The 70,963-nt window shown below is 51.4% G+C and overlaps 2 protein-coding genes and 4 non-coding genes across 6 annotated transcripts; 3 read left to right on the forward strand and 3 right to left on the reverse strand.

Moving 5' to 3' along the window:
- Positions 1–21,727: 21,727 nt before the first annotated feature.
- On the forward strand, positions 21,728–22,634 carry LOC120375378 (zinc finger protein 551-like; the record flags this gene model as incomplete). The annotated part of the gene is made up of 1 exon (XM_039495998.1): positions 21,728–22,634. A coding segment is annotated over exon 1 (738 nt), but the record flags the coding sequence as incomplete, so codon positions are not given.
- A 7,346-nt stretch (positions 22,635–29,980) lies between these two features.
- On the reverse strand, positions 29,981–31,360 carry LOC120375379 (collagen alpha-1(III) chain-like). Its single transcript, XM_039495999.1, has one exon. It carries the CDS (start codon positions 31,358–31,360, stop codon positions 29,981–29,983), a length of 1,380 nt encoding a protein of 459 aa, XP_039351933.1.
- A 13,061-nt stretch (positions 31,361–44,421) lies between these two features.
- On the forward strand, positions 44,422–44,495 carry TRNAT-AGU. The gene has a single exon. It is a non-coding gene; the product is annotated as a tRNA-Thr (tRNA).
- A 1,901-nt stretch (positions 44,496–46,396) lies between these two features.
- On the reverse strand, positions 46,397–46,478 carry TRNAS-GCU. Its single transcript has one exon. It is a non-coding gene; the product is annotated as a tRNA-Ser (tRNA).
- Positions 46,479–64,950: 18,472 nt separating this feature from the next.
- On the reverse strand, positions 64,951–65,023 carry TRNAK-UUU. Its single transcript has one exon. It is a non-coding gene; the product is annotated as a tRNA-Lys (tRNA).
- A 2,291-nt stretch (positions 65,024–67,314) lies between these two features.
- Positions 67,315–67,386, forward strand: TRNAG-UCC. Its single transcript has one exon. It is a non-coding gene; the product is annotated as a tRNA-Gly (tRNA).
- Positions 67,387–70,963: the final 3,577 nt, after the last annotated feature.

Genomic DNA, 70,963 nt, shown 5'->3' on the forward strand with positions numbered 1-70,963 from the left:
AAACTGTGTAGCTGGGAGCGAGTTACATTCTGGAGACTGCGTGTTACCTGCCCAGGAGTGGCTGCTCTCACAGTAGAGCAGTGTAAAAGGCACCCCAGCCTGGGGAACTGAGGGAACAGCTGTTCAACAGTCCAGATTGTACTGTGCTTAATGTCACAGACACTCAATTTCAAAGTCTCCTAAAACACATAGAAAGTAAATCCATGTCTCAGAAATTGAAGTCTCCAGAGAGAGGGCAAGTCTCCCTGGCTCTGCTTCTTGCTGACAGACAGGTCCAGAGACAAAGAGAGAGTCCTGGGGAAGCTGGAAACATAAGCGTGGGGCTCAGTGGAGACAGGGGAGAGGAAGGGCAGGGATATTACTGAATGCAGCATCTCAGCACTACTAGATGTCAGGATAACATATAGTGCAGCCCACTGGAAAACATAATCCCAAATATGCATATAAAATGATGGGCTCTAAATTAGTTATTTCCATTGATTTATATAAGGGCAATAAGATATTCTCTGTATTATTGTCTATCCCTTTTTAAATAATTCCTAACATCCTGTTTGCTTTTTTGACTTCCGCTGCACACTGCTGGATGTCTTCAGAGAACTATCCACAATGACAAAAAGATCTTTTTCCTGATCAGCTGTAGCTAAATTTGCCCCCATCATATTGTATGTATAGTTGGGGTCATTTTTTCCAATGTGCATTACTTTACATTTATCCACATTAAATTTCATTTGCCATTTTGTTGCCAAATCACTTAGTTTTGTGAGATCTTTTTGAAGTTCTTCACAGTCTGCTTTGGTCTTAACTATCTTGAGCAGTTTAGTAACATCTGCAAACTTTGCCACCTCACTGTTTACCCCTTTCTCCAGATCATTTATGAATAAGTTGAATAGGATTGGTCCTAGGACTGACCCTTGGGGAACATCACTAGTTACTCCTCTTCATTCTGAAAATTTACCATTTATTCCTACCCTTTGTTCCCTGTCTTTTAACTAGTTCTCAATCCATGAAAAGATCTTCCCTCTTATCCCATGATAACTTAATTTATGTAAGAGCCTTTGGTGAGAGACCTTGTCAAAGGCCTTCTGGAAATCTACGTACACTATATCCACCGGATCCCCCTTGTCCACATGTTTGTTGACACCTTCAAAGAACTCTAACAGACTAGTAAGACATGATTTCCCTTTACAGAAACTATGTTGACTTTTGCCCAACAATTTTTGTTCTTCTATGTGCCTGACAATTTTATTCTTTACTATTGTTTCAACTAATTTGCCTGGCACAGACATTAGACTTACCGGTCTGTAATTGCCAGGATCACCTCTAGAGCCCTTTTTAAATATTGGCGTTACATTAACAATCTTCCAGTCATTGGGTACAGAAGCTGATTTAAAGGACAGGTTACAAACCATAGCTCATAGTTCCCCAATTTCACATTTGAGTACCTTCAGAACTCTTTGTAAATACCATCTGGTTCTGGTGACTTGTTACAGTTAAGCTTATCAATTAGTTCCAAAACCTCCTCTAGTGACACTTCAATCTGTGGCAATTCCTCAGATTTGTCACCCACAAAAGGTTTGGGAATCTCCCTAACATCCTCAGCCACGAAGACTGAAGCAAAGAATGCATTTAGTTTCTCCGCAATGACTTTATCGTCTTTAAGGGCTCCTTTTGTACCTCAATCGTCCAGGGGCCCCACTGGTTGTTTAACAGCTTCCTGCTTTTGATGTAATTAAAAAACATTTTGTTATTACCTTCTGAGTTTTTGGCTAGCTGTTCCTCAAACTCCTTTTTGACTTTTATTACATTTTTACACTTAATTTGGCACTGTTTGTGCTCCCTTCTATATACAACTCACTAGGATTTCACTTCCGCTTTTTAAAAGATGCCTTTTTATCTCTCACTGCTTCTTTTACATGGTTAAGCCAAGCCACAGTGGCTCTTCTTAGTTCTTTTCCTGTGTTTTTTAATTTGGGGTATACATTTAAGTTGGGCCTCTAATATTGTGTCTTTGAAAAGCGTCCATGCAGCTTGCAGGGATTTCACTCTAGTCACTGTACCATTTAATTTCTGTTTAACTAACCCCTCATTTTTGCATAGTTCTCCTTTCTGAAATTAAATGCCACAGTGTTAAGCTGTTCTTCCCACCATAGGAATGTTAAATGTTGTTATATTATGATCACTATTTCCAAGCGGTCCTGTTATAGTTACCACTTGGACAAGATCCTGCGCTCCACTCAGGACTAAATGGAGAGTTGCTTCTCCCCTTGCGGGTTCTTGTACCAGCTGCTCTAAGAAACAGTCATTTAAAGTATCGAGAAATTTTGTCTCTGCATTTTGTCCTGAAGTGACATGTACCCAGTCAATATGGGGATAATTGAAATCTCCCACTATTATGGAGTTCTTTATTTTGATAGCCTCTCTAATCTCCCTTCGCATTTCATCCTATCACTGTCTTTGACAGGTGGTCGATAATAGATCCCTACTGTTATATTCTTATTAGAGCTTGGAATTACTATCCATAGAGATTCTATGGAACATGCGGTTTCATTTAAGATTTTTACTTCATTTGAGTCTACATTTTCTTTAACATACAGTGCCACTCCCCTCCCCATCCCCCGTGTATGACCTGGCTCTGACCTTCCGATATATTTTGTACCCTGGAATGATTGTGTCCCATTGATTGTCCTCACTCCACCAGGTTTCTGTGATGTCCTATTATGTCAATATCCTCTTTTAACACGAGGCACTCTAATTCACCCATCTTATTATTTACACTTCTAGCATTTGTGTACACACACTTTAAAAACTTGTCACTGTTTATCTGTCTGCCCTTTTCTGATGTGTTAGATTCTTTTGTGTGTGAATGCTTCTCGTCTGATCTGGCCCCTATTTTATCCTCTTCCAGCCTCTCTTCCTGACTAAAACTAGAAAAATCTCTATCACTACACTCTCCTCTAAGAGAAGTCTCTGTCCGATCCACGTGCTCCTCTGCAGCCATTGGCTTTCCCCGCATCTCCTAGTTTAAAAACTGCTCTGCAACCTTTTTAATGTTAAGTGCCAGCAGTCTGGATCCACTTTGGTTTAGGTGGAGCCCATCCTTCCTGTATAGGCTCCCCCATCCCCAAAGTTTCCCCAGTTCCTAATAAATCTAAACCCCATCTCTCTACACCATCATCTCATCCACGCATTGAGACTCCGAAGCTCTGCCTGCCTACCTGGCCCTGCGCGTGGAACTGGGAGCATTTCTGAGAATGCCACCATAGAGGTCCTGGATTTCAGTCTCTTTCCTAGCAGATTAAATTTGGCCTCCAGGACGTCTCACCTACCCTTCCCTATGCCATTGGTATCTACATGTACCATGACCACTGGCTCCTCCCCAGCACTACACATAAATCTATCTAGATGCCTTGAGAAATCCGCAACCTACCCACCAGGCAGGCAAGTCACCATACGGTTCTCCCAGTCATCACAAACCCAGATATCCTTGTTTCTAATGATCGAATCTCCCATTACTAACAGCTGCCTTTTCTTAATGACAGGAGTTCCCTCCCCCGGTGAGGTAACCTCAGTGCAAGAGGTTACCCCAACACTATCTGGAAGGAGGGTCCCAACTATGAGAAGCTTTCCCTCTGCTCCCGTTGACTGCTCTCATTCCCTGGGCCTTTCATCCTCCTCAACAGTGCGGGGGACTGTCTGACCGGAGTTGGGACAATTCTATAGTGTCCCGGAAAGCCTCATCAACATACTTCTCTGCCTCCCTTAGCTCCTCCAGTTCCAACACCCTGGCCTCCAAAGCCTCCACACCGTCTCTGAGGGCCAGGAGCTCCTTGCACCAAATGCCCACATACATACATAACACAAGAACGGCCGTACCGGGTCAGATCCAAAGGTCCATCTAGCCCAGTATCCTGTCTACCGACAGTGGCCAATGCCAGATGCTTCAGAGGGAGTGAACCTAACAGGCAATGATCAAGTGATCTCTCTCCTGCCATCCATCTCCATCCTCTGACAAACAGAAGCTAGGGATCCCATTCCTTACCCATCCTGGCTAATAGCTATTGACGGACTTAACCACCATGAATTTATCCAGTTCTCTTTTAAACGCTGTTATAGTCCTAGACTTCACAACCTCCTCAGGTAAGGAGTTCCACAAATTGGCTGTGCGCTGTGTGAAGAAGAACTTCCTTTTATTTTCTTTAAACCTGCTGCCTATTAATTTCATCTGGTGACCCCTAGGAAGCTTCTGTTGATTATGCTGCACTTAACCCTCAGTTTTACTTGAGCAAACAGGAGATATCTGACACTGTGCGATACGGCTCCTGTGCTCTGTTCCCAAAGTGTTCTGCAGCAGGGGAGGGTCTCTGGTAGTGTGTGTGTCACTGGCATATTGGGGTGATGCTGAAACTGGGCAGAGTAGAGGTGGCATTGTGGGGCTGGCGTAAACCTTCTCTCTCCATTTCCCCTTCCAAGAACCGAGGGGACAGTAACCCTTACCCAGTGAGGTCACATTCTCATAGTTCTCCTGCATGACATCCCAGTAGAGGGCTCTCTGAGCGGGGTCCAGCAGAGCCCACTCTTCACTGGTGAAATACACAGCCACCTCCTCGAAGGTCACCGGCCCCTGAAAGAGCAAGAGTCCAACACTCAATACCTGCTGCCCCATTCACAGCCCCACCATTTGTGGGGAGAGGAGCCCATCAAAGGGAAGCCCTGGGTGGATTGCAGTCAACAAAGTCCCACCCCCACCCTGGTCAGAGCATCCCGGAAACATCAGAGTGAGGCGACAAAGAGAGCCCCTTATCTCTCCCAGCAGATCCATCACATACCTACTAGCCACAGACTGATAGAGGAGAGGGAGCCCCTAGCAGGGACCAGGGAGAGCTCCCTGGTAGGAAGCCCAACACCCTCCTCATTGTGAGGAGCTGGATATGAAGGGAGGGGAATCTCCCCTAACCCTCACTGGTGGGTGCCCCCTTCATATCTCACAGCAGCCGCTGGTCAGTCAGGTCAGGCTCCAGCACTATGAATCTGGTCAGTTTTCCCAGCCCCACTCACGTGGGTTATTTTCTGCTTCACAAACTAGAGCATTTCCACCTCTGAACCTCATGGGTCTGTTCCTAGAATCTAGGCCACTTATTAAACAACTCCCAGCAGGTTTGTCACACCCTGTCCTCCTCCCTTTCTCCACCCTGTGCATTTCCTGCCCCACGCCAACCTCCAAACCAGACTGTGCAAACCTTCCCATCTCCGGTGTATTTGCTGTCCCTCTCCCTCCTGTAGGAACCCACCAACCCCCCGCCCTCAAAAAAAATAATCCCTACCTGAGCTGGCTCCACTGCAGCCATTTCTCTTCCCTGTGTCATGGGAGGATGGGATGAGCTGGAGAAAAACATGGACGTCATTCTGCAGCCCTGGCAGGGTGAGAAGGGCAGTCGTGGAGGTTTCAGAACAGGCTTTAGTTAATTTCACATCACGAGTCCCCCAGGCCCTTTCCCTCCAGACAGGCATCCTAGACTCTGCCATGCTGGGAACATGCTTGATCTCTTTATTAGAGTGTAGACCTGGCCCCTCCTGCCAGGCTAAGCCCACAGAGACATTTTTAACCTCCCTTCTCCCTCCCCTCACCCCGTAACAAAGTCTCTGAACACAAGGCTGGAAAAGAGCAGAACCCAAGGAGTCACTGTGGGGGATTCCCTCGGACACTGACTCCACGGCAGCCACATCCCAGCAGGGGAATATGGAGTCAAGAACCGGCTTTTCCTCTGTCTGAGCCTTTTCTTGTTCACTGGAAAGTGGTTCTGCCCAGGGATGCTGCAATACATGTGTCTGGGTGGACTAGAGAGCTGGAAATCTCTCCCCCCCCACTCATTTCTCCCACTGCCCCTTTCAGTCTCTCCTTCCCCTGTCCTCTCTCCCTGCCCCTCTGGCTGAGACAGTCCCATTCCTGGTTCTTTGCTCTCCCAGGGCTGGATTTTCTCCTGGCAATTGCTAATGGGAGGAGAGGCTGTTTGTGCAGAGTCACTTTCTTGCCAGTCCCCAGCACTTTCCCTGAGGTCTTTCAGTAACCTGGAGTCTGTGGCTCAGAATTTGCATTAACAGGGCCCAGGGCTGCCCTAGGGAGCTACTACCAGCTGCAGAAAGTTATCCCCTGGGCCGGGCAGAGAAAAAAGCTTTAATTAAGGTCACATCCCAGCACAGAGCCCCGCTGGGGGAGCAGCAGCTGCTAAGCCTGGTCTCCCAGATCACAATGGAGGCTGCAGCGTCTGACCCAGGAAGCTGAACCCCAATATCCTGAGCAGAGAGGGACAGAGCGTTTGAGCAGCTTCCCTCCTTTAGCTCTCTGGGGAGAGCAGCTAATGAGAGCCCCTCCTCACAGGGAGAACTGCTGATCTCATTTGCCCCACTGTCCATCTGGAGTCACTCCTTGTCTTTCCATGCAGTGACTCTGGATTAACAATGGTCTCAATGAAACCAGATTTCAGAATGAATGAGTCCAGAACGCTGTGGAAGAGACCATTGTGTGGCATTTCTAGCCCCCTTCCCACCTGTCTCACCCATCAGATCTAGTATAAGGACTCGGGGCACAAATTTTCCCAATGGAACTGGAAGGTCCTGGAGTTTTCAAGATGTTTGATAAGTGGCTAGAAAGTTATCATGGTGACTGGGCCTGGCTGGGGAATGCTGGGACATGCTTGGAGCCAGGATTCTGGCACAAGCTGATCAGAGAGAAGGAGCATGGTTAGTAGCAGCCCCCAGAGCCTCCATCCAGGGCCCCCAGACACCCCCAGTACCCAGAGCACAGACCCCGCAGCCAGAGTCCCACCAGATATTCCCTGGGACCCAACCCCCAAAATCCCTGAACAGGGACTCCAGATACCCCTCAGCACCCCACTGGCCAGAGAACCCCCACCAGACCATCACTGGCAGGCTGGGAATCCTAAAGGGTTCCCCCCCCCCAGAGCCCCCCACAGCCAGGGCCACCCCCCCAGGGGCCCCCTCACGGGGACTTCAGTCCCTCACTGCCTGCCCAGGATTCCCCTACTGCCTGCCTAGGACCCCCACCTGTCCTCCAGCAGGACCTGCCAGGCCGTTTGCCTGGGACCCCCTGATGCTTTACAACGGGACCCCTCCCTCTGCTTGCCTGGCATCCCGACCTAGCGCCTGGCACTCCCCCACCCAGTTCTGTGCATTGGGCATGACTGAGTCCCTGGCACAGCACCAGGCTCCCTCCAGCCCCCTGCCCTGCCTCCCCAAGAGACGCCCACCCTCACTGTTCTGCACCAACAAGTCCCCAGTGCTACCCACCTCCAGGACCCATAGCCTCAGGGCTGGGCACATCAGAATCCCCCACCAAACCTCCAGAACTCACCAATTTGAGTAGGGTACCCCCTTGTCCAGTCACCCAGAGGCCTCCCCCTCCCACAATGCCCCTTCAGCTCCAGCTGCAATCTCCCCACACAGACACCCCATCCCCTACCCCAGCAACAGTTACCTCACTGTGTCTGCTAAGTGGATAGAAAGTTATCACTGCCTCCTGCTGGCCAGTCACATGGGCAGAGGGATCCCTGGGGGGTGCTGCTTTAACAGGAGAATGGAAGGGCAAGAAAGGTCCATGCCCTGTCACTAGCTACATCTTCGCACTGCGGGAAGCAGCCCCTCACATGGGCTTTGGGATACTGCTGGACCCACGCTGCACTCAGAGTGACCTCCTCACCCAGTGCCAGCTGGAGAAAAGAAAAGGGTCCAGCCAACTCTCCTGTTACCAGCTGGGAACCACTGATCCCCCAAACAGGGGGAGACCTCTGGATTTGATGGGTATAGAGGAAAGTGGAAAATCAGAGGGATTTTATATCAGTTGTTAATACGAAGTAAAATCTAAGTGTTTCACATCAATATTTGACAACCAAATAGAGAGAAAATGGGCAACATTTGCCAACATTTTATATCCATGTTCAGGAATCTGAGAAAAGGTGTAAATTTGAGATTTTCTTAGTATTTTATAATTAGAGAGACAGGGAAAAATCTCAGGCCACAGTCAATTAGAAACAGACAATTAGAGAAAAAGTGGGGCTTAGGATATTTTTTACATTTGCAGAGAATACATATCAGAAACTACGCAATTGATAACATCAGAGAGGGGGGAGGGATAGCTCAGTGGTTTGAGCATTGGCCTGATAAACCCAGGGTTGTGAGGTCAATCCTTGAGGGGGCCATTTAGGGAACTGGGGTAGAAATCTAGGGATTGGCCCTGCTTTGAGCAGGGGGTTGGACTAGATTCCTCCTGAGGTCCCTTCCAACCCTGATAGTCTATGAACACCTCCAAGATCTGAGGGGATTTTATGTTGCTGTTAAATAACTAGAGGGAAAAGGGGGACTGTTGGACTGGATTTTATATTACAGTCCAAAACATATACAGAAAGTGATGCCCCCCCCACCATTCCCATGGGCAGCAGGGAGCCCTGTGAGAAGCTGATTTAAGAGGGCAAAGGGGGGTGGGGGAGCTGGCAGGTCCCTGGAGGAGGGAAGGGGGCAGCAGTGGGGGATGGGCAGGTGGCTGTGGTGGTCGTTGGGGGCAGTAACTGGGAAACCGGGGTCCGGGCAGCCCCCCCGGGGGACACGTGGCCCGGCCCCGGCAGAGAACCGGCATCTCACCCCGCGCCCGGGGCAGCCACGTGCTGGGGACTGACCCAGGGCAACAATTTCCCACCCGGACAAGGACAAATCGCAGCAGGTAAAACGGGGGGGGGACCCCCCATGGGAGAGATTTTAAATGGACACTGGAGACTCATGGAGAGACCGGGGGGGGGGGGGACAGGGGAGCCGAGAGAGCGGATCGGGGGGGGCGAATCTCCCCGGATGTTACAGCCCGAGCGAGACCCCGAGAGAGAAACGGGGCAGAACCGGAGAGACTCTGTGCCGGGGGGGGCGAGAGGCGCCAACAGGGACAGGAGCCAATTCACTCCCCGCCCGCGTCCCACCGACCTTCTGCCCCCCCGCAACTCCGGTTTCTGCCCCTCCCCCCATCCCAGCGGGGGGCGGATCCTGCTGCAGCTCCCGGGGCCGAGGCGGCTCCGCGGCTTCTCCCAGGTTCCCCGGGGCAGAGTCACGTGCCCGCCCATCCCCCCCCCCGGGGTCTCTCACTCACCGGCTCACACGGAGGCGGCAGCGGCAGCTTTGTTCTCCCGCCCTCAGCGGGGCTCGCACGGAGCATGCGCAGTTCCAGCTGCTGACCCCTCCCTCACCTGGGCTGGGGAGGGCGGACGCGCCCCCGGGGCAGGCTGGGAGATGTAGTTCCGGACTCTCCCTGGAGCGGAAGTGACGTCACCGAGGGAGCCGGAGCGGTTCTGCCTGGCTCGTGCGGGGCCGTTGGAGCCTCTCCCGGCCGGAGAAGGTTTGTGCCGCTGGGGCTCTGGGCATGCGCAGATCGCGGCGGGAGAGACCTTCATTAACCCCCCCGTGCCCGGCCCGGCCCCGCCCCCGCTGCGGAGCTGCAGCCTCCAGGTCCCGGCGCGAGGGGGGGTACCGGGGGGGCTGGGAAAGGGGCGGGGGGGAGAAGTGTCGGTGCAGCCCGGACATGGTGGGGGGGAGGGAGCTGGTGACCCCCGTGGGGACCCCCCGCCCCGCCCCCTTTCTCCCTAGAGAGCCACGAGCAGCCCCCAGGGTGACCCCCCCTCCCCCAACCCCTGAGAAGTTCCCTGCCCCGATTGTGCCCCATTTTCTCTCCCTTCGCCAGTGGCCAGTTCAGAGCTCGGGTTTGGGGTTTCCATTTCCTGCAGGGATTTGTCCTTGTGCGGGTGGGAAATGGTTCCCTGAGGGATTCCTGAGCTGGGCAGAGGGTGAATGGGCAGAGGCGGGGGCCCTGAGACAGGGACACCTCTGGGCTGGGCTGGGGCTCTCTGCTGGCAACGGGGCCTGGGAAGGGCCAGGAAGGGGGGGGAGGAGCAAGTGTCCCCCATGGAGACGGCCCAGCCCCAGGTTTCCCCTCCCAGCTACTCCCCCCTCCCCCCCACCCTGCCCAACCCAGCAGCCCCGCCCCAGTCACATTCCCAGACCCCACAGCCAGTGACTTTCTCAGTCACAGCCAGCGACCTTCTGACTCCAGCCCCACTCCTCGAAAATCTTCCCGCTTTTCTCTCCAGGTGTGTGACTGAGATCAGGGCTCTTATCGGACTGAGCGTGGTCCTGATCTGCCACGCGCTGCAGAGACCCCAGGTGAGATCTGGGCCCTGTTCTGCCAGGCGCTGCAGAGACCCCAACTGAGATCTGGGCCCTGTTCTGCCAGGTGCTGCAGAGACCCCAGCTGAGATCAGACCCCACTGTTGTGCCAGGTAAAACTGAGACCTGGACCGAGATCACGGCCCCCCTTGTGCCAGGCAGTGCACGACTGTGGCCCAAACTGCTGCCTCCATTGTGCTGGGCACTTCAGAGACCTCGACTGAGATCTGTGTCCCCGTTGGGTCTGGCATTGCACTGACCCCGACCCAGATCACGCCCCACCACTGTAGAGGGCACTGCACAGACCCTGACAGAGATCCTGGCCCCACATTTTGCCAGGCGCTGCAGGGGCCCTAAACAAAATCCGGGATCCTGTAATGCCGGGAGTTGCAGAGCCCCCGGCTGAGATCAGGCCCCCTGTTGTGCAGGGCTCTGCGCAGACACTGAGCAAGATCAGGATCCCCATTGTGACAGGTGCTGCACAGACACCCAGGGTATCTCTACCCTGCTGTTAAAACCCCCCAGCTGGCCCATGGCATCTGCCTCAGGCTCACAGGGCTCAGGGGAAGGGGCTGGTTAATTGCCGGGTAGATGTCTGGGCTCGGGCTGGAGCCAGGCAGTAGGACCCTGCGAGGTGGGAGGGTGCCAGACCTTGGGCTGCAGCCCCAGCCGGAACATCAACACCACCATTAAACAGCCCCACAGCCTGAGCCGTGTGAGCCCAAGTCAGCGGGCACGGGCCAGCCGCCGGTGTCTGACTGCAGCGTAGACGTGCCCACAGGGACAGAGAGGCCTTGCCACAAAAAGCTCAGAGGCCAAATAGGCCAATGGTGGGAGGTGACTCTCCATTTTACAGATGGGGAAACTGAAGCTCAAAGAGCTGAAGTAATTTGCTCAAGTTTCCATGGAGAATTTGGGGCAGAACCGGGAACTGAACCCAGATTGTTTGAATTCTTGCCTCTCCCCTTAACCCCAAGCCCAGTGTGCGTGTACAGCTTGTTTTGGGCTGTGTCTGCCTTGCATTGGCTTCCAAGGGAGGCTGTGGCATTTCCTTCACTGGAGGTTTCTAAGACCAGGTTAGAGATACACCAGTCTGGGAATGTCTAGGGATACTTGGTTCTGCTCATCACAGGGGGCTGGAGTAGACGCCCTCTCAAGATCCCTTCCAGGCCTACACTGAAATAATTCTCTTTTGTGCTGTGTCCTGTTCTATGCTGAGCTGTTTTGCATGGTGCCATTTGGAACTGTGATGCACCATGTTGTGTAGCAGTTTTATGGTGCATTGTTTTGCCTTAGCTTGTTTGGTGCCTGTGTTGTGTTAGTTTGAGCTGAGCTCTTTTCCCTTGTGTACTTTTCTCCTAGGGTGTGTTAGTTTGCATTGTTTTGCTTTTTTCCCCTTTTGTATTGTCATTTTATGCTGTGGAGTGTGGGTTGGGGTTTTTTTCCCCCTGAATTGCCTGACATTATGTTGTGGTGGGTTTTACTCTGTACGTTGTGTTTTATACGTATCTATTTCATAGCATCATAGAAATGTAGTGCTGGGCAGGAGCTCAAGATGTCATCAAGTCCAGCTCTCTCTGCCGAGGCAGGACCAAGTCTGTGTAGATTGTCTCTGACAGAGCTTTGTCCTACTTGTTCCTAAAAACTTCCAGGGAAAGAGACTCCCCAGCCCCCCTTGTAAGACTATTCCAGAGCTGAACTGCCTTAGCTCTGGGGACACCCACACAGATCTGAGTGGTGAGCAGCTCTGGAGAGAGAGGAGACCCCAGTGAGTGGGCAGCTGGGTAAATAGATTAAAGGTGGGAGGAGAAACATTGATGTGTCCAAGGTCACCCAGGCTGTCCGTGACAGAGCTAAAACTAGATCCCAGTTCTAGTGCCACCATACTGCTGGTTTGGGCACTGAAGGGCTCTGCCACACTGGTGTGTTAGGCACTGGTGCAAACCCTTAGTATAGACAGAATTTACACTAGTGCACTCTGGCACTGGTGAACCATGTCCCAGTTTGAAGGTTTGGTGTGTGTGTGTGGGGGGAGGGAGGCAGTGATCTCACTGAGGCCTGGGGCTGGCTGAACAGTGCAGCTGGCAAGGGAGGGGCAGCAGTGAAGTATGAGCCAGGAGCACAGCCCCACAGGGCTGGACACTGACTTCTCCTGACCCATGACACACACCCCACGTGTGTGCAGGGACTGCCGCTGAGCTGCCTGCCAAGACAGCCTGTGCATCCATGGACAAACCACCTGTTCCTGCAGCCTAATACTATGGGGTCTGGGGACCTTTCCAAGCGGCGGGTGATGGGGCTCTGGAGTTACCAGGGTCTGTTCCTGGCTCTGTCCCTGACCTGCTTGGTGGCCTTGGGGAAGGCACAGTCCCTCTCTGTTTTCCTCCTACCCATTGTCTGCTTGGGCTGTGATCTCTTTGGGGCAAGGACTGTCCCTCTCTGTCTGTGCCGTGCCCAGCACAGTGGGGGTGGCTGATCTCAGTCAGGGTCTCTGCCGTGTGCAGCACGATGGGGCCCTGATCTCCATCAGTGTCTGTGCAACGCAAGGCACAGTTTATAGACTCACAGACTTTAAGGCCAGAAGGTAGAGGTGTATTTCAGATGAGATCTCATCAGTGCCTTGTACAACAGTACTAACTCTTTCATGTGTCTGCTGGAAATACCTCGCCTGATGTATTCTAGGACGGCATTAACCTATTTCACGGCCGCATCACGTTGACAGCTCAGAATTTTAATCCTATCCTCCAAACCACTTGCTACCCTTCCCAGCTTGGTATTGTCCACAAACTTGATAAGTGTAAAAGAGACTGTTACTGGGAGGGTTTCACGATTTCTCAGAGAGTTACACCCGTCTGAATTCTCTCACATCGCCCTTCTCGCCCTGACAGGCTACAGACTAACGTCCACATTTGCTCCAGATCATCCCGTCCTCCCAGGGGGCAGGAAATGGCTGCAGTGGAGCTGGCTCAGGTAAGAGATTATCATGAGCTGATGGTGGGCTCTGCTTGGAGGGAGAGGAGCAGTAAATGCATAGGAGGGTGGGAGCTGCTGGAGGTGATGGGAGGCAGGAAATATTGAGGGTGGAGAAAGGGAGGGGACAGGATGTGACAAACCCGCTGAGACTTGTGTAATGTAGGGTATGATGGGTTGTCACCCCGGGGTGCAGTCTGGGGGGCTTCTGGGAACCGCTGTGCCCTCTAACACTCAAGCAGGGCTGGCCCTTCTCACACTGCTTTGCTGGAGATTGTCAGCCTCTCCAGGCCCTGTTATCACCCAGCATGACAGCAGGTGGCGCCATACACCCAACTAAGCTACCTAAATGCTTTACCTAAGCCACTCAAGGACAGATAGAAGACAACAGCCAATTTCCCAGCTCCCCAACCTTGCACACTTGCTGTAGTAGAAATCCAGAATTATACCATCTTATAGTGCACAGGGATCTCTATAATGTAATCTCATTAATATAATTCGCCTTCCCCTCAATATGGGAAAGATGTGCACAACAAGCTTGTGCTAACCAAGCTCAGATTTTCCCCAGACACTTCATTCAAAATACTTAACACTGGTTAAGATAAAGCATAAAATGAGTTTATTAACTGCAGAAAGATCGATTGGAAGTGATTATTGTTAGAAGAATAAAGGAGCAGGTTGACCCGGAGGCGGATACGAGTACAGGCTTCTTTATTGCAATACTTGTTCCTCGACCCAATTGTTGAGAAAGCAGTGGATTAGTTACATCACTCTCCTTTATCTCAGTTAGTATGTACACGCCTACATCCATTACAATACCCTCCCAACCCTTATTAAGTAACAGAAATACCCATACTGTTAGTATACCCACCCCTATCTATTATTCACAGGATTACACATGTCATACAGGTTTCAGAGTAGCAGCCGTGTTAGTCTGTATCCGCAAAAAGAACAGGAGTACTTGTGGCACCTTAGAGACTAACAAATTTATTTTAGCATAAGCTTTCATGATCTACAGCTCACTTCTTCGGATGCATAGAATGGAACACACAGGAGATATTTATACATACAGAGAACATGAAAAGGTGGAAGTATGCATACCAACTGGAAGAGTCTAATCAATTGAGATGAGCTATCAGCAGGAGAAAAAAAACTTTTGAAGTGATAATTGAGATGACCCATAGAAGGTGTGAGGAGAACTTAACATAGGGAAATAGATTCAATTAGTGTAATGACCCAACCATTCCCGGTCTCTGTTTAAACCTAAGTTAATTGTATCTAATTTGCATATTAATTCGAGTTCAGCAGTCTCTCTTTGGAGTCTGTTTTTTTAAGGTTTTTTTTTTTTGCAAAATTGCCACCGTCAAGTCTGTCACTGAGTGGTTAGAGAGGTTGAAGTGTTCTCCCACTGGTTTTTGAATGTTATGATTCCTGATGCCAGATTTGTGTCCATTTAGTCTTTTGCGTAGAGACTGTCCGGTTTGGCCAATGTACATGGGAGAGGGGCATTGCTGGCACATGATGGCATATATCACGTTGGTAGATGTGCAGGTGAACGAGCCCCTGATGGCGTGGCTGATGTGATTAGGTTCTATGATGGTGTCACTTGAATAGATATGTGGACAGAGCTGGCATCAGGCTTTGTTGCAAGGATAGGTTCCTGGGTTAGTGTTTATGTTGTATGGTGTGCGGTTGCTGGTGAGTATTTGCTTCAGGTTTGGGGGCTGTCTGTAAGCGAGGACTGGCCTGTCTCCCAAGATCTGTGAGAGTGAGGGATCATCTTTAAGGATAGGTTGTAGATCTTTGATGATGCGCTGGAGAGGTTTTAGTTGGGGGCTGTAGGTGATGGCTAGTGGCGTTCTGTTGTTTTCTTTATTGGGCCTGTCTTGTAGTAGGTGACTTCTGGGTACTCTTCTGGCTCTGTCAATCTGTTTTTTCACTTCAGCAGATGGGCATTGTAGGTTTAAGAATGCTTGATAGAGATCTTGTAGGTGTTTATCTCTGTCTGAGGGATTGGAGCAAATACGGTTGTATCTTAGAGCTTGGCTGTAGGCAATGGATCGTGTGGTGCATCATGGATGGAAGCTGGAGGCATGTAGGTAAGTATAGCGGTCAGTGGGTTTCTGGTATAGGGTGGTGTTTATGTGACCATCGCTTATTAGCACAGTAGTGTCTAGGAAATGGACCGCTTGTGTGGATTGGTTTAGGCTGAGGTTGATGGTGGGATGGAAATTATTGAAATCATGGTGGAATTCCTCAAGGGCTTCCTTTCCATGGGTCCAGATGATGAAGATGTCATCAATGTAATGTAAGTAGAGTAGGGGCGTTAGGGAACGAGAGCTAAGGAAACGTTGTTCTAAGTCAGCCATAAAGATGTTGGCATACAGAGGCACTGCTATGGGTACCCGCTCCACCAAGCCTTTTAAAACTCTTGGATACAAGTTATCTGGACCTGCTGATTTAAACATGTCTAACTTTAATAGCTGCTGTTTAACGTCCTCGTGAGTTCTTGTTGGAATGGAAAGAGTGTCATCGTCAACATCTTATGATATGAGTTACAGCATCTGTTTTTCTCCAAATCCAGGGGAGAAATATTGAGGACTTTTACCTCTTCTGCATTATTTTTGATAATTCTGCCATTTCCATCTAGTAATTTACCACTACCATTGTTAGGATTAATTTTGTACTTAATATACTTTTAAAAACTTCCTTCGTATTTCCATTGATTTCTTATAGCCAGTTGTCTACAATTCTGACCTTCTCATTTCATTCTTTACTATTGACTTCCCCTTTCTTCCATATATTTTATTTGGAGAGTGTTGGCATTCCTACCAGGGAGACACCAGCAGGGTCCAGAGACAGCCCCTTCTCCTATATCAAGCTCTGGCTAGTAGGTATGTGATAAATGTGAAGACCCTGTCTCCGTCTGTCAGCTGGGGGAGACAAAGGTTCTCTCTTTCTACCCTCTGATGCCTCCTGGATGCTCTAGACAAGGTGGGTGGGACTCTGTTAACATGTGCCTTGGAGCTTCCATTTACCTGGTGCTGCTGTTCTGTGAGTGATGGGACTGTGAGTGGGGCAGCAGGTACTGAGTGTTGGACTCTTTCTCTTTCAGGGGCTGGTGACCTTCGAGGAGGTGGCTGTGTTATTCACCAGAGAGGAGTGGGCTCTGCTGGACCCCGCTCAGAGAGCCCTCTACAGGGATGTCATGCAGGAGAACTATGAGACAGTGGTCTTGCTGGGTGAGGAGTCCTGTCCCCTGGGTTATTCGAAGCTGTGGGGTCTCTAAAGAACCAGATTAGTGATAACCTTATATCTTTATTTGTCATACAAGTTTTGACAAGTTTCCTTGCCCCCCTTTTTTGCCTTATCTCCCATACATACATATCATTTTTGGACATGTGCCTTTTTTGGTGCTGTCAGTCCGTTTAAAATTGCATTGAATGCATCCTTATTGGCTACATTAGCAACTACATTAATAACTGTAGCTTTGATGCCTTTTCAATAGGAAAATCTGCTGACTGTAGAATTCTAAAGTAAATAGGTGTGTGACTCATGCCTGGCTTGTGTGACAGGCAGATGAGCTCCTCTTTTGATAGGAGATGCAGCTGAAGAAGTGAAGTTTTTTACCCACGAAAGCTGATGCCTAAATAAATCCGTTAGTCTTTAAGGTGCCACCACTGGACTCCTTGTTGTTTTTGATAGGAGAGCGTATAATTTTGACATTCAGGACCCCACGAGTGAAGGGAGAACAGAGCTATGGGAGGGGAGGAGAAGCGGGGAGTAGATAATTCTGGGGTGCCAGGACATGGGGAGGGGCTGTGCAGGGTTAGAGCTAAGAAGCAGCAGGGAGAGATGAGGTTGTGAGAGACGAGGAGGAAAAGCAAGAATTTCCCAAGGTGCCGGGAGGTGGTGCCGGCTGAGAGTAATGGGACAAAGAGGAGGGGAGTGTGGAGGAAGGGCACCCAGGAGGTGGGCTGGGTGGGTCAGTGGGAGGGAGGAGAGGTTTAGGGCTCTGGAGCTGTGGGGAATCCCAGACCTTTAACCCCGAATCCCTACCCAAGCTTTAGAGCCTATACTCCAGTTTTATTTCTGTTCAGTTTCGTTTCATTATACATTTTTTTCCTAAATATTATTATTTTAACTCTTGACCTCCCTCTTCCGCTCATTACCCCCCTCCCCATATAACCTCCCCATCTCTATGCACAGCGACCCTGGCCACCGATCTGGAGTCCTTGATGCATCCTCCCTCCCATCGCGGGGCCGCTACCCAGGCACAAATGGGCACTTTATTGATGATGTCACAGGGTGGTGGTGTAGCCTGTACAATTTTTATGCCTATAGGATGACGTATTGGGGTACAGCTTGTCCTTGTACATGGCTACTCAAAGTTAATTGAGGGGATGAAATGTGGTGAAACACACAGAAACGTGATTTAATACAGACAGTTATAATTGAAATCATAGGCCAGGCTCAATACACGTAACAATTAGACTATATAGTAAAGAGGGTCTTGCCCTGTGCATACTTACAAGTTGTGGACACCGTTGGAAACAAAGATCGAGGGGCAAGGGAGCCCATCAGAAGGGAGGCCCTGCTTCAGTTGACCCTATCTCAGGGACCCAACAAAACGAAAAAATGGTCACTCGGAAAGATAATTTATCCACTTTATTATGGTAATAGGATGGCTATATACCATATCTGCTCCTTTACTCTGATTACAATAATGTCAATAGCTGCCCCAACCCATATGTAGCCTTTGGGAAGTCCATAATTTAGCATCAAGCATTAATACTCATGATTTACATCACTTAGTTATTAATAATTCCAATATATGAATGCGTCCAACTGTTGAGATACTGCATAACCTAATTGCTAAAGCCCACCCCGCTTTCAGAATCCTGTGGCGTGTTGCACCTGTTTGTGGTTACGCGTTAGTCTCTCAAAATCAGGGTGCAAAATATCTGACTTGGGATTCTCTCCTTAGGCCTATTCAGATAAATCCCAGACTTCAGCATAGCTACTCCCACAAAGCCTCCACCTAATATACGGCCCTTAACTGTAGCAAGCTTTGGCTATGTTTATACTATCGCAGTCAGTCGACCTACGCTGCGCAACTCCAGCTACGTGAATAAAGTAGCTGGAGTCAGCGTACTTAGATCGCGTTACCACAGGGTGTAAGCTGCAGGGGTCGACTTACTTTACTCCTCTCATCTGGATAGAGTACAGGGTCGACTGGAGAGCGATCTGCAGTCGATTTAGCGGGTGTTTACTACACCTGCTAAATCGACCATGGGTGGATCGATCTCAGAGTGTCGAACCCGGCTGTAGTGTAGACCTGCATCGCCTCCTTGCCCTCCACGCATGTTCCAAGCTAATAAGCAATACTCTGATCATGACATTTTCCTCTAGCGAGTATAAAATTGCCCACAAGACATGGTGGTCGTAGATGATAAAATCAGGTCGGGGTCAACAGGAGTGAGAGTTTGGAGAGTCTTGTCCCCCCCTCTCCCCATCTGCAGCAGCCACAAGCTGTCTTCCCTCCAGGCTCCTTGGATCTCTGAGCCTGTCCTCCTGAGCTTGCGTGGCCCAGTTCTTGTTTCTTACATTCTCCTTTTCTGGAAGAATTAGGGGCTGTTGCTTCTGAATTTTAGTGTTTAATTCCCAGCCTTCTCCACACACTGGGGAAGTTTAATTCTCCTTCCCATTACACCTGAGTCACTAGATTTCCTAATTCCCCAAAATCTGCTTTTGCAATGTCACAGTTCTGAGGTAGCGAAGCCTTTGACCTGCCTCCATGGTCTGCTCAAGCAATGGCCTCTCGGGTATCAGGCCTCTAGCCTGCCCCTCTCTATGGGTGGGGACCCACATGCCTCTCCTGTTTGACCAGGGTGTGAGGATTGCAGCTTGTTCTCCACTGTGTTCACTGGACTAACATCCAGTTCTTGTGCTTTGCTTTCTCTCCAAGGGCTCTGAGCCATGTGTGTGTGTGATAGAGGCAGGAATTTTGGTGATACTTCTATGATGCCAATACACACCTCAGTTTCCCTCTGTGGTTGGTATTGCTATGATTATAAAGAGGAGGAGACATGAGGTGTTTTGTCACGGAGCTGTCACGGGGTGATATGAATGGGTCATTAAGGACAGGCTGGGACCAACCTACATCAATGGAATACCCGACAGAGACAAGGGAATAATTGTCACCTGTCCATGGGAGGATCTCAGCTTTGCTGAGTGAAGCATACATGGACTCAGGATGTGCTTGGGAGCAGGAAGAACTGGGTTTGCAGACACAGGGAGCTCTACCGGAGCGAAGACAAACGGACAGACAAAGTGAAAGGAAACAAAACTCTTTTTAACAGCAGTGTGGGTCAAGAGCATTGGCCAATATGGACTATATTGTCGTCTTTGCTTCTCTGTCCTAATCTAAAGCCTTTCTAAAGCTGTGTTTCAGTTAACTAATAAACCTTGCTATGTTTTAACAGTCTGCCCAGTGTCACAGCAAAAACTTGCTGAGGTGCATTGAAGCATGAATGAGGAGCAGTCTCTGAACAGGAGTGTCATTCAGCTGGGACCTGCTGGCAGAGCTCACAGATTGAAATAGGAGTGTTGAATCCAGAGGCTCAGTCTCAAGTGTTGAAGCGACATGGTCTATCCTTGTGGAAGAACGGGACCCCTTGAGGGTCTAGTGCACTCAAGGGGCACCTCCCAAGGACTGTTTAAAAGCCAGGGCATTGCACAGATCCTGTACATCCATGACAGTGCGCCGGAGGTTAAGCCTTATGGGAAAAAGATATAAAACAAGAAAAGGATCTAAATGTGTATTTACCATTGCACCCTCCTCAGTCCTCGTGGGAATCCCTCATCAGTTACAAAGTGTATTAAAACCTTCCTCTAAGGCTCACCTCTTGATTATCAGGTCGTGTCAGTTTTGTTAGAGGGCTTTCCCTTCCCCCACTCACTTCCCTGGTTCTTGTCATGCAGACAGCAAGCAGAAAAAGACCAGAAGTCTGAAGGGCAGATAGTGCGATGTTTATTGGGGTTATTTCCAAGCAAGCAGATTCCGAAGCCCTTCACACCAGTCGGGCTTATCGCTATACGCCCAGAGAGTCTGTTCCCCAGTGTCCCGTTCCCAGCTCTGAGGCCGCAGAGCGTTTACCCTGCATCCCCCTTCCCAGCTCTGATGCTGCAGAGCCTTGCCTGTGTCCCTGTTCCCATTCCCCTCATTAATAAACCTGATTCCAATTTCCCTTCCCCCTCGTGTTTGACCCCAGTTTATATAGTCATATTCCCAGCTACACCTTAACCAATCATTTTACTGAAATGTAACTAACCAGTCCTAACATATTGTAACATAATTACCTAACCAATTATATCCTACTACCCTAATTAACTTACACCCAGCAAAATTAATTATACAGCAGGCAGAAACAATTAGAGAACCAGAGAAGTGGTGGACATAAAGATAAAACAGTACAGAAATGAGGGTACCACAACCGTTGATAAGTGATTTCTTGCCAGACAGGATGCTATCAAACTAAACTTTCTTTAAGCATCTTAAGATCTGTTTCTTTATCTGGTGGTTCTACCCTTCCCCATTCTGTGGTTGTCTTGTCTAGTTAGATTGTAAATCGTTTAGGCATGGGCCATCTACTATTCTGTGTTTGTACTTTGCCTAGCACAATCGGGACCCACTGTTAGTTGGTGTTTAAGCACTAAGGTAATGCACATGATTTATAATAATAACTCTCCTGCCACTTTAAGCCAAGGAAGCCGGCCTTGGGATGTTACTGCTTAAAAATGAGCTGGGGTTAAAACCGTGGACTATTCTTTGTGACAAGTATCCCACAAATTCCACTGACCTCCCTTGTTTTCTTTGCCTGGCGTAGGGTTTCTAAATTCCAAACCTGATGTGATCTCGCAGCTGGAACGAGGAAGAGCCGTGGGTCCCAGACCTCCAGGACTCTGAGAAAGAAGTGCTCCCGAGAGCTGCCTGCACAGGTGAGGGATTGGTTAAACCAACTCAAAAACTCTCCATGAATACAGGAAACATTTGGGATGCCCTACAAAGACCTTGTGAGCTCTCCAAGTTCAGGATTGTTCCCTTCAGATGTGGAATCATTAGGCAGATGTCACTTATGGCTTCCTACCTATCCTGACTAACAACTGGCAGCAGATCCCTACCTGATCCCGCTTTCCCTGCATGTTCTGGTGAGATGCAGACCAAAACTGATCCCTTCCTTTCTCCTCTGGGGAAGGGTGTGGGAAAATCAGCTCCTGATAGGTTTGATCTCCCACACATATTTTGGTTTGTTCATCCCTTTAAATTCCTGTCTCTGAGACTTCCTTTTCTCAGGCACAGGGAGTGACCTATGTCTGGATTCTTCTCTGTCTCCCATCAGGTGATGGGATGGCGAGTGAGAATGAGGAGACACCCCAGCAGGAAGAAGCTGAGCAAGTAGAACCACATGGGATGTTATCAGGAAGACCCAAAGGGAATGTTTCCGGAGTTGTGCACTCCCAGAAAAGCAAAAGCCTGTGAGACTGAGCAGAGGCCAGAAGAAAACTTCAGTAGCCTCTCAGACCTTATTACACACAAGAGAATCAACTTCGAAGAGACACGTTACACATGGCATGAGTGTGGGGAAAGCTTCAATGAGAGCTCAGACCTTTTCACACATCAGAGAATCCACAGAGGAGAGAGACCCTACATGTGCTCTGAGTGTGGGAAAGGCTTCAGTCGGAGCTCTACCCTTATCGCACACAGGAGAATCCACACAGGAGAGACGCCCTACACATGCTCTGAGTGCGGGAAAAGCTTTAAATGGCACTCAAACCTTATCAAACATCGTAGAATCCACACAGGAGAGAAGCCCCACACATGCTCGGAATGTGGGAAAAGCTTCAGTTGCAGCTCAAACCTTATCACACATCGTAGAATCCACACTGGAGAGACGCCCTACACATGCTCTGAGTGCGGGAAAAGTTTCAATTGGAGCTCAGACCTTATCAAACATCATAGAATCCACACTCGAGAGAGCACCGACACATGCTCTGAGTGTGGGAAAAGCTTCAGTCAGAGCTCTACCCTTATCGCACACAGGAGAATCCACACCGGAGAGACGCCTTACACATGCTCTGAGTGTGGGAAAAGCTTCAATCGGAGCTCAAACCTTATCGCACATCAGAGAATCCACATGAGAGAGATGCCCTACACATGCTCTGAGTGTGGGAAAAGCTTCAATCGGAGCTCAGACCTTATCAAACATCAGAGAATCCACACTGGAGAGAAACCCTACACATGCTCTGGATGCGGGAAAAGCTTCAATCGGAGCTCAACCCTTATCGTACATCAGAGAATCCACACAAGAGAGACACCCTACATGTGCTCTGAGTGTGGGAAAAGCTTCAGTCAAAACTCACACCTTATCTCACATCGTAGAATCCACACAAGAGAGACCCTACACATCCTCTGAGTGTGGGAAAAGCTTCATTGAATGCTCAGACCTTGTCAGACATCATAGAATCCACAGTGGAGAGAGACTCTGCACATGCTCTGCATTTGGGAAAAGCTTCGATCAGAGGTCATTCCCTATTAGATATCAGAAAATCCAAACGGGAGAGAACTGTAAGAAATGCCTTGATTAGGGCTGGCCAAAGATTTTTTTTTGTTTTTGTTTTTTTATTTAAATCACATTTGTTAATACCAGTATAGTGATCTTCGCACCATCTTCACCATGGTCTCTCAGCTCCCCCAGATGAGTTGCCTCCTTCTGCCTTTTGCAGCTCACCCTTCTTTGGGGTCAGTTCTGTGATCTTTTCTATCAACTCCTTTCCTTTTGACTTGTAGGAGCATGTGTCCCTCCAGCCAGGAATGTTCATCAGCTCCAGGTCGGGGAGAGAGGGTTGATGCCAACAAGCTACCCTGAGGCAAAAGCTACCTGTGTCTTACATCCACTAGGATTGTACATGGAATTGGCTGCTCAAGTTAGTGATTTTGGTGTAAAAAGACAATCATAGTTGTAGAGCAGAAGCAGCCCAGAGAGTGAACCTAACAGGTAATGATCAAGTGATCTCTCTCCTGCCATCCATCTCCACCCTCTGACAAACAGGCTAGGGACACCATTCCTTACCCATCCTGGCTAATAGCCGTTAATGGACTTAACCTCCATGAATTTATCCAGTTCTCTTTTAAACCCTGTTATAGTCCTAGCCTTCACAACCGCCTCAGGCAAGAAGTTCCACAAGTTGACTGTGCGCTGTGTGAAGAACTTCCTTTTATTTATTTTAAACCTGCTACCCATTAATTTCATTTGGTGGCCCCTAGTTCTTGTATTATGGGAGTAAGTAAATATCTTTTCCTTATCTACTTTCTCCACATCACTCATGATTTTATATACCTCTATCATATTCCCCCTTAGTCTCCTCTTTTCCAAGCTGAAAAGTCCTAGCCTCTTTAATCTCTCCTCATATGGGACCCGTTCCAAACCCCTAATCATTTTAATTGCCCTTCTCTGAACCTTTTCTAATGCCAGTATATCTTTTTGACATGAGGAGACCACATCTGTAGGTAGTATTCAAGATGTGGGCGTACCATGGAGCTATATAAGGGCAATAATATATCCTCCGTCTTATTCTCTATCCCCTTTTTAATGATTCCTAACATCCTGTTTGCTTTTTTGATTGCCTCTGCACACTGCGTGGACATCTTCAGAGAACTATCCATGATGACTCGAAGATCTTTTTCCTGATTTGTTGTAGCTAAATTAGCCCCCATTATATTGTATGTATAATTGGGGTTATTTTTTCCAATGTGCATTACTTTACATTTTTCCACATTAAATTTCATTTGCCATTTTGTTGTTCAGTCACTTAGTTTTGTGAGCTGTTTTTGAAGTTCTTCACAGTCTCGTTTGGTCTTAACTATCTTGAGCAATTTAGTGTCATCTGCAAACTTTGCCACCTCACTTTTTACCCCTTTCTCCAGATCATTTATGAATAAGGTGAATAGGATTGGTCCTCGGACTGACCCTTGGGGAACACCACTAGTTACCCTCTCCATTCTGAGAATTTACCATTTATTCCTACCCTTTGTTCCCTGTCTTTTAACCAGTTCTCAATCCATGAAAGGACCTTCCCTTTTATCCCATGACAACTTAATTTACGTAACAGCCTTTGGTGAGGACCTTGTCAAAGGCTTTCTGGAAATCTAAGTACACTATGTCCACTGGATCCCCTTGTCCACATGTTTGTTGATCCCTTCAAAGAACTCTAATAGATTAGTAAGATACAATTTCCCTTTACAGAAACCATGTTGACTTTTGCCCAACAATTTATGTTCTTCTATGTGTCTGACAATTTTATTCTATTTATTGTTTCAACTAATTTCCCAGTACTGACGTTAGACTTACTGGTCTGTAATTGCCGGGATCACCTCTAGAGCGCTTTCTAAATATTGACGTTACATTAGCTATCTTCCAGTCATTGGGTACAGAAGCCGATTTAAAGGACAGGTTACAAACCATAGTTAATAGTTCTGCAACTTCACATTTGAGTTCTTTCAGAACTCTTGGGTGAATGCCATCTGGTCCCAGTGACTTGATAAACTCAACATTAACAATGAATTCCAAAACCTCTTTTAGTGATACTTCAATCTGTGACAGTTCCTCAGATTTGTCACCTACAAAAGCCAGCTCAGGTTTGGGAATCTCCTAACATCCTCAGCCGTGAAGACTGACACAGAGAATCCATTTAGTTTCTCAATGGCTTTATCATCTTTAAGCGCTCCTTTTGTATGTCGATCATCAAGGGGCCCCACTGGTTGTTCAGCAGGCTTTCTGCTTCTGATATACTTAAAAAACATTTTATTACCTTGTGAGTTTTTGGCTAGCCATTCTTCAAACTCCTCTTTGGCTTTTCTTATTAAATTTTTCACTTAATGTGGCAGTGCTTATGCTCCTTTCTATTTACCTCACTAGGGTTTGACTTCCACTTTTTAAAAGATGCCTTTTTATCTCTCATTGCTTCTTTTACATGGTTGCTAAGCCCCGGTGGCTCATTTTTAGTTTTTACTGTGTTTCTTAATTTGGAGTATACATTTAAGTTGGTCTGTGTAGTGGGGCGGACTGCCCCACTCCCTGTGAAAGTGGGCTGTGGCAGGCCAGGGTGCCTGCGCAGACAGGGAGCCAATCAGAAAAGGGCTTATTGTGAGCCAATCAGGGCCCAGTTTGGAGACAGCCAATCAGGGCCAGGCTCAGACATATATAAAGGCTGCGCAGGAAGGGAGCAGTCAGTCTGTCCCTGGCCTTTGAGAGGGGAAGGTCAGTCTCCAAGGGTGGAGACTAGCACCGCGGACAGCGCAGTGCTGGCCTGGGCCTGGGCTCGGGAGGCTAGAGCTTGAGCCCGTAGCCTGCCAGGCTGCAGGCCCTGAAGGGAAGGGCCTAGCGGGAAGGGCCAGAGGGGAAGTGGCCCAGGGAAACAGACAGCGGAGGGGAGAGAAGGACAGCGAGGCTGAGGCCAGAGGGTCCCTGGGCCGGGACCCAGAGTAGAGGGTGGGCCTGGGTCCCCCCCCACACTTCCTCCTTGCAGTACACCCAGCCAATGGCCGTAGGGAGTGGCCATTGTACTACCCCAGATCCCTGACAAGAGGATTGGACTCAGAGGGCGGTTGGACATAGTGGCTGGGGTGTAGGACTGTTGATCACCGACCCCCGGAAGGGGGTGCAGATGGACTATGGGGCACTGCCAGAGAGCAGTGGCCTCGAAGAGGACGCCGCTGAGCAGGCAGCAACGCGGGTCCAGAGACAGCAACAGAGGGCAGAACGACGGACGGGACACCACCAGGAGGGGGCGCTCCACTGGACAGAGCTAATTCCCGGAGTCACCAGTGGGAGGGGCCAGGTGGTGAGTCCCAACCCGTTACAGTCCTCTATTATGGTGTCTTTAAAAAGCGTCCATGCAGCTTGCAGGGATTTCACTTTAGTCACTGGACCTTTTAATTTCTGTTTAACTAACCCCCTCATTTTTGCATAGTTCCCCTTTTTTAAATTAAATGCCACAGTGTTGGGCTGTTGAAATGTTCTTCCCACCACAGGGATGTTAAATGTTATTATATTATGCAGTTTATTTTGAGCAACTGCAGTTAGTCGGGAGAGTATACACGGGCAGAGTTTCCCCTCCTGAGGTAGGTCTCGGTTAGATAAACAGTTAAGGCAAGCATTTATACCTTTTGTGACATACAGTAATGAGCAACAACTGCATTTTGTTTGTACATATTCCTTTCTGATCTCTTACTTCTCTCAGCAATTTCTGCTACAGTCTGCATTCTATTCTTCTCTAACACAAGGTCGAAAACCAGCATCTCTTACAGTTGTTTTTCCATTTGCCTAGGCCCTGCTTGGAAGTTTCGCGTTATTAGCTGTTAGAGTTAGCCTGTTAAATATCAAAATAAGGAGAAAACACAGTTATACAAAGCAAAACGAAATCACAAACAGAAATGTCATTGGAAATACAAATATAAAAAAGGGAATTGAATCTCCATCACTTTATCATGTCTGGGCCATTCCTGTATCGAGAGCACCTGCTACGGTCCCTGTGTGCTTACGAGAAACCTGGAGGAACTCATACCACAGCCTGAACATGCAACTCAACTGCTCCCAGGTGCTGCAGTGAAACCCTTTCCCTGCTGTGACGTTGCACTGCATGTGATTTTATGAAAATATGCTAGTGTGTGAATATAATGTAACTGGACTATGCTTCATGCAAAAGGTCTCCTGTATAGTATCATTACACAGCTTATAATCTACTGTGGGTGTTCATCCTATTTGTATGAACCGATCATTCTTGGATCTGAAACTAGAAATATGAACTATAACTCTGAGGTCCTGTTGTAATGATGCAAAGTGTGGGCCATTAATAGTGGTTTGGACTCTTGAAGGCTCCCATTAACCAGGACAATTGACTGGAGATGGCTCTGTCCCACACCATCTGTGAGTCAGGCCAGGAAGAATGAAGGCTTGGGGTCTCACAGGACATGTGACCATGTCCCCATGTACAGGAATCCATCTTAAACCTAGGGCTTTTCCCCATAGACTCATAGACTTTAAGATCAGAAGGGACCATTATGATCTAGTCTGACCTCCTGTACAACGCAGGCCATACAATCTCACCCATCCACTTCTATAACAAACCCCTAACCTATGTCTGAGTTATTGAAGTCCTCAAAGTGTGGTTTGAGCTGCAGAGAATCTTCCAACAAGTGATCCATGCCCCATGCTGCAGAGGAAGGCGAAAAACCTCCCAGGGCCTCTGCCAATCTGCCCTGGAGGAAAATTCCTTCCAGACCCCAAATATGGTGATCAGTTAAACCCTGAGCATGTGGGTAAGACTCACCAGCCAGCACCCAGGAAAGAATTCTCTGTAGTAACTCAGATACCATCCCATCCCAAACCACTGGGCATACTTACCGGGGGAGAGAGAAAAGATTCCTGCTTTGTACCAAAGCTGTATAAAGGGGTGGAACAGAACAAAGATAGCTGCAGTCATGAGAAATCCCTTAGCTACCATCTGAGCTGGAACAAGGACTATACCAGGTGAAAAGGTTGTACCCAGGCTAGAAATAAGTCTAGTCTGCAAAAGAAGCTTATTGGAAGATCTCTGAGGGTGAGATTTTTATCTGTATTAGGCTTAGACTTGCATGTTTTTGTTTTATTTTGCTTTATGGAGAATAGAAACTCCACAGAGAAGGAAACATTAATTCCCTAGAAAAGTGTCTCTGTGTGTGCGAGATGGGTGAGGAGGGTGTCTAGAAACCACTCCCCTATAGTTTCTTTTCTCTGATTTCCTTTAGAAAATCTGAAACAGGGAGCAAAAACCATTGTCTTTTCTGAGGCTGGGAACTCATGGCCTTCAGATTATGAGAGTCATGTGCTGCCACCTGCACTAAGAAGGCTTCAAAAAAGTTTTAGGCTCAGTGCATACAAGACCCTCCTCCAGCACTGACGGGGGCAGGGAGGGAGCTGGGGGTGTCTGGAAGAAGCAGGGAGATTTGGTGACCAGAGACCTGTCCTGGCAGGTTTCTCAGCAGCAAATAAATCAATTCACGCTGCCAGTGAACGATCTCTTGGAACTAATGGCAGCACAGGGGGGACTTTTCCAAGCTATGCACCTACTTCAACATTTTAGAACTTGCTCTCCTTTTCCCACCATGGCACTTTCCACTTGAGTTAGGCAAAAATGTTAAGGAAACTGCACAGGTAATAGAAACCAGTGCTCTAGATAAGGGTTGAACTCATAACCCCAGCAGTATTCCCATTTGCACTAACCAGTTGCACCACGGCAGGTGCTTCTTAGACAAAGCTGGGCAGCAGGCAGTTATCAGTCTCTGGGGGTCACACCTTTGCCTGGTAATTGAAAAGCTGATGCATCAAACCTAACTCAAGATGCGGCTTTTCAGCCATAAGACTCCAGGACATTTCAACAGGAAGAAAATCGCCTCGATTCTGGTTTAGCCCCATTTGACTCCTTTTGCCCATCTTATCTCCCCCCCCCATTTCTTTCCTTCCCCACTGGGGCCGTGCAGAGAGGAGCCCCACTCAGTCTCTGTCACAGAGAGTCTGTATCCCATAAAAGGAGGGAGGGGTTGCTCCAAAACATTGATAATGGGGAGGGGAGGGGTGGGCATGGTTAGGGGGAGAAAGGATGGAGAATTAACAGTGGGGCCCAGAGAGATTCCCCCAGATTGGGGAGATCCTCTGCTGCCCCCCATCAGCCATCTGTGGGAAGAACAACTTGGGATTGCTTGGGGAAGCCACCTTTAAAAACACAAGTGTAACATGCTAGTTACATTTTAATAAGACCAAAGCCTCCTCAAACCCAGGGTCACAATCACTGGAATGATTTTGTCCTGATATTTTACCGGCCGCAGACACAAAGCGAGTCAAATTACAGCTTCTTGGTTCCTTAGAGCTAAGATCAAATCATAGTGTCTGTTCTTATCAGTTTAATCTCTTTTACTATGAGATGATATACTGAGGGGACGTGGCAATGTCCCAAAAGATGGACCCTGCGGCTCCTGCACCACAGCCCAGGGAGCCAACCCCTGTCCAGGAGCACTCTGCTGCCCTGCACAGGCTCCCGGCTATAGTAGCCCCTAGGGTCCCAGGGACAGGCCGAGCCAGGAAGTCCGGGGACCGAGGTGCTGCTGCAAGCAGCTCCCGCATCCCAAAACCAACGGAGAGAGACCCCACCACGCGGGGCAGCAGGCGTCACGCTGCCCAGCTGCCAGTGGACCACCCTGCTATCCGCCTGCCGCCAGACAAACCCCTGGATACTCATCAACAACCACAGCCTAAGAAACCTCTCCCTGATGACCAGCAGCTGCAAGGAGCCGACCCGACTGCCGAGCGCCAGCTGCTACAGAAAGAGCACCCCCCACCGCTGGAGGAACCTACAGCCTCGTGATCGCTAATACCAGCTGGAGCCCGTTCCCGCCCGCCTCAACTGCCGGAGGAGACGTCCACTGACCAACTGCTACTCCCCATGGGTAAGTGCCCCACTACACCCCAGCCCCGGACCCCCCCGGGGGACCCCCCCACAGCCCCGCTATCGGGAGTTCCCTGCCCTGCGCCGCTGCTGCAGGGGCTACCTGGGGAGCCCCACCGCGTACTCGGGCCACTGCCTGAGACGCGGAAGTCCCTGCCCCATGCCCTGGCTGACGCGCTCGCCGGGGAAGCACCGCCATGTGCCCCAGCTGCTGCTGCCCTGGCGGTCGGGGGAGCCCCCCGGTGTGCCGCTCCTACTCGGGCCGCCGGGGGACCCCTGCCCCACGCCCCGGCGGCCGTCGCCCGAGCCGCCGGGAGATCCCGGCCCCACGCCCCAGCGGCCGCCGCCCTAGCCGCCGGGAGATCCCGCGCCCCAGCGGCCGCTGCCCGAGCCGCCGGGAGATCCCGACCGTGCCCGGCTGCTGCCGCCGGGGCGGGCTGGAGCCCGCGCCGCCGCTACTCGGGCTGCCCGGGGACTCCTGCTCCGTGCCTCGGCTGCCGCCGCCGAGCCGCCGGGGATCCCAGCCCGCGCCCGGCGGCCGCCGCCTGCCGCCGGGGATCCCAGCCCGCGCCCGGTGGCCGCCGCCCGAGCAGCCCGGGGAGCCCTGCCGCATGCTCCCGCCGCTGCTGCTGGAGCCACCGCGGGACTCCTGGCCCGCGGCCCAATTGCCGCTTCCTGGGGGCCCCCGCAGCGCGTCCCCACCGCCGCCGCTCGAGCCGCCGGGGAACTCCTGCCCCGCGTCCCGGTGGCCACCGCTTGAGCCGCCAGGAGATCCCGGCCCGCGCCCGGCTGCTGACGCCGGGCGGACCAGGAGCCCCGCGGCGCTCTCCTGCCACCGGGGACTCCTGCACGGGGACTCCTGCACCACGCCCTGGCGGCCGCCGCTCGAGCCGCCGGGAGATCCCGAACCCGTGCCCCGGCTGCTGCCGCCCGGGCGGACCGGGGAGCCCCGCGGCGCTCTCCTGCCGCCGCTACTCGGGCTGCCCGGGGACTCCTGCTCCGTGCCTCGGCTGCCGACGCACGAGCCGCCGGGGGATCCCAGCCCCCCGCCCCGGCGGCCGCCGCCTGCCGGGGATCCCAGCCCCGCGCCCGGTGGCCGCCGCCCGAGCAGCCCGGGAGCCCTGCCGCATGCTCCGCCGCTGCTGCTGGAGCCACCGGGGACTCCTGGCCTGCGCCCAATTGCCGCTTCCTGGGGCCGCAGCGCGTCCCGCCGCCGCTCGAGCCGCCGGGAACTCCTGCCCCGCCCCCGGTGGCCGCCGGAGCCGCCAGGAGATCGGCCCGCGCCCGGCTGCTGCCGCCCGGGCGGACCAGGAGCCCAGCGGCGCTCTGCTCCGTGCCTCGGCTGCCGCTGCCCGAGCCGCCGGGGATCCCAGCCCGTGCCCGGCTGCCGCTGACCGAGCCGCAGGGGATCCCAGGCCCGTGCCCCAACGGCCGCTGCCCGAGCCGCCGGGGATCCCAGGCCGCCCGTGCCCGGCGGCCGCTTCCCGAGCCGCCGGGGGATCCCAGGCCCGTGCCCCGGCGGCCCCTGCCCGAGCCGCCGGGGGATCCCAGCCCTGCGTCCCGGCGGCCCCTGCCCGAGCCGCCGGGGGATCCCAGCCCCGCGTCCTGGCTGCCGCTGCCGCCCGTGCAGCATGAGGAGCCCGGCCACGTGCTCCAGCCGCTAATGCCTGAGCCGCGGGGGGATCCCTGCCCTATGACCCAGCCGCCCGTGCGGCCTGGTGAGCCCTGCTACACGCTCTGGCCGGAGTAGCCAAGGGATCTCTACCCTATGCCCCGACTGCTGCTACCCAAGGGGCTCTGCCGCACGTTCCTGCCGCCGCTGCTCTGGCCGGGTGATCCCTGCCCTGTGCCCTGGCTGCCGCTGCCCGAGCGGCCCGGAGAGCCTCGCGGGGTGCCCGGGCTGCCGCCGCCGGGCCCGCCGGGAGACTCTTGTCGGGAGTCCCAGCCGCGGCCACTCGCGGCGCCTGGGGAGCCCCTTGATGTTTTTCAGCAACCAGGAGTCTGCCCCCGTGCGAACACGCCGCTCCAGACCCCGCGAGACCTGACTGCCGACTGCTGAAACCGCCAAGAGACGCCTCCCCTGCCCTCCTGCGCTCACCAACCGCACCCCAGGAGCCCCAGATGCCACGAGATGACCCCCCTGTTCTCCTGCGATGGCCGGACATGCCTCCTGCACCCCAGCAACCCCCACCACTGAGGGACAACCGCCCTGACCCCCTACAGGACACCCACACCTCCCAGGAACCCCAGCCACCGGGAGGAACCCCAAGTACTCCCGAGACACAGCCACTGCTGAAGGACGCCCCCCCCCACCACCAGCCGTGCGACGGAAGACGACCAGGAGGGCCCTAACGCTCCACAAAATGGCTGCTCCGCCCCGGACACCGTCTACCTCCAATACCCCCTCACCACAGATGCGCTCATCTGCCCCATCTGCCTGCCGCCTCGACGCTTCCATCTCCTCGGAGGGGTCACCAGACATCTGAGGAGATACCACAACCAGTCCACCGCCTTCAGCTGCGCCCTTTGCAGCCTGCCCTTCGAGTCCCAGAAGAAATGCAAGGCACATCAGGCCAGCTGCAAGAAAGCCCGCACAACAACAGCTCCAGTTCCGGTCCCCCGCCATCCTGTGTCCCAGCCCGCTGCTCCTGCGCGGCAAAGAGCCAGAGCGACCCTGCCAACCGCTGCCCAGAAACCCACTCCAGCCCCTGCGCTGGTGGACCAGGGCACTGCGGCCAAAACGACGACTACCACAGCGAGAAACGTCGACCGAGCCCCTACCAACTGGAGTCCCTTCACACCCACCCAAGTCTCCCGGAAGCTCTCTGAACTAAGGCGTCTCAGTGCCCCCTCCAACCAATGCGACCCCGCCCCGAGAAGGGTCAGCGCTCCGCCATGCGTGGCCGCCCGAGACCCTGCTGCTGGAGGCACCAAGGCTGGCTCTCGGTCTACCCTGCGAGCACCAGCCACAAGGGGTGCCAACGCAACTCCTCAGCCCGCCTTGCGAACCCCACCCGTCAGGGGAACGAGGATCACCCCCCAGACCGCCCCGCACACTGCTACCATCAGCGGAGCCAACGCCACGAACAGACCACAGCACCCGACCCCCGCTGTCAGACGGGTCGACACAGACCCAAAAGACACCAGGCCGATTCCTGCCACCAGAAGGTCATGCGCTCCTACAGCAACCCCCGAGACGACAGCTGCACACGTAAGACCGGGCGTCACCTCCGCACCCACCGTCCCAAACCTGATCCCACCAACAACCAGTAACGATGCTACCCCACTGGTGGCTATGCCTCAGGAACCACCCGGAAGGTCCCCTGAGCCGCAAGCGAGACAACCCGTTGACCACGTGGCAAATTCGCTGCCCACGCCGACCGAGGAACCGGAGGTCCGACTGCCGATGGTTAGGCCAGCCACGCCCTGGCAGGCCGCCTGGATCGAGGAGCTCCAAGTGGCAGGCTCCTTTGAGGAATTCGACCCACTCATCGACAGACTCACCCACGAGCTGTCGGCAGAGATTACTTCCAAGAGGACACCAAACCAGATGATCACCTGGCCTGCCTTCAGACGACCCGTCCCAAATCGCGACACCTCCACCAGAGGAACTGGGAGAAGGAATGCCAGCCACCGCTACGACCCGGCAGCAGCTTCAAGGATCCAGAAGCTGTACAGAACAAACCGCCCCAAGGCCGTAAGAGAGGTCCTCGACGGTCCCCCGTCATACTGCACGATCCCGCCCGAGCGCCTCTACAACTACTTCCTCGGAGTGTTCGGTGACGTGCCCAGGAACGACGCGCAGCGTCCGGAGTGTCTCCGCCCCCTGCCCCGCGTTACCGATGCAGACTACCTAGAGGCCAACTTCACGCCTAAAGAGGTGACGGTGAGACTCTCCAGAACCAAGAACACCGCACCCGGAAAAGACGGCATCCCCTACAGCCTTCTCAAGAAACGGGACCCCGGCTGCCTCGTGCTCTCCAACATCTCCAACTTGTGCAGGCGCTTCGGCCGGTCTCCCACCTCCTGGAAGAAGGCCATGACTGTCCTCATCCACAAGAAGGGCGAGCGAGACGACCCCAGCAACTGGAGACCCATCTCTCTCTGCTCCACGATGTACAAACTGTACGCCAGCTGCCTGGCAGCCAGGATCACGGAGTGGGCGACAACCGGGGGAGCCATCAGCCCAGCCCAGAAGGGCTTCATGACGTCGGAGGGGTGCTACGAGCACAACTTCCTGCTCCAGACCGTCCTCCAGGCGACCAGGAGGGAGCGGAGCAGTGCACGGTAGCATGGCTCGACCTGGCCAACACCTTCGGGTCCATCCCCCACCACCACATCTTCAACACGCTACGGGAGTTCGGGATGCCGGAGACCTTCCTTCGCCTGATCCGGGAACTCTATGAGGGCTGCAGCACCACCATCCGCTCGGTGGAAGGAGAGACCACCGAGATTCCTATCCGCAGCGGCGTGAAGCAGGGCTGCCCCCTCAGCCCCATCGTCTTCAACCTCGCCATGGAGCTGCTCCTGCGGGCGATCTCCGACGGCTTCGACCTGCACGGCGAGAGGGTGAGCATCCTGGCCTACGCGGATGACCTGTTCCTGACCGCGGACGACCCCGAGAGGCTCCAGGGCATCCTCGACACCATCGGGAGAGCCGCGGACTGGACAGGACTCTGCTTCAACGCCAAGAAGTGCGCGTCCCTCCACGTCGATGGGAGCAAGAGGGACTCGGTGCTGACTATGGAATTCCTAATCCAGGGCGAGTCCGTCGTTCCCCTGGTGGAGGGGCAGGCGTACCAGCACCTCGGCACGCCGACGGGCTTCCGCGTCCAGCAGACCCCCGAGGACACCATCCAGGAGATCCTGCAGGACGCTGCCAAGATCGACGCATCCCTGCTGGCGCCATGGCAGAAAATCAACGCCCTCAACACCTTCCTGATCCCCTGCATCGCCTTCGTCCTGACAGGATCCGCCGTAGCAAAGGTGCCCCTCAACAAGGCGGACAACACCATCCGGCAGCTGGTGAAGAAGTGGCAGTCCCTACCCCAGAGAGCCAGCAACGAGCTCGTATACATCGCTCACCGTCACGGGGGCGCCAACGTCCCCCGCATGGGAGACCTCTGCGACATCGCGGTCGTCACGCACGCCTTCCGCCTCCTGACGTGCCCGGACGCCGTGGTAAAGAACATCGTGACGGCCGCCCTGCGCGCTGCCACCGCGAAGCGAATCGGCAGACCTCCCTCCGACCAAGACGTGGCCACCTTCCTGAGCGGCTCCCTGGACGGTGAGTTCGCCTGGGACAGGAGCGACATCGCCTCGCTGTGGACCCGCGCCTGCAACGCCACACGCCGACTGGGAAAGCAACTGGGCTGCCGATGGATGTGGAGCGAGGAATGGCAGGAGCTAGGAGTCCTGGTGCCACATATCGGGACGGAGGGCAACACCGTCGTCAACCCCGGAGCCAGAGGCATGCTGGAGAGGTCGCTGAAGGCCGCCATCCGCGCGCTGTATGTGGACACCCTGAAGAAAAAGCCGGACCAGGGCAAGGCTTTTGAGGTCACCAGCAAGTGGGACTCCAGCAACCACTTCCTCCCCTCAGGCAGCTTCATCCGTTTCGCCGACTGGCGGTTCATACACCGCGCCCGGCTGAACTGTGTCCCCCTCAACGGAACCATCCGCCACGGGAACCCGGACAAATGCTGCCGGAGGTGCGGGTACGCCATGGAGACCTTGCCCCACGTCCTGTGCAGCTGCAGACCCCACGGCAGAGCCTGGCAGCTGTGCCACAACGCCGTCCAGGACCGCCTGGTGAAGGCCATCGCCCCGCACCTGGGAGAGATCGCTGTCAATCGCGCCATCCCCGGCACCGACAGCCCGCTGCGCCCGGACATCGTCGTCACGGATGAGGACCGGAAAAAGATCATCCTCGTCGACGTGACAATCCCGTTCGAAAACAGAACCCCGGCCTTCCGCCAAGCCCGAGCCCGCAAACTCGAAAAGTACGCTCCCTTGGCTGACACCCTGTGAGCAAAGGGCTACGAGGTCTACACCGACGCTCTGATCGTTGGGGTCTTGGGTGCCTGGGACCCCCTTAATGAGTGCGTGCTGCGGACCTGTGGGGTGGGCCGTCGCTACGCGCGGCTCATGAGATGCCTAATGGTCTCGGACGCTATTCAGTGGTCCAGAGACATTTACACAGAGTACGTCACCGGCCACCGTCAATACCAAGAGTGAGCCGGCGTGACTCCACGCACCCACAAGGGGGAAGAGACCTGTAAACTTCCCCTGTTGGACTTTATCCCCTGAGCCCTGAACCAACCAAACTGAACTCTGCCCTGTGAGGGTCATCCTACCATCATTACCCAGTCTGCTCATTTATTCATGCCCACGACTATCCATTACCTGTTTGTATGAGTGATGTGCCCTCACTGCTTGCCGGCTGTACCTTGAACTCTCCCACCGTATACCCCGCACTGGGGACATGACAGACTGTGTATATGTAAATGCTAACCAAAATGCTAACATCCCCCCACAACCTGTATGTTACCCCCAATGACACAATAACTGATGCCTCAAACACTTTGTATTGTTTATTTTTAAATATTCTCTAATAAACTTTAAATCTGCTACCTCCATGGGGGCTGGCTCAGGCCCTGAGGTGCCCCCATGAATGTTCCTCTGTGTCCCCCTAGAAGTCATGCCCCACATTTTGGGGAGCACTGAACCCTACTGGCTAAGCAGGGGCTATTGATGCCAAAGCCCAGGGAAAGGGAGAACAAGTGCAGGGGCCCCAGAACCGGATCCATGACCCCGCCACTTCTGTCTGTGGCTCCGCCCCCTTCCACCCACGGCCCCATCCACTGTCACCTCTGTTCCACCCCTTCCCCCACTGGCCCCACCCTGTCACTCCTTTACCCCTGCCCCGCTGCAGCCCCGAGACCAGAGAAGCTCTGTGCCCTGCTGCAGCTCCCAGGCCGTAGCAGGGAGTGGGAGCTCCTCCAGCCCTGGGGCCAACATGGGGAAGACTTTTCCAGGGGGGGCCTAATTTGGCCAGGGCCCCTAGTCATGGGCCCCACTGCCCCCTTGGCGACACAAGGTTTGGGGAGGCTGAGCCCCCCCGAGCCTCCATTACGAGCCGCCCAGGCTACCACTGCTCAGTGGGTGGCCAGTCTCCCTGTGTCTCTGCTGTTCGTGCTGGGGAGCCTGGCCGGCCTTAGGGGTGGGGCCCCCGGCAGCCGCCCAGGGCTCCAGGGGGTCAAAGGGCACCGTGTGCCGGTGCAAAGGTGCTCACTGCTCTCCCCTGCCCCCAATGCTCGTCCATGGCCCCATAGAGGGTTGTGGGGAGCGAGGAGCAACACTATGTGCTCCATGCGTCCTGGTCACTGTCCCCACCTGGGCTGGGCTGTGAGGGGAGCATCAGAAGCTGCTGCTCTCTGCCCTCCCCTGATGCAGCCCAGCTGAGGAAAGTGACCTGGATGCAGGGAGCTCGGATGATGTCGCTTCTCGCCCTGCCCCTGCAGCCCCTTGGGGTGCCCGGAGCAGCATCCCAGGGAGGAGCAGGCAGCAATGCCAGCTGCTCCATGCACACAGGTCAGTGTCCCCACGTGGGTGCAGGAGGGGGTGCAGGGGTTAGGGGTGAAGGGGGTGCAGGAGCAGGGCAGTGGCTGGTGGCACAGGAGGGGAGTGCGGGAGTTAAGGGCAAAGGGGACACAGCGTAGCGGTTAGGGCACAGGAGGGGGCAGGAGTTAGGGGTGAAGGAGGCACAAGGGTTGGGAGTGCAGGAGCTAGCACTAAAGGGGGAGGGGGATTGCCCAGGGGTGATGGGGAAGTGCCAAAGTACAAGTTTTGCCCAGGGCACCAGTTCCCCTAACGCTGGTCCTTGGTAACATTTCTTGCTGGGAGAGGGAGGGGAGAGAGAAGAGGCGTTTTCTCTCTGTTTCTTTCCTCTCCATTTTCTGCTCCTTCCTTCAATTCCAGAAACCTCCCTTGTGTTTCAGACTGTGCAGTGACGCCCTCCACATGCCAGGACTCTGGTGCCTTTGGAGCAGAAAGATCCCAGGAGCTGAGGGTGAATCCAGGGGTGAGTAGCTGGCAGGAAGGAGCCCTAGCAGCTCTTCTGGGAGCGCAGGGGAGGAATGACTCCCCTTTCTCTAGATTCTCCCCGTGGGGCTCTGGGGAGCAGGGAGGGTTGTGTGATAAATTCCATCCAACTCCCCCTTTGATCCAAGCCGAGGGACGTCTCAGCTCTGCACGATCCCCTTGGCAGCACCAAACAAGGGATGTTTTCCACTGGCGAGGAGACCCCAGCCAGGGACTAAAGGCAGCCCCAGACTTTCCCTTTCTCCCTTCTGGGAAATCAAGTTCAAGTTTTTACAAGGAGCTAAGGAAGCCTCAACCCCGCATCTGAATTAATGTCACATTTCTCACTACCTGACAGAAACAAATGTCATTTCAATCCCACGTGAGTCCACTTCAGTCATTCCTCAGCTCTAGTCCTTCCCCCTCCTGCCTTAGCTTAGGACATTGCGCCATCCGGTGGGCATTTCATTTCCCTCCTCAGTTTCACACAGAGACACAATTTCCTTTGCACAGATCCATGAACAGCAAAACCTCCCTGTATCTCTTGTCTGAGCCAGGGCATTCGAATCCATTGAAACCTTCTCTCCTGCAGTGGCGATGGTCAGACAGAGAGGACGTGACCACCTTCAGCCCTGACAGTGAGATATTCACTCTTCTCTTTCTTCAAGCTGCTGCTGTTATTCCATAAAACATGAACCACAGAATAAAAAGCTGAGTTTACTCCAGGGTGAGGAAAGAAAGGAGCCACCAACTCCCTGAAAAATCTCAGTGCCCCAGAGAAAACCTGCCCGTTATTGGAATTACTGATGTGCTGGAGATATGTTGGGAAAAGGGACTGTCTGAATTGCCAAGGCAGGAAATGAACAATCTACAGCAACATCATTAACCACAGACACACTCTAGCCATGCTCCAGCCACTGGGGAAATGGGCAGGAATTCTTGCTGCTCAGCCATGGCCACACGTACAGAGCTGCACAGCAGTGAGTGTGCTGGGGAAGCTGATCTGAGCAAACCATTGGAAATGACCCTTCAGTGAGAACAGAACCAGAGTGTAGAAAATCCTCTGTGTTAAGTGATTGTGGCTGAGGGCTTAGGGAGCTGGGCTAGGAAACCAGAGATGTCTTTCTGTGGCAGTTTGATTCTTGCCAGCTAGGCTGTGTGGTGTCTCCATGGCTGTACTTTCAGTGTCTGATCACCCAGGGTGCCACAGGGAGCCAAGTCTAGACGTGTTCAGAGGCTAAAGACAAGTCAACATTTCAAACTCCCCCGCAACATTGCTGCTGCAGCTCAGTAATGGAGATGCTCTATGCCAGGTTTTCTCAAACTTCTTTTCACTGCAACCACCTTCTGCCAAAAAAACTTACTGCATGGCCCTGAAAAGAGGTACCAAGCCCCTCCCACACAGGGCAGGGGGGAGCCAAAGCCTGAGCTCCGCCCAAGTGGGGAAGGCAAAACCAGAGCTTGAGGGATTCAGCCCTGGGTGGTGGGGCTCAGACTTTTGACTTCAGCCTCAGGCCCCAACAAGTCTAACACCAGCCGGTTTCCCTACCCCATTGCTCAATGGGCATCCTACTAGATTGCCAGTTGCCTTTCAACTGCAGTGTGGAGACTGTGTGTGTGTGGGGGGGAGAGATAACGTGTATGTTGGGGAAGAGTGAGTGTGTTGAGGTAGGTAGGAGTGGATCATTACTATCCCAATTTGAAAGAGGGAGCAGCTAAGGCTGAGAAAGGAGAATTTACCTGTTTTAGGTCACACAGGCAGGCAGTGGCAGAGTTGGGAATAGGACCCAAGAGCCCTGATTTTCAAACTAACCATCGGATCTTGAATTTCCTACATTGAATGACCTGAGTAAAGTGCTCTCAGATGAGCTCCAGACCAACAACAGTGCACAGTAATTATTCAGCAAGTATTTGAGAACTGCAATGTTAGAGAGAATCATGAACTGCTCAGAGACCATTAATTCAGAGAAGCAGCAAAATTCATCAAACATAGAACTGGTTCTGACTTATTTCCTTGGTCTTCAAAGAGAACAACAAGGACCTGAGTCTCCTCCTGTCAATAACCCCTGCTCAGCCAATCAGGGTAGAGACTGAGGACGAGAAGCTGAGGGTTCTCACCAGAGAGCCCAAAGGATGGCCCAGGTCACCGGTGAGAATCACTGCCCGAGCACTATTTCAGACCCACATTTTTGGGTGGACCTCCCACAGTGGGAGCTGCAGAGCACTCCCTGCAACACACACACACACACACACACCTCTCTCCTGGTGTTGGGAGGAGAACAGGAGGATGGACAAAGAAGCAAGAGAGGAAGAGAAAGGAGGAGGGATGGAGGAAAAGTGAAACAAAAGGACAAACTCAAATGTCCACAGTGATTCTAAGGGACAAAATCCCAGGTGCAGAATAAAATTCTGCCTCCTTAAGCTCGTGTTTTCCTTGCCTAGAATTCAACTGTCACCAGATGGATCAGACTGAACAGGTTTCAAACCTCAAGGAGGCTCTTACCTTCTAAACAGGGACGGCTCGTCTCTAGTAAAATCACTAAAAGGGAAGGAGAAAACTCGAAAAGGTTCCTCCTGGCGCTCACTTACGTGAACCCGAATACTCTCAGTCTTCAAAGAGAGACCTGGAGAAGGAGACTTGCTGAAGCAAAGCCACAGGGGTCTGTGAGGTTTCCCTGGCCCCTCGCCCCTGTCCTGCCATGCTGATGTCAGCATCTCTCTGTGAGGTAACCACCTCCCCACCATCTTTGACCAATAGTCTGAGGTCCTGCAAAAAGCCTTTGTGATGTCACTGCCACACCCCTCCCTTGCTGTGCTAATGTCCTGCCCCTGCCCAGGCACTTTGGAGGTTGAGCTACTCCCTGTGGATCACCCCACTCAAGGAGCGTTCGTTCTAGGAAGCAAGCAGGCTAGACAGTAAAACATCAGCCGCTGCTCCCAATACTACACTCAGTTTTTCAGAAATTTGTTGACTTTATGGCCAGAAGAGACCATTAGAGCATCTAATCTGACCCCCTGCATATCACAGGCCTCCTGTATGACACAATAGCTACTTTTTGGGTAAACACATTCCAGAAAGGCATCTAGTCTTCATTAAATGACATCAGAAGATTGTGAATCCACCACTTTCCTTGGTAGCTTGTTCCTGTGGTGAATCATCTTTGCTGTTGAATATTTGTGCCTTAGTTGTAATATGAATTTGTCTCTTTTCACCATCCAGCCATTGGGGCTTGTTATGCTTTTCTCTGCTACATTAAAGAGCCCTTTAATAGCCAATCTTTTCTCTCCAGTAAGGCCCTTCAACACTTCAATGAAGTCACCTTTCAATCTTCTTTTGATAAGCTAAACAGGTTGAGCTTGTTCAATAGCTCCCTAGAAGGCATTTTTCTCCAGCCCTCACAACATTTGGTGGCTCTTTGCTGACCCAGCTCCAATTTCACAACATCCTTTTCAAATGAGGACACCAAAACTGGAGGCAGTATTCCAGTATCAGTCTCACTGATGCCGTGCCATCTCCTGTGACGTTATTGACATAATCTGTAACTGTATAGCTCACCGTTGCGACCACTGTTCTATATTTGCAGCCAATATTATAGAAAGGTTGTCGTGTAATGGGTCTATGGAGAGGTTATGATTGGCTGATTAGAATTATGCTATCTCTGGATGTGTATCATTTTTGTAGTTGACGTTATGAATATTGGCTCTATGCTGCCCGTATTTCAAACTTGTGCTCTGCTTCCGGGGAATACTCCAGCCAGACAAATTGGTGTCAATTCTGCCTAGCCTGCTTGATGGCTCATTAAGGACCATCAGCTATACAACTGACCCATTGAGAGAAGTCAGATATGCCTTGTGACTCAGCAAGGTATGCAGGGATCTGCCCTATGGACAGAACTTTAAAGTTTTTCTATGCCATGTGCTGGATAGAGTGTCCTTGGGACAAAGAAAGCAAAAACCACATGGCAAGAGACTATAAAAGGCTGATGCCTCATCTCCATCTTGTCTTCAATCCTGCTTAATACCCCTGGAGGGACTTTGCTACAAAGTGAAGCTCTGTACAAAGGACTGAATGACCCATCCCAGGTGTGGATGTACTCCAGAGACTTGATTTCAACCTGCAATTTATTCCATCACTGCTACAAGCCGGAACCAAGGACTTTGCCATTACTGGATGTGAAGGGTTCAAATCCATGTGCAGATTATATAACAACCTGATCTATTGATTGTGCCAGCTCTTTTCCAGAGCCAAAGTCCAGAGTATGGTCAAGGGACCAGAGGCCTAGCAAATAGTGATCAGCTAAGAGAAAGCTAGGGTAAACAGAAAGCCTTGCTTGCTAAGATAGGCCTGGTCAGCAAATTGCCAGGTGTTGGAGCTAAGTAAATAATTGTGTCTTATTCAGAGTTGCAAATTGAGCAAAGAATCCCTTTTCCTTTTCTGTTAATCTCTTCTGTAGAGAGACGTTCTTCCCACAGATCCAATCTTGAGTTTGAGAAGTAGGCACATGTCAGTATAAGATATGGCATCTTTCCACTTCCCTCCCAAGAGACCAATGCCTTGCCTTTAGACACACAGAAAACAATCTTTATTGCCATATGCTTTCACTGGTTCTTTGCTTTAACCCCTAGGAATGTACCTGTTGGACAATCAAAAGAGTTGCTCCTTTCCTATGGACCTCAAATCAGAATTCAACATAGATATTTTATACTACTCACATTTTATCAAATTATTCATTAAATGTTAACTTGCTAACTTGAGACCATGGGTGGAGACATTATGTAACCTGTTAGCCATTGGCTACTGTGCTATCTTGTCTTGGTGCAGAACCTATCCTGGGGTGTGGAACTGCCTACCCCGTCACTTTACCCTGCCCATGGAAAATCTATATATTCTATTGTAATCAATTGACTGACAGTGTCTCTGAGCCTAATATGCAAGGTGACACTCCGCCAGCGCTGTGTGTAATAAACTCCTATTCTTGACCTCTACACTGTGTAGATTATGTCCTTCACAGACATCTGCTGAATAAAGAGGAGATTCAGCATGCAGCACCCAGTGGTGCCTGGCTGACTGCGTCTCCTCTCCCGCAGCTTAGTGATCTTTTGAGGAAATGAAGAAGATTGCCTCTGCCTAGCTGTACATTGCTTGCAAAAGAAACAGGTCTTTTGGTGACAAGTGTTGAAAGGAGCCATTAGACAAATGTGGAGACAAGAAAACATCCCCTAACTGAACTTGCATCTGTGGATGCTGAAGCCACAACACAGAGTGCTAAATGCTATATGACCATGGCTGGTGTCAGAAGAGTCTCTACCAAAGCCTTTTTCCACCAGCAGGGGCCTCTCTGTGCACATAACTCCTGGTAGTGTGATGGCTGCAGGCAGTGGAGAACTCTATTTTGGCATCTCTTTGTCGATGAACATCTGCAGTGGCTGTTAAAGGCCTCTGGATAGTGGTCTTTGGGAAGAGCTGGCTGAAGAGCCTTCCTAGTAACCAGGAAATCCTGGCTTGGCCTGCCAGTTCTTCCTTGCTGAACCTAATGTCTCTGTTGGCTCCTTTTCTGTATCTCTTTTCATAAAAGAAAAGACCTGTCAGCAGAATCCTTCTAAGTAGTAGTTCAAGACAGAGAAAGCCTTCCTTGCGGCTAAGTCTTGGTGCCATGGGGCATGCCTCACTGCAGTGCCTTCTGTTGGCCGTCCTGGCAATTAGCTCTGGTCCCCTGGTGCGCCTTCATCTAGTGGCGTCTGGCTGCCATCTGTTCTATCATTAGGACCCATGTCGCTCTCAGGACTTCAAAGTCCTCTTATGGACACAGCCCTCTGGCTGTGCCCCACTCAGTTGTCTCCCTCCTTCCAGGGGGCAGCTGTCCTCTGCCCAGACACTTGCCTCAGTGGCCAGCTGCAGTCCAGGGTGTAGCCACCTGTGTCAGCAGCGACTGAGGCAAAGGGTGCACCTCCAACCCCGCCATCTGTTTCCCTGGACCACTTCCCCACAGACCTAGCACCTTCCTCCGCCTTTGTATCAGGGCCTCAGTCTGGCAGTAGTCGGCCAGGAGGTCACTCATGCTCCCCTTACCCACCCAGCACTACTCTGATCATGGTGCCCTTCCTTCAGGGCAGCCAATCCTCCTTCCTCAATTTCCAAGGAGTGACTGACTCTTCCTGTGCTGAGCAGCCCTTTATATATGGGCTGCTCCAGCAAGCCTTCTCCTGATTGGCTCTCCCAATAAGCCCTTTCCTGATAGGCTGGGTTCTGCACAGCCTCTGCAAGGCTGCCTTAATCTTTCTTCTGCTTGTTTGGGGCAGCCACCCCACCACACTTGGAAAGCAGCAAATGAGAAATCTAGAGCTGAAGGAAAGGTTACCATGACTCAGAACTGAGCCGAGGTTGCTGCGACTGAAACACAGATCACTAATCCCTATATGATCACAGTGGCTGGTGGGAGAAGCACATGTTAGAAGCCCTCTGTCAACTCAGCTGTGGCTTGCTGTGCACGGAGAGCCAGACACCTCAAGGTCTGCAAGTCTTGAGGGAAATGGGGAACGTCTGTACTTTGGAATTTGCAGGTGTTATCCTGAACCATCAAATGGAACAGTTGTAAACCCTTTTGCAAGGCAGGCACCATGGCTTAGCTGGCTAAAGCACCTGTCTAGTAAACAGGAGATCCTGGGTTCAACTCCCAGTGGTGCCTTGTTGCATGGCTTTTGTCTCCTCTACTCACATTAGTCTTTCTAGGAAACAGAAGAGACCTCCCTTGGTATCCAAGTAATTGCTTGCTAAGGAAAAGGCTTCTTTGGAGAGAAGCATTGGAAAGAATCAAATCACAAGCCTGGAGTTGATGAAAAGGCTGCTGTGACTGGCATTGGCATGGCGGTTGCTTCGACTGCAATTGCTGCAACACAAGAGCCTGTGCCACACGTCATTGTGATTTGCTGGGGATGTCCACACACAGAGGTCATGTCACCTTCCTTTTGATTGTCAGTGATGAGAAATGGAGCAGCTGGGAGAAAAGTCCCAGAGAGCAGCACTGTGGCTAAGCTGGGCCAGGCACCTGCCAGGTAAAGTGGAGGTTAGGGATGCAGCACCCAGTGGTGCCTTGCCAAATGTGTCTGCTCTTCCCACCTTTTGGTCAATCTTTTGAGGAAGCAGAGAAGATGCCTTTGCCTTGCAGTGCAGATGCTTCCAAAAGAAACCAGTCATTTTTTCTGAAAGTGTTGGAAGGAGGCACCTAAGAAACATGGAGACAAGGAAAAGGTCATCGTAACTCAACTTGCATCCATGGCTCTTGAGGCCACAATGCAGAGCACTGAGCACTGTACGACCACAGCTGGTGACAGAAGGGGCTTTTCCAAAGGCATTTTCCACTAGCAGGGTCCTCTCTGTGTGCAGAATTCCTCATTGTTTGATGTCTGCAGGCCCTGGAGATCACCCAGGCTTCAGTGTGAACACAAATATCTGCACCACAGTTTTTAGCCCCTCAGCTTTAGCTCCATGAGCCCAAGTCAGATGACCCAGGCCAGCCTTGCTGCCACATTTATCCCAGGAGAGATGGACTCTAAGGGTACGTCTCCATTGCAATGGAAGCCCAGGTGTGGCACACTCTACTCAAAGCAGCGCCTTGGAAGCCCCATATTCACCACTCTCATATAATGATGACACGGTTTGTACAAAGTCTGCCTTGTGAGGTATCATTTCAAAAATCTTGATCTGTTGAACATTAATATCTTGTTGGATTGTGTGTGCTCGGATTGGTTGGGAAGTTATGAAGTTTTGCTTGGTGTGTGTTACTGAGATATGTTATGAGGTGGGGAAATGCCCCCCACCAGACTTTCAGGTGCGACAAGGGAGGAGCCGGACTTGCTGCTGGCCCATTGAAGGGATCCACACTCCCAAGGACCATCCCAGGAACCGTGTACAATGCAGACTTCTCTGAGATAGCACAGCGACAATGGACACTGCTTGACTCACATCACAGCAAAGGAGCTTCCTAGCAAGTTGGAAGACACTATGAAAGGGGGGTAGAGACATTATGAATTGGCCTCTCTCCCCCACAACTCAATATCTGTAAACACATCCGGAGGACAAACACTGAACTGAGATAAATCAGAAGAGAATAATAATAATAATAATATAATAATACATTCATATCAAAGTCCCCAACCAGACTAGTATTGGTGTTTCAGCAGAAAATTTTCAGTCTGGGGGATTTTGTTTTCTCAGTCAGACCTTGCCAAGGGAAGCAGGGAGAAAATGTTGGAGTTGCCTCCTTCAGAACAGCTTGGCCTAGACACTAGCTCTGGTTCACTGTTCTGGCCTTGCTCAGGATGGGGGTATTTTAATTATTTCAGCAGGTCCCAGGGTGTTTGGGGGAGATGATGAGGATGTTACCTTTTGAGATAAAAACTAAGAAATACAGGACTAGAGAATTCTTTTTTTTTTAAGAAATCTGGGATTTAGACATTTAATCTAAAGCAAGGGAGTTCTGAGTTCCTGAGAAGGTTTTTGTTTGCAAGAAGCAACGTTGTTGGGTTTGTTATTGTACCAATGGGGGAGATGGTTGTCTATAAACGAGGGATGAAGACTAAATGTGTCCGATGAGGATGGGATTTGAACCCATGCGTGCAGAGCACAATGGATTAGCAGTCCATCACCTTAACCACTCGGCCACCTCATCAGAACTGCTAAAAGATAGACAGGAGGAGAAATCTAAGGCCAGCAGAGATAGGGACAATAAGGAGTTTTGAAACACTAAGTGGACGCAGGGGTTGAATGAGCTCCCCCCTCACATCTAGTGAGGAGCTGGGGGAAAGACTTCAGGAACAGACCGTGTTTGCACAGACACACCTACTCTGCCTAGCTATGCAGCATGATGGAGCCACTTTCCCAAAATGACCAGTTTTGGCTGGTGGCGGGCTACAAATCACTTTAGGATTGAGTGGAATGAAATGTTGTTATCCTTCCTGCATGAGTGAAGGGCAGCAGAACATACCTAGTCGGTCCTGATAGCGGGTAGGTGGGTGAGGAATAGCTTTTATTGGACTGCATAGAAGCAATTGAGGACCGACTTTTCACAAACTTTTCACACTGTGCCCTCTTAGCCATGGCCAAGGCCCCCCGGAAGCTGCGGTCGAGAACCAGGGCTGGGAGTGGGGCTGTGGCTTGCTGGGGAGAGGGGTGCAGACACAGGGAAGGGGGTCGCGGCTGGGCCGGGGGCTCAGGCTCAGGCTGAGGGTAGGGTGGGCGAAGAGCTGGGACAGAGTGGGGCTGAGTGTTGCTCCCTCCGTGCCCTCCATGGGGGCTGGCTCAACCCTGAGGTGCCCCCATGAACATTCCTCTGTGCCCCCCTAGGAGGCATGTCCCACATTTTGGGAATCACTCCCCTAAACTGACCCCTAGTCACCAAGCAGGGGCTAGTGATGCCAAAGCCCAGGGACAGGGAGCTTTGCCAGAGTGGAGCCTGCAGGTCACATGCTGGGGGGCTGACCCAGGCTCAGTGCTCTGGAACAGCTCTGAACCAAACCCAGGCAGAGCCCTCATCAGTGTGACACCGCCCAGGGGACGCTGTCACTGGGGGAAACCTCCTTGCCTTCCGCACGTCCTGGGACTGACCTTGGACCTTTCAGCCCCCCTGTTCCATGCCAGGAGCTTCCTGTAGTGAGTCACCTTAGCAGGACCCCTGGGAAAGCCGTACGCCCCCCCCGCCCCCAAAGGAGCCATGCACCCCCAACTTACACAATCACCAGTGACTCTCAGCCAGCGCTGTATTAGTGGTCTGGAATCCAGACTGGGAAAGTTCTGTGTTCGCACAGGAAGCAGGAAGATTCAGCAACGTCCATCTTGGGGGGACCCCGAACTCAGAGCCTGGGCTCTCCCGTCGAGTCCCCAACCCAGCAGACTCCTTGCTTCCAACAGCCCAACTCAGCCAGGCCCTTTCCCCTCTTCTGTCCTTTGTTCTGTTTCCCCGGTAACCTGCTCACCTGGCCTCCATCTCGTTCTTTGTTCTCCAACTCATCCCAGCCAGCTGGTGTCTTGCAGCAGGTGCGCCCCGGCCAGCAGTTGCTAGGAGACAGAATTTGTGGCCATTGTCTGGGCCCAGGCAGCTGGACAGCAGCCACACCTGCCCTTTGGGGGTCTCCGCAGAGTAAACACCCTTGTCCCAGCACCGAGATCAGTGGTCCCAAAACTTTTTGAGGGTCAGGCCCCCCCATGAGCCACACCTGGGAATGGGGCCACAGCTGTGGGGGAAGGGACGCAGACAGGGGTAAGGGGGCTGAGGCAGGGGCCAGAGCTGGGGGTGGGGGCAGAGACCGGCAGCAGAGCCACAGGTGTAGGGCTGGGAGTGGAGCCCTGGGAGCCAGGCCAGCAGCCAGGGCCAGCAGCTGGGGCTACAGCCAGGAGCGGAGCTGGAGGGTGCTCCCTCCCCACACACTCTGGGGGCTGGCCTGGGCCCCAGGTCCATTCCCCTGAGTGTTACTTCATTCCACCTGGCGGGATGCACCCTGCGTTTTGGACCTCTGACGTAGATAATCATGCAACAAATAGGGGAAACTGAGGCATGCACAATATGCAAAACATTCTGAAAATTCCCACTTCGTCACAGGGGTGTCAGTGGGGTCTGAGCTGGGCAGCAGCACAGGGAGAGTGGGGAGGTTTCCCTTTGGAAAAATTAAACTGCAAAACATCCCCCTGTGTTCCCGCAAAAGTGTCTAATTCATCCCTTAACCTCCTCCCCATGAAAATCTCCACCCCTGCCCTGGCCCACAGAGACCCCCTCACTCCAATGCAGATGTTTAACTTTTCTTATTTTTCCTTGGCCTTGTGCAAACATTGTTCCCATCAAAATGATCCAGGGCTTTCACAATGAGAAAGAGAAAACAAACTAAATCAAACCCAAAGAAACCGCTATCGACCTCCCCGCCACAGACAGTTTGGGTCTGAATTTTTCTACTGAAACGTTGAGACAATAAGACTCTCACTGCTATTGTCCAGAAACAAACCTAAACCTCCCATGCAGTACCTGGGACATCTGTGTCTGACCCATCAAGGCTTCAGCTCCTTTGGGGAGATTTCCAGCTGCCCAATCCTGCTGCTATTCCAGGGGAGCAAATCCTGGCTCCTGTCAGCATTTATCTCAGCCCCGTTCTGGGCATCACAGGTTTCTCTGGGAAAAGGCAGTGAATGGTTCTAGGGTCCAGTGATCCTCATTCAAATCACCCTAGAACCTGAGACTCCTTCCCCTTCCCCAGGCTGTGGGCGGGGAGGCATTTCACAGAGCTCTCGGCGCTATAGCACGTGGCTAAGGAGAGAGAAAAAGCCTCATACCCCCTCTGCTCTGGGTGCTGGGTTTAGTCCTGAAGCCTCTGCCCCCCACCTAGTGCCTATGGCTCATCCCTGACCCTTGCTGCTGCTCCTTGCTATAGACTGTGAGAGGAGCGGAGGCAGCGCAGGAGCCTTCTGGGGATGCAGATCCGAGGCTTTGGGGAGACACATTGTCTGAGACATCAGAGCGCTGCAAACCCTGCAGCCACCCCCTCAATCCGGGGCCTGTTCCAGCCCTGAGTCTGGGCAGCCACGATCTCTCCCCAGAGCAGGTGCCCACAGATAACAGCCTGGAAATAGGCATGTGAGACTAACTCCTGCTTTCCCTGACAGGGCCTCCCCTAGACTAAGTGGTGTCCCAGGCAAGATGTGTCTTCGGTGCACCCCAGCCCCACCCCAGCTCCATATGTTAAACCATTGAATACCTTATTTTTGTTGCATTTGTAGCTCATCACATGATTTTGATGCACAATTTGATGCATGATTTTCTCTGTCATATAAAATACATTTTCATGCTAGGATGTGTAAACCTGTATTTATTCATGCCATATATAAGCAAATAAAAAAAATCATTTCCTTTAAGCGTATAGAAACTTTTAAATTTTGACAGTAACTAAAATGTGCTAACACCTAGCAATGGAACTGTCACCAGCACTGGGTGGGCCGCTATTAAATAGTGTTACAGTAGGAGACAGCCTTAGGCTGTTAACCCCAGGCCTTTAGTTCAAAGGTCACTTTTCTCGCCTTTCCTCTCCTGAACTAAAGCAGTGGAGAGATCCAAAGGCTAGTTGATGACATTTCCAAGTGCTAAAATAGCAAGTGATGTCTGTCTTGCATTGGCCATTGTTGACTGGTGAGATGTTTATTGAGAATAAGCTTCAAGGTGAGAAGCAGCAGCCCAAAAAAGCCCCCTGCAGGTGCTGAAGTAGCTCAGCTGGGAGAGCATTAGACTGAAGATCTAAAGTTTACTGGTTCAATCCTAGGCTTCAGCAGACTCTTTCTGCAGTGGTGGGCTGTTTCCTGGAAACACAGCAGTGCCTTTACCCAGTGCAAGTCCCTCATTTTGGGTTTCTCTGCAGGAAAAGGCAGCATTGGCTTCTGCACCTATTTGGCCCACCTGAGCTTTCTTTCTTCTCTTGCTCTTTCTCAGCAAAGGGAAGGAAAAGAAGCTCCCCTTCAGGCTGGAGTCACAAGGGTGACGTAAGGACGACTTCCTGAGCCACGGCTCCAGTCCTCTGCTCTTCCAGCTGACCCACTGAAGAGCTGTTGCCATGTTCTCCAGGTTCACCCCTCGGTATGTGCCAGGGTGAGCACCACCAAAGTGCATGGAATTTGAGGGGCGGGGCAGGGCAGTGCACGGTGATGGAGTTTCTGTAGTGTAGCAGTTCTCACGGTAACCTGACATGCAAAAGGGCCTCAGCCCAAAACCAGGCAGAAACATAGTGGCTTCCTTTTCCCAGCTCCACATGCTGCCCAGCAAGGCGCTCCTCCTTCTGCCACTGGCCTGTCCCTGGGATAACCCCAACCCCCGCACGATGGAGGGTGGTGACATCAGTGGACAAAGTACTTTGGCATCAGCCTGGGGAAGCTTGAGGAATTAGGCCAGTCGCCTTTTGAATGCTTGTGGCTTGGCCTCCTCTGCCCTGGGAGGTTGGCCTGCGTGCGGCTAAGTGGGGTTAGTAGTAGCCACCATTTGTTCTGCAAAGCCTGGGGAGGTGCGGTTGGCTGCTGGGAGGTAGAATCCTGTGCCTGCGTCTTGGCTTCCCAGGGGTGGCTACTTGCAGCCCAGGAGAAGAAGTGGGGTTCTGGGTGGAAGGAAAAGAAGCAGTGGTGAGTCCTCGTGGGCGGCTTTCTGGCAAGATGGTTTTCCGGTTTAGGCTTGGGAGGAGCCTGCGAGCTGTGGGTGGAATTGTTCCAGTGAGAACCGCTGCTCTTGTCTCCCAGACCTGGGGGCACCAGTGACAGCTTGAGGGGGCAGGTGCTGGCTTGAGCGACTGGGATATAGGGAACCCAGCCTGCCCCTCTGGGTCAAGTCCACTGCTTGTCTCCTGCGTTGTGACATCCAGATTTAAATCTTCCCAGCATGTGCTGTGGCTCGTGTATTAAGCCTTCCTGGTTGGCCTGGTCATTTCCAAAGTAGCTCAGCTGGGAGTGCATTAGAGTGAAGATCTAAATGTTTCTGGTTTGACGCCAGGCTTAAGCACCCCCTTCACGCTGGGCGTGTCGTGCTGGGCTTTCTCCTGGGTGTGCAGCTGTGCCTTCAACTCACCAGTTTTCCTAATTTCAGAGGCAACACTTGCAGAGGGCGTGTGGGGTCATGTGCCCCACCTGGGTTAGCTATCGCCTACTACATCATGTGGTGCTGCCAGGCTTTACACCCCCCTAGGGGCCTCCAGGATCCTGACATCCCAGCACTTTACACACCTTCCTGGAGCCTCCCAACCCCCCTGGGCTGTCGGGACTGTGACCCCAACCCCACTGATGAGAAACAGGCCTGGGGAGGGGAAGCTACTGGCTCAGGGTCACACCAAGTGTCAGAAGGATGGATGGGACCCAGCAGTCCTTCTCTCCAGGCCCCTTCGCTAACCACTGCTGCACACTCCCTCCCACAGCCGGGAATTACAAGCAGCCCTCACGGCCGCTCCCCCTGCCTTTGAGAGGGAGTGAGCTCCGCTGGAGTGACCGGGCCAGGGGATTGGGAGTCAGGACTCCTGAGTTCCATTGCTGGGGATTTCATACTTTCCCGCTATTGGAAAGTGCTGGGAGAATCCCCCAGCCAAAGCTGCTCTGACAGTGCTAAGCAGCATCTGACCATTCAAGGGCAGAGCGCACGGCCCAGGAGGAGGAGGGTTTGGCTCTGGGGTTTCACTTCAGCCCAGTCTAGAGAGAGGAGCCCAGCCACAGAGTTTGGCTCAAGAAGACCAAGTCTCCAATTTGTTAAGGGCGTTTTGAATTCCAATCCTGTGCTCCAAAGTGCTTGGTGTCAGTTGCCAATTTTAGCAGCATGCTCTCCACTCCATTTTCCAAATTAGTAATGAAAATATTGACTAGTACTGGACCTCGGACTGATCCCTACCGAACCCACTAGGTGCACCCTCTCCGTTGGACAGCCAGACATGGAGACAGGCTCTTGGAGTCTGGGCTTTCAACCAGCTCTGCCCCCACATGACACTGATTGCATCTAGACCGCATTTCCCTCCTTTGCTTGTGAGAATGTCCTACGGGACTGTGTCAAAAGCCTCAGTAACACCGAGATCGATCCCATCTACTGTTCACCCACTTTCACTAGGCCCGGAACCCTGCCGAAGAAGGAACGAGGATTGGTTTGGGATGATTTGTTCTTGACAAATCCATGCTCACTTGTCCTAAGAACCAAAGTGTCCTGTAGGTGCTGCTGACACACTGATTGTTTAAGAATGTATTCCAGGATCTCTCCAGCTGTGGAAGTGAGGCTAGCTAGTCTGTAAGTCCCAGGGGTCTCTTTGTTCCCCTCTTAAAGATAGGTCCTGTCTTGTTCATGGATGGGAAGATGTTCTTTTTCAGGGATCTCAAATGAGAACTGGGGCACAATACCTGGTTTGTTAAGGCTACAAAAATGGAGGGAGGAACCTCTTCTCTCCTGCTGGCAAAGAACCCCAAGTACCTAATAGCCAGGGACTCGCATCCCTGAAGGGGCTTTAGAAAAGGCAGTGGTTAAAAAGTTTGGCCCCGACCACTTCCTGTTTCCACAGACTAGACATTTTAGCAAACTTTAGAATTCCTTGGTGATAAACACCGAGAAACTCCCCTTTCTCCTTCACAGAGGGCTTTAACGCCCCTTGTCTCACTCAGGCTCACGACCGCCCAGAGTTCAAGAATTGTCCGTGTTCCCATTGGACAGATGGGGGGGAGCCTGAGGTGCAGAGAGAAGGGAAGTGACCTACCCAAGGGCCTACACAGCAAGGCGGTGGCAGAGCCAGAAAGAGAAGCCACCAGTCCTGACTCCTGTTCTAACAAACAGCAAACCCCCCCCAGCGGCAGGGATAGAGCCCAGGAATCAAGATGGTGGGGAAATTTCATTGAAACCATTTCTGTCAGAAAATCCCATTCAGACTAAACGAGTTTGTTTCTCAAAATCATAACCAGTGGGATGAAAGTTCTTTGCAAAAATATTTTGTTGCAAAACAAAAGCATCTCCTGTTTGTCACAGTGTGTTAAATTGTCTTGTCGCACACAAAGAGGAGACACTTAGATCTCGAAAATTAGATAAGATGCTTCAGTCTGAGCTAAGTAGTTGCTTCTCTTAACAATTTCAAAATAAAAAAATACAAATAAAATGGACTATTTCAGCTATTCTATTATGTCATAATCTGCTCTGAGTAAACGTGATAGGACACCTCAAATTACGCACTACTCCTAGTGACACTCTCCAATGTATCCCCATCCTCCACCTACTGTGAGGTAGGTAGGAGCAGATCATTAATATCCCTACTTGAAAGAGGGAGAAGCTAAGGCTGAGAAAGGAGAATTCACTTGTCTTAGGTCACACAGCCAGCCAGGGGCAGAGTTGGGAATAGGACCCAAGAGCCCTGATTTTCAAACAAGCCATCAGATCTTGAATTTCACACATTGAATAAAGTGCTCTCCGATGAGCTCCAGACCAACAACAGTTCACAGTAATTATTCAGCAAGTATTTGAGGAGAACTGCAATGTTAGAATCATGAACTGCTCAGAGACAATTAATGCAGAGAAGCAGCAAAATTCATCAAATATATAAGTGGTTCTGACTTATTTACTTGGGCTTAAAAGAGAACAACAAGGACCGGAATCTCCTCCCTGTCAATAACCCCCTGCTCAGCCAATCAGGGTAGAGACTGAGGACGGGAGGCTGAGGGTTCTCACCAGAGAGCCCAAAGGATGGCCCAGGTCACCGGTGGGGATCACTGCCCGAGCACTATTTCAGCCCCACATTTTTGGGTGGACCTCCCACACACACACACAGACACACAGACACAGACACAGACACACACACACACACTCTCCTGCTGTTGGGAGGGGAACAGGTGAAAGGACAAAAGAAGCAAGAGACGAAGAGAAAGGAGGGGGGGAGGGATGGAGGAAAAGGTGAAATAAAAAGGACAAACCCTAATGTCTCCAGTGATTCTAAGAGACAAAATCCCAGGTGCAGAATAAAATTCTGCCTCCTTAAGCTTCTGTTTTCCATGCCTAAAATTCAACTGTCACCAGATGGCTCAGACTGAACAGGTTTCAAACCTCGAGGAGGCTCTTACCTTCTAAACAGAGACGGCTGTTTTCTAGTAAAATCAGGAAAAGGGAAGGAGAAAACTCAAAAGAGGTTCCTCCTGGCGCTCACGTATCTGAACCCGAATACTCTCTCAGTCCTCAAAGAGAGACCTGGAGAAGGAGACTTGCTGAAGCAAAGCCACAGGGGTCTCTGAGGTTTCCCTGGCCCCTCACCCCTGTCCTGCCTGGCTGATGTCACCACCTCTCTGTGAGGTCACCACCTCCCCACCACCTTTGACCAATAGTCTGAGGTCCTGCAAAAGGCCTTTGTGATGTCACTGCCACACCCCTCCCTCGCTGTGCTAATGTCCTGCCCCTGGCCAGGCACTGTGGAGGTTTGAGCTTCTCCCTGTGGATCACCCCACTCAAGGAGCGTTCGTTCTAGAAAGCAAGCTGGATAGACAGGAAAACATCAGACGCTGCTCCCAATGCTACACTCAGTTTTTCAGAAATTAGTCAACTTTATGGCCAGAAGAGACGATTAGAGCAGCTAATCTGACCCCCTGCATATCACAGGCCTCCTGTATGACACAATAGCTACTTTTGGGGCAAACATATTCCAGAAAGGCATCTAGTCTTCATTAAATGACATCAGGAGATGGAGAATCCACCACTTTCCTTGGTAGCTTGTTCCTGCGGTGAATCATCTTGGCTGTTGAATATTTGTGTCTTATTTGTAATATGAATTTGTCTCTTTTCACCTTACAGCCACTGGGTCTTGTTATGCCTTTCTCTGCTAGATTAAAGAGTCCTTTAATACACAACCTTTTCTCTCCTTTAAGGCCCTTCAACACTTCAATGAAGTCACCTTTCAATCTTCTTTTGATAAGCTAAAAAGGTTGAGCTTGTTCAATAGCTCACTAGAAGGCATTTTTTCCAGCCCTCAGAACATTTGTCATCAGACTCCTGAACTTCAACTGGATGTGGTTCTTGTTCTTCTGCACAACATAGCTCCTGGAGAAGAGGGATCTGCAAATGTACATTTGTATGATACCTTTGTTTAATTGATGAAAACATAAACTAGACACTTAGAGGACTGGAACTGATTTCACCTGATGGACAGCTTCGCTAGGTTTTTATGCATTTGAACAGCGAAATGTTGAGTGTTTACATTCATATCAAGCACTCCCGTACAGAGGAGCCCCTGAACATAATGGAGAATGGAAATGAAAATGTTTTCCTTTTTTTTAAAAAAAGAAAGAAGGTTATAAGAGAACACTTGGGTTTGAATGGAGGACTACTTGAGTTGCAGTAAAGCACTCTACCACTGAGCTATACCCCCATGACAACAGTAATATGGAATCGTGATCTCCAGGACTTTGAAGGACAAACCCTGATTCATCGAGCTCTTTTGCCATTCCCAGACCACAGGTGGTTTTAAAAATGGGGTTTGATTAAACTTCTTAAATGTGGCAAACAGCACAGCTTGCACACCCACCGATATAGCTTCTCCCACTGACATAGCTGCCACCTCTTGGGAAGTGGATTAACTACACCCACAGGAAAACTCTCTCCCATCAGCATAGAGCAGTGGTTCTCAAGCTGTGAGTCAGGACCCCAAAGTGGGATGTGACCCTGATTTAATGGGGTTGCCAGGGCTGGTATTAGACTTGTTGGTGCCTTGGGCTGAAGCCAAACGTCTGAGCCCCACCACCCAGGACTGAATCCCTCAAGCTCTGGTTTTGTCCTCCCCTAACTGGGGCAGGGCTCAGGCTTTGTCTCCTCTACATAAGAAAGGCCGTACCGGGTCAGACCAAAGGTCCATCTAGCCCAGTATCTGTCTACCGACAGTGGCCAATGCTAGGTGCCCCTGAGGGAGTGAACCTAACAGGCAATGATCAAGTGATTTCTCTCCTGCCATCCATCTCCATTCTCTGACGAACAGAGGCTAGGGACACCATTCTTACCCATCCTGGCTAATAGCCATTTATGGACTTAGCCACCATGAATTTATCCAGTCCTCTCTCTCTGCCCAGTGGGGAGAGGCTTGGTCCTTCTTTCCAGGGCCATGTAGTAAGGTTTATTTTGGCAGAAGAGAGTTGCAGTGAAAGGAAGTTTGAGAAACCCTGGCATAGAGCCTCTGAATATGTCTAGACTTGGCTTCCTGTGGCAGAGCAGAGACGGAAAGTACAGCCATGGAGACACCGCACACCAGCCTTGCCTAGCAGGCAAGAATCAAATCTCCACAGAAACACACCTATTGCTGTCTAACCCATCTCCCTAAGCCCTCAGCCACCACCACTTAACAAAGGAGCTTTTCTACACTCTGGTTCTGGTCTCACTGAAGGGTCATTTCCAATTGTTTGCTCAGACCAGCATTAGGGAAAATGGTGCCCTGGGCAAAGCTTGTACTTTGGCACTTCCCCATTGCCCCTGGACGATCCCCACTCCCCCTTTACCGCTAGCTCCTGCACTCCCAACCCTTGCGCCTCCTTCACCCCTAAGTCCTGCCCCCTCCTGTGCCCCCTTTGCCCTTAACTCCCTGGGCCACCAGCCATTGCCCCTCTCCTGCAGCCCCTTCACATGGTTCCAGTGCTGGGGGCCCCGCACTTGTTCTCCCTTTCCCTGGGCTTTGGCATCACTAGCCCCTGCTTAGTGAGTAGGGTTCAGTGGTTCCCAAAATGTGGGGCGTGACTCCTAGGGGGACACAGAGGAACATTCATGGGGGCACCTCAGGATGTGAGCCAGCCCCCATGGAGGGAGCAGCACTCAGCCCCACTCTGCCCCAGCTCTTCCCCAACCCCACCCTCAGCCTGGGGCTCTGACTCCCAGCTTGGCCTCGACCCCCTTACCCCTCTCTACACCCCTCTCCACAACCATGGATAAGAGGGTGTGGACAGACACTGTGTTTTAGCCAGCTACAGGCACCATGGCTTAGCTGGCTAAAACATCTGTTCTGTAAACAAGAGATCCTGGGTTCAACTCCCCCTGGTGCCTTGTTGATTAACTTTTGGGGCACCTGGTATTTGCTATTGTCAGAGGATAAAACACAGAACTAGATGGGCCCTTGGTCCATCCCAGTATGGCTGTTTAAATTATACTCACAGGCACTGATAACAGAATTATTGGGAGTTAAATGCTGATAGGTCAGTGGTCCAGCCCATCACAGATGACCCCCCTCCCTCTGGGACAGGGGCAGGTCTGAGCTCTCACACCAATTGGCTCATTGTGGCTGCCAGAACCTGTGAGCAGCTCATTTAGTTTGCACTGAGGGTTGAGTCCTGCTTTGTGCACCGTAGAATCATAGAATCATAGAATCATAGATCAGAAGGGACCAATATGATCATCTAGTCTGACCTCCTGCAAGATGCAGGCCACATTAGCCGATCTCCCCACTCCATTAGCAAGCGACCCCTGCCCCATGCTTCGGAGGAAGGCGAAAAACCTCCAGGGCCACAGCCAATCTACCCTGGAGGAAAATTCCTTCCCGACCCCAAATATGGCGGTCAGCTGAACCCCGAGCATGCGGGCAAGACTCTCCAGCCATACCCTCTGGAAAAAGGTTAAGAATAACATATCATTGACCCATTGTACTATTTACCAGTGTGGCACTTAATTAACCTATTGACTAAGCCCGGTATCCTATCATACCATCTCCTCCATAAACTTATCTAGCTTAGTCTTAAAGTCATGGAGGTTCTTCGCCCCCACTGTTTCCCTCGGTAGGCTGTTCCAGTATTGCACTCCCCTGATAGTTAGAAACCTTCGTCTAATTTCTAGCCTAAATTTCCTAACTGACAATTTATATCCGTTTGTCCTCGTGTCCACATTAGCACTGAGCTGAAATAATTCCTCTCCTTCCTGGTATTTATCCCTCTGATATATTTAAAGAGTGTAATCATATCTCCTCTTATCCTTCTTTTGGTTAAGGAAAACAAACCGAGCTCCTCAAGTCTCCTTTCATATGACAGGCCTTCCATTCCTCAGACCATTCTAGTGGCCCTTCTTTGTACCTGTTCCAGTTTGAATTCATCCTTCTTAAACATGGGAGACCAAAACTGCACACAATACTCCAAATGAGGTCTCACCAACGCCTTATATAACGGGACTAGCACTTCCTTATCCCTACTAGAAATACCTCGCCTAATGCATCCCAATACCGCATTTGCTTTCTTAACGGCCACATCACATTGCCTGCTCATGGTCATCCTACGATCAACCAGGACTCCTAGGTCCTTCTCCTCCTCCGTTACTTGCAACTGGTGCGTCCCTAGCTTATAACTAAAATTCTTGTTAGTCATCCTAAATGCATAACCTTACACTTCTCACTATTGAATTTCATCCTGTTACTAATACTCCAGTTTACAAGGTCATCCAAATCTCCCTGGAGGATATCCCGATCCTTTTCCGAATTGGCAATACCTCCCAACTTGGTGTCGTCCGCAAACTTTATCAGCCCACTCCTACTCTTGGTTCCCAGGTCAGCAATAAATAGATTGAATAAAATTGGACCCAAAACCGAACCTTGAGGAACTCCACTAGTGACCCTCCAACCTGACAGTTCCCCTTCAATACTACCCTCTGCAGTCTCCCTTTAACCAGCTCCTTATCCACCTCTGGATTTTCATTTCAATCCCCATCCTTTCCAATTTAACCAGTAATTCCTCATGCGGTACCGTATCAAACGCCTTACTGAAATCTAGATATATTAGATCCACTGCATTTCCCTTGTCTAAAAAATCTGTTACTTTCTCAAAGAAGGAGATCAGGTTGGTTTGGCACGATCTACCTTTCGTAAATCCATGCTGTAAACTATCCCAGTTGCCATCGGCCTCCTGCTCCGTAACCACTCTCTCTTTTAAAAAATTTTCCATGACTTTGCATACTACAGATGTTAAACTAACAGGCCTGTAGTTACCCGGGTCACTTTTTTTCCCCTTCTTGAATATAGGAACTACATTAGCTAATCTCCAGTCCAACGGTACAATCCCCGAATTTAGAGATTTATTAAAAATCATCGCTAACGGGCAAGCAATATTACTCGCTAGTTCCCTTAATATTCTAGGATGAAGATTATCCGGGCCCCCCGATTTACTTCCGTTAAGCTGTTCAAGTTTGGCTTTCACCTCCGATACCATAATGTCTACCCCCATATCCTCATTCCCATCGGTCCCTGTATCACTATTCCTTAGCCCTTCATTAGCCTCATTGAAGACCGAGGCAAAATATTCGTTCAGATATTGTGCCATTCCAAGATTATCCCTAATCTCCACTCCGTTCAAAGTTTTAAGCGGTCCCACTTCTTCTTTCTTGGTTTTCTTCCTATTTATATGGCTAAAAAACCTTTTGCTATTGGTTTTAATCCCCTTCGCTAAGTCCATCTCCACCCGTCGTTTTGCCTTTCTCACTGCTTCCCTACACCCTCTGACCTCAATAAGGTAGGTTTCTTTGCTGATCCCTCCCATTTTCCAGTCCTTGTACGCTTTCTGTTTTTTCTTAATGACCCCTCTGAGACGCTTGCTCATCCAGCTCGGTCTAAAACTGCTACCTATGAGCTGTTTTCCCTTTCTTGGGATACATGCCTCTGACATCTCCTGCAACTTCAACCTGAAGTAACCCCAGGCGTCATCTGCCCTTAGATCCCTAAATATGTTAGGCCAGTCTACTTCCCTAACTAGTCGCCTTAGTTTAGTAAAGTTAGCCCTTTTGAAATCATAAACCCTAGTCTCAGATGCACTATTGATTATCCTCTCATTTATTTTGAAACGAATTAGCTCATGATCACTCGAGCCAAGGTTGTCCCCTACAACTATTTCCTCAACAAGGTCCTCGTTGCTCACCAAAACCAGATCTAAAATGGCATCCCCCCTCGTCGGTTCAGCAATCACTTGATGAAGGAATTCATCAGCTATCACGTCTAGGAAAAGCTGAGCCCTATTATTGTTACTAGCATTTGTTTCCCAATCTATATCCGGGAAGTTAAAATCCCCCATGATCAAGCAGTTCCTATTAGTGTTTACCTCCTTAAAAACATTAAAGAGCTCTCTATCCGTCTCTAGGGTAGATCCCGGCGGTCTATAGCACACCCCAATCACTATCCCGGGTGAGGCTCTAGTAGTTTTCTTCCCCAATGTGACCATTGCCCAGACAGACTCCGTATTATCCATTGCATTGCTAGTTATTTCATTACATTTCACCTCATTATTGATATACAATGCTACTCCCCCCCCTTTACCTTTGCATCGGTCTTTCCTAAACAGCACATACCCTTCCATACCTGTACTCCAGTCATGGCTACTTTTCCACCATGTTTCTTTTATTCCTACGATATCCGGCTTCAATTCTCGGACCAAGAGCTCCAGTTCCTCCATTTTATTACCTAAGCTTCTTGCATTGGTGAACAAACATCCTAATTTTTGCTGTTGGGCTCCTCTCACTCTTTTCACCCAACTCGGTAGGGACACAGTACTGCCAGCATGACCTGTAGATCTAGTATCCGTCCCCTCTTCCTTACACCTGCCTGCCCCCCTCTGGCTATATCTGTTGTTATCTTGTTGTTCTCGCTCCCAATGTATAAATTTGGCGTGGAGAGCACCAGGACCTCTCCCAACCGTCTCCCCTCAGTGTCTAGTTTAAAGCTCTTTTAATCAGGTGAGCCAGCCTCCCTCCTAGAAGTCTACTTCCTTCCCTACTTAGGTGGAGCCCATCCCGTGAGAACAGTTGTCTGTCCCCAAAAGCCTCCCAGTGCCCATACATCCCAAAGCCCTCCTTGTAACACCACTCCTCAGCCAACTGTTAATCGTCACTATCTTCTCACCCCTTTGGCGCCCTTCCCTAGGAACAGGTAGGATCCCACTGAAGATCACCTGAGCCTCAATTTCCTTGAGCGTCTTACCCAACCTGGCATAGTCTCCCTTGATCCTGTCTAGCGAGAATCTAGCAGTATCATTCGTTCCCACATGAAGGATGATCAAAGGGTTCTTACCTGCTCCTCTTAGGATCCTTTTCAACCTCAGGTCCACATCCCGTATTTTAGCGCCCGGTAGACAGCACACCCTTCTGTTTTCCGGATCGGCCCTGGTCACAGGCCTATCCACCCTTCTCAGTATGGAATCCCCAATCACGTAGACCTGCCTTTGCCTGGGGACAGTGCGGTCTGCTAACCTATCCCCTGTCCCCCCTCGTCGCACGCTCCTTCCATTTCTATCGTCCCTTATGGTTCCTCTTAAGCCATCCTGTAACCTCCCTGGGCCCAAACTTGGTGCTGTCTCCATAGACTCCTCCCCTCTTTCTATGGGACTGGCCGCTCGTCTCTTTTTCCTTGGCCTCCCACCATCAGCTACCACCTGCTGTACCCCTTCCTCATTCTCCAAACCTTCATACCTGTTCCTTAGCTCTATTTCCCCCTCACTGGCTCTCCTTTTCCTCTGCCTGCTTCTCACGGTCACATGCTTCCACTGCCCATCTTCCTTGTCTGGTGGTCCCCCCTCGTTGGCCTTAGCCCCTGCTTCCCCCTTTGCCCCTGGGCGTTCCCCTTCCGTTACTGCTTGCCATTGCTCCATCAGCTGCTCGAACCCCCTTCTATTCTCTATCAGGGTTTCTACTGCAGCTCTAGGCCCTGGATCTTTTCCTCCAGCAGCTCTATTAGGCGGCACTTCATGCATACATAGTACTGTTCTGGGTCCCCCGCTAGGACCAGGTACATACCACAGCTGCTGCATGCTCTCATCCTCGGTGTGTCCTCCAGGGCTTGGCTCATGCTGTCCCGGCCTCGCTTGGTGCTTGTACCTGGGGGGACACAGGGGACACTGCACCGCCCCCTTCCACCTCCCCCTGCAAACTCCCACTCAAACCTCCCCTGTTAGCCGCCCTGTTGGCCGGCTCCTGGGCCGCTGCGATCAGCTGTGCCGCTGCCTGGCTGGGCGGCCACTTTTATAGGCCCCCTCCTCCGCCTAGCTCCGCCCCCTAATCAGGGCTCAGCAGTCTGCCCCGACAGAGAGAGACACAAGCACCCCAAAGACAGACGCAAACACAAAATACCTGGCTCCTCCAATGGGAACTCCCACTCAAAACTCCCCTGTTAGCCGCCCTGTTGGCCGGCTCCTGGGCCGCTGCGATCAGCTGTGCCGCTGCCTGGCTGGGCGGCCGCTTTTATAGGCCCCCTCTTCCGCCTAGCTCCGCCCCCTCATCAGGGCTCAGCAGTCTGCCCCGACAGAGAGACACAAGCACCCCAAAGACAGACGCAAACACAAAATACCTGGCTCCTCCAATGGGAACTCCCACTCAAAACTCCCTGTTAGCCGCCTGTTGGCCGGCTCCTGGGCCGCGATCAGCTGTGCCGCTGCCTGGCTGGGCGGCCGCTTTATAGGCCCCCTCCTCCGCCTAACTCCGCCCCCTAATCAGGGCTCAGCAGTCTGCCCCGACAGAGAGAGACACAAGCACCCCAAAGACAGACGCAAACACAAAATACCTGCCTCCTCCAATGGGAACTCCCACTCAAAACTCCCTGTTAGCCGCCCTGTTGGCCGGCTCCTGGGCCGCTGCGATCAGCTGTGCCGCTGCCTGGCTGGGCGGCCGCTTTTATAGGCCCCCTCCTCCGCCTAGCTCCGCCCCCTAATCAGGGCTCAGCAGTCTGCCCCGACAGAGAGAGACACAAGCACCCCAAAGACAGACGCAAACACAAAATACCTGGCTCCTCCAATGGGAACTCCCACTCAAAACTCCCCTGTTAGCCGCCCTGTTGGCCGGCTCCTGGGCGTGTGTGAGAATGAAAATCCTAAACCGCCCTTTGAAATAACGAATGCAGCAGGACGTGTTATTGTCTCTGCCCCAAAGCAGACAGACCAATGGAGAAATGCCATGAGTCCAGGGTAATACTCCCCTGCCATTTTACCTTGTTTGCTTGCTAAACTCCCTCCCAACCTTGAGGGCTCCCAGATCCCGATATTGAGCTTGAGCTGAGATGTCTACGGTGCAAATTAACCACCCCATGGCCCTAGCCTGGGAGCCTGCACTGGCACGGGACAGCCGTGGGTGTTTCATTGCAGTGTGGACACAGCCTAGCATTATGTCTACACTGCCATTAACACACCCAAGTCACTATTCTCAAACCCTGGGTCAGTTGATTCAGGCTTGTGGGGCTTGTGCTGCAGGGTTATAAAATTACAGTGTAGACACTTGGGCTTGAGACCAACCTCTGAGACCCCACGAGGGGTGAGGGTCTCCGAGCCTGGGCTCCAGTCTGAGCCCCAGGACCCCAAATCTGATCATCCAGGCCAGCCGGGCCACAGGGATTTTGTCACAGAATAGATGCCCTCTCAGGGTATGTCTACACTGCAATGTAAGCCCAGGGTTAGCAGAAGTCATGTCAGCAGCCCCAACACATAAACATAAACCATGAGGGAAAGACCCACCCCCCAAATAAGCTGGGCAGTGTCCTTCTCCCTACGGTTCGTAAGTCCAGCAACCAAACGTCCTTTAACATGAGCCATTCCCGCTCTGCACCCCACTCACAGCTGTTGTCCTTAGTCAGAGCAAGCCCAGAGGTGCCTCTGTACAGTTCACCTGCCATCCTGGGTGGAAAAGGGGGAAACTAAGAAGGCCCCGTACTCACTATGTTGTCTAGGGACTCACTCATCCCTCCCCAGCCCCCCTGTCCTAAAGTTGGTCTAACACCTACATTTTAGTATTGGGACCCAGACCCCGGCCCACTTGGCTTTGGAACCCCTGTCCCTTGCCTAGCAAGTGCTCTTGAATTGAGGGTGAGTCCCTCAATCGGGGTCTGCCAAGCACAGTTGTGCTGCCCTCGATTCACACAAGGATAACAACCCTTTATTTCTCCTGCCCCTATAACATGGAGACTGGGAATCCAACACCAGCCACAAGTGATCATTTCGGCAAGCAACCCAACCTATTTCTAACATACTGTAAAATCCACATGCAGACTCATACACGAAACCTTGCAAGAAAATCTCCCTGAGGGGGTCTGAAGCACCTGCTGCTGGAGGGAAGGAGGGAGCTGTGGGTTGGGATTGAGGAGCAGCGTGAGGAGCAGGGGCCTGTGGGTTGGGATTGAGGGGCACTGGGAATAGGAGGGGGCTGTGGGTAGGGATTGAGGGGCACTGGGAATAGGAGGGGGCTGTGGGTTGGGATTGAGGGGCACTGGGAATAGGAGGGGGCTGTGGGTTGGGACAGAGGAGAAGGGTGAAGAGGAGCAGGCTCTGGTTGGGAGTGAGGAGCAGTGAGCATAGGAGGGACTGAGGGTTGGGATTGAGGGGCACTGGGAAAAGAGGGGACATGGGTTTAGGCTGAAGAGCATCTTCATTTGGGGATCCATCAGGAAAGGGGAAGGCAGCAGGTGATTCTAATTCCTTAGGGATATTCTGTGTGTTTGTACGTGTGTGTGTGTGCAGGGAAGGAACATGCTATATGTCCAGAGGCCTTTATTCCTCCAGGCTGCAAGGACAGAGGGGCTGTCAGGAAGTTGCCCCTTCAAACCCACACACAAAAAGGCCCTTCTGAGGATAGGGAAAATCCTGCAGAGAGAAAACAACATCAAAGAGGACTCCAGCAAGACAGCTGAAGATCTTGGTGAGTTGTTTATCACCTGACCAGGGACTTGAACCCTGGACCCTCAGATTAAAAGTCTGATGCTCTGCCAACTGAGCTAGCCAGGCTCACAAAGCAAAAGAGCAAGTTGGTGCAGAGGAGAAACTAGTCAAGAAAACAAGAGCGGGAAACAATAGGGGAAACCTGCTGCTCTCTCTGGCCTGGTCAACACTATGAGTTTATATCCAATTTAGCAGCGTTAAATCGCATTAACCCTGCACCCGTCCACACAACGAAGGCCTTTATATCGATATAAAGGGCTCTTAATACCAGTATCTGTACTACTCCCCGACGAGGGGAGTAGCTCTGAAATCAGTATTGCTATTTCGGATTAGGGTTAGTGTGGCTGCAATTTGATGGTATTGGCCGCCGGGCGCTATCCCACAGTGCACCATTGTGACCGCTCTGGACAGCAATCTGAACTCAGATGCACTGGCCAGGTAGACAGGAAAAGCCCCAAGAACTTTTGAATTTAATTTCCTGTTTGCCCAGCTTGGAGAGCTCATCAGCACAGGTGACCATGCAGTCCCAGAATCAAAAAAAAGCTCCAGCATGGACCGTACGGGAGATACTGAAGCTAATCTCTGTATGGGGAGATGAATCTGTTCTATCAGAACTCCGTTCCAAAAGACAAAATGCCAAAAAGTTGAAAAAAATCCCCAAGGCTATGATGGACAGAGGCCACAACAGGGACTCAACACAGTGCTGAAACTTAAGGAGCTGAGACAAGCGTACCAGAAAGCCAAAGAATGAAATGGACGATCACGGAGGGAGGGACGACTGACGACTGTAGCTATCCCACAGTTCCCGCACTCTCCAAAAACCATTTGAATTCTTGGCTGAGTTCCCAAAGCCTGAAGGGTCACAAACATTCTTGCGGGTGGTTCAGGGTATATGTCGTTCACCCCCACCCCCACCCCCGTGAAAGCAAAGGGGAAAAAATCATTTCTCGCCTTTTTTCAATGTCACCGTATGTCTACTGGATGCTCCTGGCAGACGCGGTGCTGCAAAGCAGCATCCCCATCCCTTCCCTTCCCTTCCAGATGGCAGACGGTACAGTAGGGCTGGTATCCGTCATCGTTGTACCGTGAGTGCTCCTGGCTGGCCTCGGTGAGGTCGGCCGGGGGTGCCTGGGCAAAAATGGGAATGACTCCCAGGTCATTCTCTTCTTTAAGCTTCGTCTAATGGAGATTCAGTCCTGCCTGGAATATCATAGCAGCTGGAGGCTGCCCTCCCCTCCCCGCTTTGAGCTCTACTTGAAGAGGCAATAAAGTCAGTGTTGTTTCAAATTCCTGCGTTCTTTATTACTTCATCACACAAATGGGGGGATAACTGCCACGGTAGCCCAGGAGGGGTGGAGGAGGAGGGAAGCAATGGGTGGGGTTGTTGCAGGGGCACCCCCTAGAATGGCATGCAGCTCATCATTTCTGCGGGATGTCTGGGGCTCTGACCCGGAGCGGCCGTTTGCCTCTCTGGTTCTTTAGCAGGCTTGCCCGATAGTCTAGACAGGACTGACTCTCCCTTTAGACAAAACTTATGGAAGGGAATGACCTGGGGAGTCATTCCCATTTTTGTCCATACGCCCCCGGCCGACCTCACTGAGGCCAGCCAGGAGCACCCATGACAGCAGCAAACGATACAGTATAACTGGTCACTGTCATTGTCAACTTGCAAAGCAGCAGACGGGACGGTATGGCTGGTAACCATCTTTCCTAACTTGCAAAAGGCAAGGGGATGCTGCTGTGTAGCGCTGCAGTACCACGTCTGTCAGCACCATCCAGTAGAGATACAGTGACAGTGAAAAAAGGCTGAATGGGCTCCATGGTTGCCGTGCTATGGCGTCTGCCCAGGCAATCCAGGGAAAAGGGAGCAAAATGATTGTCTGCCGTTGCTTTCACAGAGGGAGGATTGACTGACGACATTTACCCAGAATCACCCACGACACTGGTTTTGCCCCATCAGGCATTGGCACCTCAACCCAGAATTCCAATGGGCGGGAGAGACTGCGGGAACTATGGGAGAGCTACCCACAGTGCAACACTCCGGTAATGGACACTAGCCTTGGTACAAGGACGCACACCGCCGAATTAATGTGCTTAGTGGGGCCACGTCCACTCGACTGTATACAATCTGTTTCCAAATACAGGCTTCTGTAAAATCAGAATAATCCCACATCTTAGACATACCCTGTGATTAACAACTTTGGTGGCTAATTGAAAGGCTGATGGTTCAAACCCAAGCGAAGATGGCGTTGTTGTTTTTTTAAGTGATGAGAATCCAGTACATTTTAACAGGCAGAAAATCTCCTCAATGCTGCTGTAGCCTCATTGGGCAAGCATAAGGGGGACTTTTGCCAGATGCATTGGTGGTATAGTGGTGAGCATAGCTGCTTTCCAAGCAGTTGACCTGGGTTCAATTCCCAGCCAGTGCAGTGATGTGATGTTTTCTCATCTGGGTATTGGTTTAATTTCAGTCACATTGTATCAGTTTATCAATGGAATGAGAGAATCAATGTCCTGCAGGTCATTCAACACACAATGGAGGAAGAAAGAGGGCGGGACTATACAATGAGCTGTTGAAGTTATCCTGGTATTACAATGTTTGGTTTATTTTTTTTTTAAATTTCTTTACTTCCCTCTCCCTTTTAGACTCAGAGCCTTTAAGGTCAGAAGGGACCAGTGTGATCATCTAGACCGACCTGCTGCACCTTGCAGGCCAAAAGACCCCACCCACCCACTCCTGTAATAGACCCGGGAGGGGAGGCAGCTCTGTGCTCTGCCCCTACCCCAGGCAGCACATGGAGGCCCTCTGCTCCCCTCCCCCCATGGGTGTGCAGAGATGTGCCAGCAGCACTGAGGTGGCTCCCTGCCCACTCTGCCTCCATCCCTCCGTGCCACTCCCAGAAATGGCCGGCATGTCCCAGCATCCCCTGGGGCATGGGGAGTGTCTCCATTCACTGCCCCTGCCCCGAGTACCAACTCCGCGGCCCCCATTGGCCAGGAACTGCAGCCAATGGGAGCTCTGGGGGCAGCGCCTGCAGGGAGCAGCACACGGAGATCCCCTGACCCCGCCCACCTAGGAGCTGCTGCCAGAGGGTTGTGTGTACCAGTCACTTTGGGAGCTGCAGTGCCCGGGGTAAGCGCCACCCCTCCTGCACCCCAACCCCCTCCCCCAGCGCAGAGCCCGCACCCCGCACCCAAATTTACTCCTTCCTTTCACCCAGAACCATCCTTCGTCTCCTGGGCTGCAAGTAGCCATCCCTGGGAAGCCAAGAGGCAGGCACAGGATTCTACCTCCCAGCAGCCAACTACACCTCCCCAGGCTTTGCAGAACGAAGGGTGACACTCTACTAACCCCACTTAGCCACACTGAGGCGCTTAGCTTCTGCCCTGCCTTCCTCAGCTCGACTTTCCTCTTTTGCCCCATTCCTGCCTCACTCCCTCCTTTGGCAAGTCACACAGAAGAGCCGGCCGCCATAGGCCAACCTCCCAGGGCAGAGGAGACCAAGCCACAAGACTTCAAAAGGTGATTGGCCCAGATCCTCTAGCTTTCCCCTGCTGATGCCAAGGCTTTTTCTCAGCTCATTTCACCACTCTCTGCCCTGCAGGGGTTGGGGTTATCACAGGTGTTACCCAAAATTGGGCCAGCTAGTAAGCGTAGGGAGGACTAATGACCCACCAGAGTTTGGCAGAAAGCAGCACGTTTGTTATACTGACAGCTAAGCTCAAAAGAAGAAGGGGGAGGGATACATTTGCATACTCTCGCTCCCAGGACAGGCACAGCACTGAAGATGTCAGGATTCTGCAAGGTAAGTGTCCCACAGCGCAGCTATGGACGATGCGATGAAGGTAAGTCTCGCTGAGGCACAATGAAATACAACACAGAGAACCACTGGCCAGGTGGTCCGGGCGAAGGGCATTCACTGGAGGTACAAGCTTGTGAGTGCTCTCCTGAGCACAGGGCCCCTTCCCCTTTTAAGGGCCTGCACCTCATGGCCTGCGACTAGAGATGACTTGGCTGCATCTGGTTGGTCACACTCCACCTTGGGCAGTGTCCATGCTCTGGGTGTGTGAGTGCTGCCTAATTAGCGTCCCAGACACCTTGTCTACCTTAGAGCTCTTCTGCTCTTCAACCAGAACATTCATCCCAGGAGCATTCCAGGAGCGGGAGGGGGAAAACCACTTCACAGGCATTCAGAGAGGGAGAGGAGAGAAAAGTGGGAGCAGGGGAAGTATAACAGACCTTTTGAGCATAGAAATCACTGCTGCTCCTACAACAGCAGGGACAGGCCAGGAAGAGCTGGGAAAATTAAGCCCACATGTTTCTGTCTGGTTTCAAACCAGGGCTCTTTTGTGTGTTAGGCAAATGTGATAACCACTACACTACAGAAACTCTGTCCCAGTCTTTACCCCTCCCTTCATAAGACCATAAGAATGGCCATACTGGGTCAGACCAAAGGTCCATCCAACCCCTCATCCTCTCTGCCAACAGTGGCCAATGCCAGGTGCCCCAGAGGGACTGAACCTAACAGGTAATGAGCAAGTGATCTCTCTCCTGCCATCCCTCTCCACCTTCTGACAAACAGAGGCTAGAGACACCATTCTTTACCCATCCTGGCTAATAGCCATTCATGGACTTAACCTCAATTCATTTATCTGCAAAAAGAAAGAGGAGTACTTGTGGCACCTTAGAGACTAACAAATTTATTTGAGCATAAGATTTTGTGGGCTAAAACCCACTTCATCAGATGCATGCAGTGGAAAATGCAGCAGGAATATATATATATATATATATATATATATATATATATATATATATTAACACAGAGAACATGAAAAAATGGGTGTTGCCATACACACAATAACAAGAGTGAGCAGTTAAGGTGAGCTATTATGAGCAGGAGAAAAAAACCTTTTGTAGTGATTATCGGGATGGCCCATTTCCAACAGTTGACAGGAAGGTGTGAGTAACAGTAGGGGGACAAATAAACATGGGGAAATAGTTTGACTTTGTGTAATGACCCATCCATTCCCAGTCTTTATTCAAGCCTAATTTAATGGTGTCCACTTTGCAAATTAATTCCAATTCAGCAGTCTCTCATGGGAGTCTGTTTTTGAAGGTTATTTGTTGTAATATTGCGACTTTTAGGTCTGTAAATGAGTGACCAGAGAAACTGAAGTGTTCTCCAACTGGTTTTTGAATGTTATAATTCTTGACATGTGATTTATGTCCATTTATTCATTTACGTAGAGACTGTCTGGTTTGGCCAATGTACATGGTAGAGGGGCATTGCTGGCACATAATAGCATATATCACATTGGTAGATGTGCAGGTGAACGAGCCTCTGATAGTGTGGCTGATGTGATTAGGTCCTATGATGGTGTCCCCTGAATAGATATGTGGACAGAGTTGGCAATGGGCTCTGTTGCAAGGATAGGTTCCTGGGTTAGTGTTTTTGTTGTGTGGTTGCTGGTAAGTATTTGCTTCAGGTTGTGGGGCTGTCTGTAAGCAAGGACTGGTCTGTCTCCCAAGATCTGTGAGAGTGAGGGATAGGTTGTAGATCCTTGATGATACAGTGGAGAGGTTTCAGTTGGGGGCTGAAGGTGACGGCTAGTGGGGTTCTGTTACTTTCTTTGTTGGGCCTGTCCTGTAGTAGGTGACTCCTGGGTACTCTTCTGGCTCTGTCAATCTGTTTTTTCACTTCAGCAGGTGGGTATTGTAGTTGTAAGAACACTTGATCGAGATCTTGTAGGTGTTTGTCTCTGTCTGAGGGGTTGGAGCAAATGCGGTTGTATCTTAGAGCTTGCCTGTAGACAATGGATTGTGTGGTGTGCTCTGGTGAAAGCTGGAGGCATGTAGGTAAGTATAATGGTCAGTAGGTTTACGGTATAGGATGGTGTTTATGTGACCATCGCTTATTAGCACTGTAGTGTACAGGAAGTGGATTTCTTGTGTGGACTGGGCCAGGCTGAGGTTGATGGTGGGATGGAAATTGTTGACATCATGGT

The sequence above is a fragment of the Mauremys reevesii genome, linkage group 12, assembly GCF_016161935.1.
Source record: "Mauremys reevesii isolate NIE-2019 linkage group 12, ASM1616193v1, whole genome shotgun sequence".
Classification (NCBI taxonomy): domain Eukaryota; kingdom Metazoa; phylum Chordata; order Testudines; family Geoemydidae; genus Mauremys; species Mauremys reevesii.

Excerpts from the sequence above, each read along its gene's own strand:
- LOC120375379 (XM_039495999.1), bottom strand. The coding sequence starts at position 31,360 with ATGCTGCACGGGCGGCAGCGGCAGCCAGGACGCGGGGCTGGGATCCCC.